This window comes from Patella vulgata, chromosome 2 (genome assembly GCF_932274485.2).
Source record: "Patella vulgata chromosome 2, xgPatVulg1.2, whole genome shotgun sequence".
Classification (NCBI taxonomy): domain Eukaryota; kingdom Metazoa; phylum Mollusca; class Gastropoda; family Patellidae; genus Patella; species Patella vulgata.
The window spans coordinates 93,752,195-93,813,142 of record NC_065880.2 but is presented as its reverse complement, the minus strand read 5'-3'; the positions used below and the strand labels follow the sequence as shown (position 1 = coordinate 93,813,142).

The window sequence follows — 60,948 nt, the reverse complement described above, 5'->3', positions numbered from 1 at the left end:
CTGTGTACACTTTAAATGTCCCTTGGCAGTTTGAATTTGATAAGAGTAGTGTCGCTGTCTTAGCACAATTTCCTTCACAGTACGCTGTATGGAGTATACCCGTCTTCATTAGTCCGGTTAGTCAACTGGTTAGTGAGTCTGTGTCCTTACTCACTGAGCCACATTGCAATTCTATTCATTTATACGTTTTCCTGCTGTAATTTCAAAATCTTTTTTATTCAGATTAAAATGTTTTCAAGATGATGACTCCAGATATAAAAAGATTAAGAAATTTAGACGATGATAAGGGATCAGCTAAGCAACTGACACCTGGTCTGAAACTGTTGAATGTAAGTAATGTTATAAATCTGGTTTATTATAACCCGGCCTCAAGCTCACAAAACATTCTCAGACTTAAGTTAAGAATTTACTCAACTTTCAATCACTGTTTATGTAAAATATCTGTGATCCAGAAATACAAAACTTTGCACATAGTTTTTATACGCCCACATTGAAATGTGGTCGTATATTGTTGTCGCCCCCGTCCGTCCTTCCGTCCTTGTGGATTGCTCTAGAGGCTAAAGTTAATGTCTGATTGACTTTAAAGATGGGTTCCCGCGTATAAACTCGGTGATTTTAAAAACATATTCAAACTAATTAATTTGTCATAATTATGATTCAAATCCTTCTCAAACATTGTAATTGCGAAGGAATGCCCTGCTATTAAAATTCGATCAAACCAGGTCATGTTTGCGTCACGTCTTTGAAATCAGAGGAGAATACATTGCATACATAAGACGATGTTGTCTTTAATCGCTTACTATTTATTACAAATATTGAATCCTAATTAAATTCTCGGATTATCAACTACCCGTATCTTTTTCCGTCATTTTTATCTCAGAAAGTGTTGTACGTCTAACTTTCAAAAAGTTTATCAACTTGTACATCAAGCGCTCAATGTTCGTGTGTGACCTTTGACATCACGCGTGCAGAAATTCTTAATCGTCGGGCTGTTGATTAGGGGAACCCTACATTTTTGTCCTGTATACGCTCCATGAATGTTCTTCGGGGAATCCAGTATTTTTCTAGTAAGATTGGATATCTCTATTTTCCATATATACCAAAATTGCCATACTTTTATTGGAAATAACCACCTGATCACTTCAAGAAATCTTGTGGACGCTCTAGAGGCTAAAGTTAATATCCGATTGACTTTAAATTTATACACAGTTTTTAAGGTCATGAGATGAAGAAGCCTATTGATTTTCAGTGATTTCCGATAATTATGGCCATTGATCACTTCAAAAAATCTTGTGGACGCTCTAGAGGCCAAAGTTAATATCCGATTGACTTAAAATTTATATACAGTGTTTAAAGTCATGAGACGAAGAATCCTATTGATTTTCAGTGAGTTACGATAATTATGGCCCTTGATCACTTCAAAAAATCTTGTGGACTCTCTAGAGGTCAAAGTAAATATCCGATTGACTTTAAATTTATACACAGTGTTTAAGGTCATGAGACGAAGAAGGCTATTGATTTTCAGCAATTTCCAATTATTACTGCCACAGTTATGGCCCTTGATCACTTTGAAAAATCTTGTGGACGCTCTAGCGACTTTGACTTTAGAATTATACACAGTGTTTAAGGTCATGAGACGAAGAATCCTATTGATTTTCAAGAATTTCTGATAATTACTGCCAAAGTTATCATCCGATTGACTTCAGATTGATACACAGAGTTTAAGGTCTTGAGACGAACAAGTAAATTGATTTTCAATTAATGATAACTTGAACAGCTAAATTCATGATATTAAATACTAAACATTAGCATGGGGCAGAACTTTGTTAAAACCAAACAAATTCTAATGATTTTCTGATAATGAGTTGTTACTTTTAATCAGATTTTAGTGCATTATAACTGTTTCATTACCGAAAAAAGTAAAAATATGCGACAACTCTTGTTGACTGCTCGGACAATTTAGCTGCTTTGTGCGTATGTTTCGTTGCCTGGCAACCTATCTTTTATTGATGTATTTGATACATTAAAACAACAAAAGTTTTATAAAGGGCTAAAAATTTTCAATACATTCTGAACTGAAGTCTAAGAAAGTTTTGTGATTTTGTGGCCAGGGCTAAACTATAATCTTTAAGCTGTCAGATTTTAGTACTTCTTGTTTTGAGCATCTTCTTGATTTATTACACACTAACTATTCAACCATCCAACCCCCTATCTTGATCAGAATTACAGCTCAGTTTTTTGTGAAGTGTTAATTGAAATGGGTGTTTGATTATGGTCCTACTTTTCTACACTGGTTTTTATGTGTACGTATATTGTCGTCGCCCCTGTCCGTCCGCCCGTCCACAATTGTTTGTGGACACTCTACAGGTCACACCTCTTATCCGATTTTGACGAAACTTGAAATATAGGTTTATCTCCAATAGATCCCGGCTGCTTTCAATATTGGCATGTATCGGATCGAAACTTCATGTATTATGGCCCCTGTTTGTACGAAAAATCACATTTTTAGCTTGTGGACCCTATAGAGGTCACAATTTTTATCCGATTTTGTTCAAACTTGAAATGTAAGTTTATAACCCAAATATCTCGGTTCCTTTCAATATTCACGCATATCGGACCATAACTTCCAGTTAGTATTTCATGAAAATCGGCCCAAAATTGACAGACAAAATGGCCGCCTTTCGTTCTCAAATTGTAGGAAAAATCACTTTCTTGTTAGCTTGTTCTCTATCCATCTCTCAAAAAATGTGGGCGTATCCTGCCTGGCAGCCGCTGGTTCATCCAATCCAGACTAATTAGATGCTCTGAACTTGCCAGACCTTCCGTCTTACACCACCGACAAAGGCCAACGTACATGGGAACTTTGATCTTTCACCCAATCCAAAACGACTAGACACTGTTCATTTCCAGGACCACGGTTCCTACACAACTGACAAGTGGAGAACCTTAGAACTGCACATGTACCTGCCCCATTCTCGTACAAGGGGGGAACCTTGTGAAGTATACATGAAACCAGGCCCTCTATTGTACACCATTAACAAAGGGGATCCTTGTGGAACTGTATCAGACCCTCCATCATATACCACTGACAAGGGAGGAGGGGAACCTTCTGAAGTGTACATGTGCAATCGTAATTTAATATCTGTTTCATTTATTTTAGGGAACTCCAATTATTCCAGGTTCTGCGTTGAAGGGAGTGCGGGAGCTTCAGAGAACTCCGCCGAAGTTTTCCACTCTCTCCACACCAAAAGCCACAAGGAGCAAGGATCATTTGAAACCAAATCCTATTTACAGATCAGTAAATAACGAGAACCAACAACCTGAGGATGCGAAAGATGGCGATTTGTGGTATGTCAACATCAAGACGCCAGCCATTCAGTTACCACAATCTAAAAACAATTTTGAACCCGTTGACTTTTCTAAGGTTGTTGATGGTATAATCCCAAGTGGTCGAGCCTTGCCGAGATCTCCCGTGCGATTGTCAAATGCTAACGAAATCTTTGATGGCTCTGTTCCAGAAGATGTTCTAGAGGTGCGCGATGTTGTCATAGAACCTGGCTCAAAAATACCCAGAACCCCTCTTCATTGTGCTGGTCGTCCGAGCGCGGCATGCGATCTTGTTATACATTACTCCAAAAATATGGTCAATGGTAGCGACAATAAAAAAGAGATCTTGATCAAAAACATAGTCAATGGTAGCGACCATAAAAAAGAGATCACGATAAAAAAGGTTGAGAAAAGGGACTCTCGTAAAAGATCGCTGTCGTCTAATAGTGCTATGATTAAAGGTGACAATTCTCATTTAGAACTCCCAACTGATGAAATCAACATATTTAAAGCCAGAACAAAACTGGCCAGAACACCATTGAAACAAGAGTCTGTTCCAACTGCAATGACCATCTTGCAGGAACCTGAAAAAGTTCCAGAATCAAGGATCTCAAATTCAAGTGGTGTAGCCGTTGAAGAATGTATAGTACAAGATCAAACAGTGAGACATTTGTCAGATATTACTGGCCATGTTGAATTATCTAATAATGTGAACGATGTCAGTAATATTATGCCTTCAAACCATATCAAGACTTCGCCAACTACAAAATCTCAAGAACATGAAAACCGAAAGAAAACAAAAAAAGTTGCTCCTGTTAAAATGAGTAGTAATAACTATGATGATGTGGCTGACCAAATTGCAACTCATGTATCCATGGCACTAACACATGTATCCATGGCACCAACACATATATCCATGGCACCAACTCATGTATCCATGACACCAACTCAAAATTCTGATCATTTGCAGCAAAGACAACCCTCTAATCTGGAATCTGATACAGATGAGTCATCAACACGGAATAATAATATTGACTCAAGTCCTGACAAAAATAGTGAAAATCAATCAGTTAAACTTAGACCTCTTTCACCAGCCATAAAAACTTTAAAACCACCAATAAATATGATTCCAAAAGGTAAACAACTAACAAGAACTCCCCCTAGTGGTAAATACCCCAGACAGGAAGGAGAAGGTAATTCAGTAGCTCCTAGTCTGAGCACAGTCAATGAAATTCCCCCAGAAGACCCTGACACAATTTTTATTGCCCAGCTTAGAAAAAGTGATCCAAAGAAAAAAGCAGCTAAGAAAAAAACTTTTTTGAAGTCAAATAAATCCAAAATAGTAGTTTTAAAAAATAAACTGAAAAAGAACAATTCGTCTTCAAATGTTTGTGAAAAAGAAAAAATTCCAGAACAATCCAATTTAAAAGCTGAGAAAGGGGAGACATCTATTCTGAGGACAAAAGTTCAGTCAGCTTTGTGTCTACCAATTGCTAAAATGAAGGAGAGAAAGTTGACATACGTGGTCAATGAAGCAAAGGATGTCCTTAAAGATTCTCATCCTCAGCCTCACATGCCAACTTCGATAAAAAATAACAAAACGGAAAACGTAAACAATAATTCTAGAAAGTTAACCTTTTGCGTGAAACCTCAGATGTCTGAAGATTCAGCTCATGAGAGCGATAACTCACTTCTCTGTCTTGATGAACTTTGTGATCAATCTCTTAACCTGTGTGATAGCCTATTTGAGGAAGCAGTGGAAAGGAAGAAATCTCTGAGTGGATATGCTAAAAATTCAGCATCGTCCTCTCCTAATAATATCAAGGTCTCTTCTCAGGTTATCATGTCTCCGAATACATCTGATGTATTTGTTAGTGACATTCCAGTTGCAAAGATTTTATTGGGAGAAACACCCAGTCATAACAAAATTCCAAATGAAACTTTTGAGATTGAACAATCAGATTCAGAATCAGATGAAATGTATGTTGATGCTTCTGAAGAACTGCCGGTGGATGATATACCCATGGATACTTCAACATCATCCATAAATAGAACATTTGACGTTTCAAGTTCAAAATCTAATCCTGCAAACTCCACTTTTGACGTTGAAACCAATGTTGTGAATACTGCTCCAAATAATGCCACATTTGAAATAGAAAAGTCTTTCGAACAAGAAAAGCCTTTAAATGATACCTTTGACATGGATATGAGCGATGAAAAGGACCACAAAACCATTCTCAATTCTACCTATGATGAGAATTCTAAACATGGTCTCCCTGTACCTGACATTCGGGTTGAACTCGATTCACCAAATAACACACTTGAAAATACAGCAAGCACTGTCATTGAGAACATCACTCCTAACAAAACTGTGGATGACAACGATGATGCCTCAAAGTCATCTCCTGGTATACCTGAATCTCCTGCCCATCCTAAAACTGTGGATGACAATGATGATGCCACAAAGTCATCTCCTGGTATACCTGAATCTCCTGCCCATCCTAAAGAAGAATCGTCACCTATCCAAGAGGTCTGTGCGTGTGCAGAGACAAGTGATGATCAGATTATCCCAGCACAACAACTGAATGATCAATATACAAATATGGCACCACAAAATGCTTGTCAAGATCCGAAACAGGTCCTACACAAGGTGTCTTCTTCTTCTGAGACAAGCATTGAGGCAGATATCATAACCAAAAAAAGAACATACAGGAAGAGGAAGAAGAAAATACCAGAAATTTCCCCAGAATCAATAAAGGAATCAGAGGAAATTCGAAAGGAACCAAAGAAGACTGAAAAGCTGAGAAAGACCAGAACAAAGAAAGTTGTTGATGAAGATGCCCAGTATGAAAAGTCAGGATCAGAATTAGAGGAAATTGAAGAGGAACCTCCATTAAAGAAAAATGGAAAACAGAAAAAGGCCAGAGCAAAGAAAGATGTTGAAGAAGATGCCCCGCATGAACAACCGGAATCAACATTAGAGGAAATTGAAGAGGAACCAACATTAAAGAAGACTGGAAGAAAAAAAAAGAACAGAGCGAAAAAAGATGCCCTCCAACTTGAAGAATCAGAATTAGTAAATGAATTAGCAGAAATTGAAGAGGAACCAAAGTCAAAGAAAAATCAAAAACAGAAAAAGACCAGAAGAAAGGAAGATGTTGATAAAGATCTTCAATCTGGAAATTCAGAATCCCCATTAGAGGAAGTAGAAGAAGAACCATCATTGAAGAAAAAGGAAAAACAGAAAAATACCAGAGGGAAGAAAGTTGTTGAATTAATGGAAATGGAAGAGGAACCAAAGTCAAAGAATAATCAAACACAGAAAAAGACCAGAACAAAGAAAGATGTTGACGAAGATCTCCAATCTGAAAATTCAGAATCCACATTAGAAGAAATTGAAGAAGAACCATCATTGAAGAAAATATCTGAAGAATCAGAATTAAAAGAAATGAAAAAGGAACCAAATTCAAAGAAAAATCATAAACAGAAAAAGACCAAAACAAAGAAAGATGTTGATGAAGATGTCCAATATGAAAAATCAGAATCAGCATTAGAAGAAATTGAAGAGGAACCATCATTAAATAAAAATGGAAAACAGAGAAAGACAAGAAACAAGAAAGATGTTGATGAAGATCTCCAATATGAAAAATCAGAATCAGCATTAGAAGAGATTGAAGAGGAACCTACATTGAAGAAAAAGGGGAAGCAGAAAAAGACCCCAAAAAAGAAAGTGGTTGATGAAAATCTCCAATCTGAAAAATCAGAATCAGCATTAGAAGAGATTGAAGAGGAACCATCATTGAAGAAAAACGGAAAGCAAAAAAAGACCAGAAAAGAGAAAGTTGTTGATGAAGATATCCAATCTGAAACATCAGAGCTAGGACTCGAAGAAATTGAAGAGGACCCGAATTTGAAGAAAAATGGAATACAGAAAAGGGCAAGAACCAAGAAAGTGGTTGATGAAGATGCACCATCTGAAGAACCATCACCAGAAGACAGTAATGATGATGTGGCAAATGTCCAAGAATTATCAGAAGAATATTCTAGAAGAAAGCGTCCACAAAGAAACAGAAGAATTCCCAGTTACAAAGAAACTACCTCCCCTTCTGATGAACCAATAAAAAAATCAGTTATACCAAAAACTGATAAAAAGACTTCAGATGCTGAAGAAACAAAGGGTGGAATTGAACCACAGGAACTTACAACAACATTTGAAAAGGTACAAGATGGGCAAGCTATCCGTGAAACAGTAGATAGAGAAGAAATAAATAGCCATTTCACAGCTGAAAATACAGCTCCAATAGGACACACCAAAGATAAATTTGATGAGAAAGAAACCGTTATGGATGAAACTGAAGCAGACATCAAGGAAAAACCAGTTGTAACACGTCGAAAGCCTGCACCAAGATCCAAACTCTTATCAATAAGAGCAAGCTTTGGTTTTGTCAAAGATACAATCTCAGAAACACAAAGTAAAACTGTTAAGACAGTGGAAATCATTAGCCAGAAACTGAATAATGGTACTGAGGATACATCGAAAACCAAGAAAATAACATCTGCATCTGAAGATGTTTCCGATCTCACTGATAAAATGGAGATTATTGAAATTATGTCTTCAGAAAAGGAGACGATACCCAAAGAAACCAAGAGTAGAAAGACCAAGGCAAAGGTTACAGATAAGTCAGTTGATTCTAATGAAATCAGTCTACCAGCAACTAGGACAAGAAGGCTCCCAGCAAGATCAAAGAAATTCATTGGTAGTTATGATGAAGAAACTATTCCTGCAAAAACCACCATCAGTAATGAATCCAAGAGAAAAGGAATACCTACCTACATTTCTCCTGCATCAGGAGCTCCCTCTAAAACAACGAAAAGTATGACAAAGAGTGATACCAAGAGATCCTCACCAGAAGAGGATACCACTAATCTTCCCAAAGAAGGTACTGTAGAAGACAAACAAATTAAAGATATACAGAAATACCCAAAGGAAGATGCTATATTTTCAGGACCTTGTACAAGACCAGTAAGAGGTAAAGGAATACCAAGTTCTAGTAGCCTGGACTCAGATGAATCTATATCAAAGAAAATTACAGCTGAAGAGCTAACTAAGAATTTGGAAAAGATTTTTATCTGTGAGAAGAAAGTAAATGAAAAAGTGTCAGGTCATTCAGATGAAGCTGTTAAAGATAAAGAAATGTCTATAAAGAATACTGCTGAATTGGAATATAATAAAACTGTTACACAAGATCAGGTTTCTGGCAAAGTCGATCTTTCAACGAATGTACACAGCAATTCTAATGATTCTTCCATTGATAAACCTTCAGGATCCAAAAGTGATGAAGAAAATAAAATTAAGAATTCGTCAGATACTACTAGTAAAACAATGAGAAGACGCTCAGGTATTCCGATGAGTTTTGGCATCAGAACTGCTTCCAAAATCATTCGAAAAGATGTTCCTGAAAACTCTGAAACGGTAATTGAGAAATCGAAACCAGAACATACAGAAGATCCCAAAATCAATACAGAAAAGGCTCAAAAAGCTAGCGGACCAAAAGCTACATCAAAACTTGAAGCTGTCAGAAAATCTGTTGGTATTCCCACCATTAAACCAGTTTCTCTAAATCCTACTTTAAAAAATTCTAGAACAAGCTTAGCACGAACTTCAAGCACATCAGCAATATTTAATGAAGAAGCAAATAAAGTTCCAGCAGCATCTAAAACTATAAAAGTAAGAGGAGTAAAACAAGGTAAATTTGCTGGGAAGACCATCAGTGCTTTTGGTGAAAAATCTAGTCCAGGGTCTCTCAAGATGTCATCCACAACTGATACAGAAGCTTTACAACAAAAGGGGACCATCAGTTTGAGAAAAGGATCTGCTAGTGCTAGCAACACTAGAATGTTGTCAAATGTTAAAGAGGCAGCTCCTCCCAAGACCAGAAAGCCAAGTGTCACAAAGAAAGACAACGTAAAAAGTATTGAGAAAGCTGCAACAGGAGTTAATGAGGAAAACAATGCTAGACGTAAAAGAGTACCAGCTAAAAAAGGCATAAGAAATACCAGTATCGCGTCACCAACAATATCTACAACCGCTGTTGTTATTACTTCAGAAGAATGTAAAGTTGGTAATCCCAAACCCAGGAAACGTCAGAAGAAGGAATTGAAAATTACCAAAGATGTTCCTGATCAAATTGAATCAAATAATGAGAATTTACGAAACTTGGAATTGTCTGAATCTTGTTTAACGTCAGTTTCTGTGGAGACCAAAGAAATGGTTTCAATGGAGGTAGACAATAAAAAAGATCATCCTGTAATTTCGAAGAGTATTCCAGATCAGGTAGAATACAGGTGAGAGACAAGACTTGCATAATTTATTAACTTTTACCATACTAGACTATACAGTTAGCTCCACTTGAGAACAGACACGAAGCTAGTTGAAAATAATAAGTGCCTACTTCGAGAATTTTGAGCAGTATTTATTCTGCTTCCATTTAATGGAATTGAATAGGTTTATTTAGTCTTTGTATGTATGCCAGATGTGAAATATACTAATTTTTGGATATGATGGTTATTTAGTATGAAATATGAAGTAGATAAATCTCTGTGTGCAGAATGTTTTTTTATACGCCCACATTGAAATGTGGACGTATATTGCCATCGCCCCCGTCCGTCCGTCCGTCGGTCCGTCCGTCCAGCGTCCACAATTGCTTGTGGACGCTCTAGAGGCTAAAGTTAATATCCGAGTGACTTTAAATTTATACACAGTGTTTAAGGTCATGAGACGAAGAAGCTTATTGATTTTCAGCGATTTACGATAATTAATGCCAGAGTTATGGCCCTTGATCACTTTGAAAAACTTGTGGACGCTCTTAAGGCCAAAGTTAATATCCGATTGACTTTAAATTTATACACAGTGTTTAAGGTCATGAGACGAAGAAGCCTTTTGATTTTCAGCGATTTCCGATAATTACTGCAAGAGTTATGGCCCTTGATCACTTTGAAAAATCTTGTGAACGCTCTAGAGGCCAAAGTTAATATCCGATTGACTTTAAATTTATACACAGTGTTTAAGATCATGAGACGAAGAAGCCTATTGATTTTCAACGATTTCCTATAATTACTGCCAGAGTTATGGTCCTTGATTCAAAAAATCTTGTGGAAGCTCTAGAGGCCAAAGTTAACATCCGATTGACCTTATATTTATACACAGTGTTTAAGGTCATGAGAAGAAGAATCCTATTGATTTTCAACGATTTCAGATAATTACTACCAAAGTTATGGCCCTTGATCACTTTGCAAAATCTTGTGACGCTCTAAAGGCTAAAGTTATCGTCCGATTGACTTCAAATTGATACACAGAGTTTAAGATCTTGAGACGAACAAGTATATTGATTTTCAATGAATTTTTATGACTTGGAACAGCTAAATCCATGATATTACCAAACAAATTCTAATGGTTTTCTGAGTTGTTGCTCTTAATCAGATTTTAGTGTATTATAAATGTATCATTACCGAAGAAAGTAAAAATATGCGACAACTCTTGTTGACTGCTCGGACGATTTAGCTGCTGTGGGCGTATGTTTCGTTGCCTGGCAACCTATCTTTACCTCTGGTTAAAATCATTATTTTACTTCATAGATATTCTGTTTCATCTTACAGTCTTGGATCATCATTTGAAGAATTTTTATTGCCAACTGTAATTTTGTGAAAGTTTGAATATAAGGAGAATATCTATCCAAGAGTGGTTCAATTTTATTCATTGTTAAAGGGGTATTATGTAAGATCAGATTAAGAACTGACTGTTCTCGCTATAATACATGTAGTTAAAAAATAGATGATCAAAAGGGAATGCGTAAAAAATTTCAGTAAAATTAGTTCACTCTGAGCCGAGTTATCGCCTTTAGAAGTACAGTGTAGCCTTGATTGTCATTTCTACCATTGTTAAAATAAAGTCTTGATTATCCATTTTTATATTAATTATTAATTGGCAAGTACCGTTCTAGTCTTCTTAAAATCAGAGCCATCAGATGGCATCGAGAGTTGATAATGGGCTTGTCATGTTAATTAATGTCTTATTAATAATTTATATAACATTTAAGGCCTAAAGAAAGACCTGCAATATAGGCATATTTAGCTCTTGCATAATACATCTTTCATAAATATATGATCAATTTAAATTTATCAACATTCTGGAGATGTTAATAATAGTCAAAGACAAACTCATCTATAAAATATTTTAATTCAATTGACTCCAAGTTGTGAGATGTTCTACTGTTGGTATTTTGATGATTTATCAATTTAAGTAAATTTGTATTTAATTAAAGTAGTCAAGTCTCTAACTCAATATCATTCGAAGTCTTCAACATTGAAAACATGAATTATTTGTCAATTTAAATCAACATTCATGTTGTGATCTTACTGGAAAAAGATGGGCTTTTGATATCCAATATTTAAGACAAAATAAACATTTTACCATTGGTACACGAATCGGGTGTCATAATGCTTTTGAGCGCCATTTGTAACAAGGGACTCGAAGAACGAGGCTAGACATATTCCACAAGTCATGTCAAATGGTGACCTTATATTCTTATCTGGAGAGAATGCGCAATAAATACTATCGATTGAGACTTCTGGCGAATTTCGTCTCACATACACTCTAACTGATTAGAAATTACAGTAAAAATAGAAACGATTGAATGTAAATCAGTTTATATATATTCATATTGCATTATTATATGTGTTGCCGCTGTTGCGACCCATTTGTGTCAATTTCTAGTAGTCAAAGAATAGGGATTTACCTCCTTTAACCCATGACTAATTAAACAATCAGCAGCCAGAGTTGAATCAGCTTGCCATCATGTTTTAATTGAATCTTTTCAGAAATCCAGAAAGTTTTAATGAAGATGAACCAACTATAAAAAGTAAAACTGATAAAAAAGCTAAAAGATTATCATTTATACCTGTATGTAGAGGTAAGTACCTGTACACCTGTATGTACAGGTATGTACCAGTACACCTGAAGTCCATCCTTTAGAGTAATATGTTCCGTGTACTTAATCAAACCAGGGTTTACACTTCAAAATTTTGTCCTTCCCCTGGTAGATGGAATCAGATATAAGAGTAAGCCGTAGCGCTGCTGTCTGGGCAAAATTTCCCTCATAGCACACTGTATGGCATATACCTGTCTTCATTAGCCCAGTCTGATCAGAATAGTTTGACCCCATTTCATTTCATTTTATTTTATTTGACAGGCTCTGTATCAAGTTCTAGTACCACTACGAAAGATCAACAACCTAAAAAGGTATGTAAATATTGTCAATAATAACCTATCTGATTAAAATGGTATAACACTGGTGCTTAAGATCATAAGGTCTGTCATTGAGTCAACTGGTGTGGTTTCGATTCCCAGCTTGTACGTGACAAGGAGTAGGGTCCAACCTCAAGGGTTTTCTCTCGATCCACCGGTTCCTCCCACTGCTAAAGACCCTACGTGCAAGCAATTTATTGAAATAAAATTGAACCTTATGTTAGTCCCCGATTGAGTGGATGTAATTTTTAAATATTTTTGATATTAAAGATACATTATGGGAGATAAGATAATGAGATGGCAGTTGTCGCTATAATAGTTAAAAACTAGATAGTGTAAAGGTAATTTGCTGAAAATTTCAGTCAAATTGATCCACTATGAGCCGAGAACGAAGCGGGTGAAATTTTTGCATAGTCTCGGTCATCATTACTAAAATCATTAATATAAACAGTATAGTCTCGATTATCCACTGTTTTGATTTAATTATCAATGGCCGTTAAGCGGCATATAGGAATCTAATCCAGCCAACATCAAAGGCTAGCCTTGACATCGAGAGTTTATTATGGTCTGGATAAGTTAATTAATGTCTAATTGATAATTTAGATAACATTTCAGGCCTAAAGAAAGACTTGTAATAAGCAGATTTTGCTCTTGCATAATGCATGTTTAAACAAATTTGAAAGAAATTAGTGCTGGATACACAAGATTAAATAATATCCAGGTTATAGTGAAATTTGCCTATGGCAGATCTTTCTTTAAGCCTGAAATGTTATCTAAATTATTTATTAGACATTAATTAACTTATCTTACCAACATTAGTACTGACAATCAAGGCTAGCCTAAAATTGAATCACTAATATCTTGGTTCAGAGTGAAGCAATTTGACTGAAATTTTCAGCATATTCTGTTTTTATTATCTATATTTTAACTATTATAGTGAGAACTGTCAGCTCTTTATCTAATCTTACCTAATGCCCGTTTAATATCTGTGTCAAACTGTATCAGCCATCTCAGTAATTAAAAAGGCATTGGAGGAGGGAGGTCCCAGTTTTTCTCATGTTGTTGGCCTCAGGGTTTTCAGTATGGTTTCCCTAGACCGAATGACAAAAGTTATCATTTGATATGTATGAAATCTATATCAATCATTTTAAGATACATTATGTAAGATTTAGATAAAGAGCTGGTCATTCTTGCTATAAAAGTTCGAAAATAGATAATGCAAAATGAATAATTTGAAAATTTCATTTAAATTACTCTATTGCTAGCGAAGATATTAGCCTTTGAAGGTTTGACAAGATGTGTGCACTGATTGTAACCACTGTACTGGTTTATTCGAAGCTAAGCCTCGCTCCTCCATTTTAAAATTAAATCAAACTATGGCCAAACCGTTCTAATCTACATAATATCGGAGATATCCGATGGCATCTTGAGTTGATTATGGTCTTGTCATGTTAATGAATGTCTAAAAATTTAAACAACATTTTAGGTCTAAAGAAAGACCTGCGATAGGCAGATTTAGCTCTTGCATAATGTATGTTTAAATTAGTGAATTGAAGAAGCCTATTGAATTTCAGCTGTTTCCGTCAATTACTTCTAGAGTTATGGCTCTTGTTTTACTTTGTTGAACCTTGTAAACACTGTATCGACCCAAGTTATTGTGAACGTTCGAATGACAAAAGTTCTCATCTGATCTGTATCAAATTTATATACATTATTTCAATTAGTAAAACAAAAAACCCGTAGAATTTCAACAATTTCTGTAAATCACTTTCTGAGTTAAGGCCCTTGTTTCAGTTTATAGAACCTTGTGAACCCTCAAATGACAAAAATTATAATCTGATCTGTTTGAAATTATCTTGTAAATTACCCCATTTACCTACAAAAAAATAAATATGTGACAACCCGTGTCGACTGCTGTGGGCGTATGTTATGTTGCCTGGCAACCTATCTTTATCATGATTAGCACACTGAATGGCTTATTTTCATCTTCATTAGGATGCTTGGTGCAAAAAAAATATGACATTAAAAAACCCATTTCATTCATTGCTGAATCATAGTCAAACTTGTTTCAAGTTATATCAATCGTTCTATGACAATAAAATGAAATTAAATGGGGTTTAAAGTCCTACTGTTCTGCTCCGACTGGTCTATTGAAGACGCCATGCAGTGTGCTGTGAGAGCACTGGTCTATTGAAGACGCCATGCAGTGTGCTGTGAGAGCACTGGTCTATTGAAGACGCCATGCAGTGTGCTGTGAGAGCAATTTTGCCCACAAAGTGGCGCTATGGCCTACACTTATTTTGAATTCCAACTGTCAAGGGTTCATTTATGTGTAGACAGGACCTCTTGTTTTGTCCCATCCAAACAACTATACACTGTCCCTTGCTAGGTGGGGGGGTGGATGGCTGAATGGTTAGCGTGCGCGCACTGTATCATAAAGTCTGTCATTGAGTCAACTGCCGTGGTTTCGAATCCCCGGTTGTACGTGACAAGGAGTAGGGTCGCCTGTCCAACCTCGTGGGTTTTCTCTGGGTCCTCCAGTTTCCTCCGGGTCCTCCCGTTTCCTCCCACTTCTAAAGACACCTACGCGCAAGCGAATTATTGAAATAAAATTAAACCATATGTTAGTCCCGAAATGACCTAGTCTGTGTCGCGTGGACGTTAAACCCCATTTCTCTCTCTCTCTCTCTCCCTTGCTAGGTCCTCAGTCCTACACCACGGACAAGGGGGAACCACGCTGGAAAATCGCCAATGAACATTCTCGACCAACACTCAATGCCAATAATAAGCGACTATAAAAAATTCAATACAGCTATTTTCTTTACAGGCCAGAGATGTACAAGAGGCAGTAGACGGCATGGATAAATTGCAGATAGCATCACCGGTTAAAAAAACAACACGAAAACCCCGAACTAAAAAAGCTGATAAAACAGAAATCTCTGGTGAATCAGGTTCAGCTGAGACAACCCCAGATAAAGAGGACATTAAGCCAAACAAAAGGTAAGGTGATAACCCAGGACGGCCATGAGGCCACGTTACAAATCAAACAAATAAATTCATATCGTATTTACATAAATTGTAGAATTGTTTAGGCTTTAGATCAATCTGAGTAAAATACAGATCTATATTTCGTTTCGTTTTTTTTATACTTTCATTGGTCTACACTACATGAAGATCTGACTGGTTGTAGTGATAGGTCGCGTCAGAGATCATATGAGCGGCTTTTGACTGTATGAGGTCAGATAATTGATCAACTGATCAGCATTGATGTTTCTAGTGGATTACCCACAGTTCCCTGCACCACACGCCAAAAGCTCGCTGTAACAGATCGTTTCATTGGCTAAACCCTCACATCATCCAGAACATGTCAATTATTACAACTCTTCCAGATCCAAGTGTAGTAAAGACAAGTAAAACTAAATTTTGAACTATAAAAAAACGGAACAAAATAGGATCTGTGTATTAATCAGATTGGCTTTAGATGGTTTTTGGTGCAGGGAGCCATGATGGCTTAGTGAGTAAGAAGCTGACACTCCCAGTGTTGGCTGAGAAAAATCTTTAGGATTTCCACTTGTCAGAGGTACAGGACAAAGGTCCTGACAATGATCGTGTTTACACGTAGAAGAACCCTTGATAGTTGGAATTTGAAATAAAGTAGGTTGTAGCACTGCCGCTGCTCTCTTTGCAATATTTCCTGCATGAAATTATGATTAATCATCACTTATTTTTAATATAATTATTGTTAATTAATTAGTCCTAAATATAATTATTGTTAATTAATTAGTCCTAAATACAATTATTGTTAATGACTTATTTTTAATTAATTAGTCCTAAATATAATTATTGTTAATTAATTAGTCCTAAATATAATGTTTGTTAATTAATTAGTCCTAAATATAATTATTGTTAACTAATTAGTCCTAAATATAATTATTGTTAATTAATTAGTCCTAAATATAATCATTGTTAATTAATTAGTCCTAAATATAATTATTGTTAATTAATTAGTCATAAATATAATTATTGTTAATTAATTAGTCCTATATATAATTATTGTTAAATTAATTAGTCCTAAATAAAATAATTGTTAATGACTTATTTTTAATTAATTAGTTATAAAGATAACTATTATTATCAATGTAAGGTTATATAATTTCACAATAGTTTAAATTTTTAAATTTTATTTTATTTTAGAGGAAGAAAGAAGAAACAAGTTGATGGCCCTGAGTTGACAGAGGAACAGGTCTGTAACTAATGATTATATCCTATATACTCATCATCTCTCATTCCCAATACTCATCATCTCTCATTCCCAATACTCATCATCTCTCATTCCCAATACTCATCATCTCTCACATCTTCCAATTTCAAATTCTGATTCCCAATTTTCATCTCCCATTCTCATTCGCATATTGTCACGCCCCGCCATGAAAGTTCTGCTGTGGTTTCAATGGTACAAGTTAATGTGCATGTAAATGAACCCTTCACAGTTAAAGTTCAATAAAATAAAAATAGACAGTCTACTGCGAGGCAAAATGTCCCTCATTTCATGCTGTATGCTTATCTTCATTAATCACAGTGGTGCAGTATAGTTGGACATTAAAGGAGCAAAATCGCTAATATTTGGGACTTAGAAATTAACACTAATGTGTTGCAACGCACATAATAATGTAATATAAATGTATATAAACTCATTTACATTCAGCCGTTCTGTAATGTCTAATCATTTATGTTCAGCGAAATATGCCGGAAATCTCAATCGAATGGCATCTTTGGCATCTTGGTCTGGTTATTCCAGTGTGCACCGATGGTATTAATTGCGCATGCTCTCCAGATAATAATATGGCTTTGTTGTTTGGCACGACTTGTGGAATATGTCTAGCATTATGGTACACGATTCGTGTACCAATGGTAAAATGTTTATTTTGTCTAAAATATTGGATATCAGAAACCCATCTTTTCCCGGTAAGATCACATCATCAATGTTGATTTAAACTGACAAATAATTCATGTTTTCAATGTCGAAGACTTTGGATGATATTGAGTTAAAGACTTTGCTACTTTAAACCTAATTTCATCTCATCTTTTTTTTTTACAGATGGTTGACTGTGAATCTGTGAATGGTGACAAAGATAACGTGAGTGATAGTAAGGGTAGTAAGAAGCCATCTTTACCTGAACAAATAGAAGAGATAGAACAACAAATAGAACAATTAAACCAAACAGAACTCTCTCCAAAAACACATTTAAAAATATCACGATTAGAAGTAAAACTAATCAAACTTCAACAACAACATAAAGTCACGGTGGAAAAAAAAACTGGAACCAGAACATTACGATCGCGTGTTTCTAAAACTAATTTGTTATAGTTGTATCCCTAGTCGTGAACATACCTTTGTAATCTCTCTCTCTGGGGCTGACAACTCTCACCAGCTGCAATTTAGGGTATTTCTGAGGCTTTAGTCCAAGGAGTGACATAGACTTCTGGTTCAAGACTCTACACATGCAACAGCTAGGGTAAATAAGTGAAGAAATTATAATAAAACTGACAATTCATATCAGCATAAAAACACGTGATATATAGGGACACCCTCTAAACATACAACCATCAGCACAGTTTTCCGCAGTGGCAAACATGTGATACATAGGGATCCCCTCAAAACGTACAACCGTCAACACAGTTTTCCGCAGTGGCAAACAGAAAAATCAAATATTAATTTCTTGAGAGAGATTTAATCATACATTTTGTTGTTTTCTAGAACATGGGTATTATAGAAACTGCTCATTACATGTACATGTATTGTAGAACATACTCATTATATTGAAATTTATTTTCTATTATACAAATAGTTATTAGTCATGTTAAAAATGCTTATATTTTTATCATTGTACAGGAATATGCTCAGATCATAATTATTGGATAAAAATTCATTTTTGAAGCTCATTTTTGCTCTCTCCCTTCTTGTGTGTATTGACTGAAATCTGGTAGGGTTGTGTATATTATTGGGAGGATTGTCAGCTGAGAGATGAAGGGAGGTAATTTGGCCTTACTATTAATAATCAATCCACAAGTTCCGTCACTCTACATCTAACCTCGGCTGTATGACCGTAAGTGATATGTACACGTACCTATGCCTATATAATTGCGATGCAGCACCGGTTTACTTATCAGGGAAACTTGCCGCTTTTAAAAAGAAATTATCAAAATAGTGTTGTTCGAAGCGTGTGTAGAATTTTTAGTGCAAAGTTGTCCTTGTTTGAAGAAAATTGGAAAAACAGCTGCAGTCTTTGAAATATTTGTATGATAAAACATTCTTCAAAGGCGGATGGCGGACTTCATCATACAGCCGAGGCTAGATGTAGGGTACTAAAATCTGCTGAGGTTTGCCAAGTGTGTTAATAATGTACAGCAGTTCCTATTTTTGTGTATTTGTGTGCAATATAAAACTATTTATTATAACTGTTTTATTAGTCAGTCAGATGCTTTTCCTGATAATAATAAATATTGCTACTGATGGATCATCAAATTACTTTATACAGAGTTTCATTTGATTACTGTTAGCTACATCGAGAATCTTCAAAATAAATTCTATGCAAAATTTTTGTCACATTTACCAACCCGTTGCTTAGATATTGTCCAATAGTTGGTAAAGTCCACCGTAACGGTCAGTATTTAAATGGTTGAGGTGTTGACCTATTACACTGTAATGGTAGGTGTTTAAAATTATATTGACCTATTACTTTGTAAAGGTCATCATTTAAATGATATCGACCTATTACTCTATGTATGCCAGTGTTTTAAGGACTGAGATGTTGACGTATCACTTTGTGTATGTCGAGATGAAATTCTGTGGTGAGTAAAGGTCTGGTGATAACCAAGACCAACCTATTGATTGTATACACCCTCGACCATGTTAGTGTTTAAGAGAAACATGGCGGGTGTTGACTAATCAATTCAATATCTAAGCCATCGAATGTTTGGGTGAGTTCAGTATAGGCTTTTGTGACAAAATTTGAAGCAACATATATGGATAAAACTACAACAATAAAGCTGAAATAAATATGTGATAAAATGATATCAATATGTCATGTTACATTGTATAATGCATGTTTATTCTCATTAATTTTGAAATCAATGTCATGAAAATGTATAATAGCTTAAAAGATACACTGTCGGCATGTAGGCCTACAGATATTCAAATAACTTTATAATCAATATGCTTGATGTGTTTATTCTGATAATCAATATGCTAGATGTGTTTATTCTGATAATGTGATAATCAATATGTGATATTAAAATGATTATAACAAGCTTATATTCTGATCAATTTTGAATCAATATGTGATAAAATATCTTTATTCTGATAAATTTAAAATAAGTTTGTGATTAAATGCGTTTATTCTCCTGGATAGGACACTGTATGGCTTATTCTCATCTTGGAGTAGGACATTAAACCTCATTTTATTTCTAGTTAGAGAGCCAGCATCCTACTCACTGATCCATCTCAGCTCCCCTATCAAAATGTGATAAAATGTGTTTATTTTGATATCTTTACAATTAATAATATGTGATAATATTTTGGCATGTTGGATCTTCATGTTTGCATGACTTTACTTGTATATTTCTCACCAAGATCTTAAAATCTGTATTTGAAGTTTACTTTGGAATATTGGGGATTTAATATATAGAATTGATTGCATTGTGTGTAATATTTTAAAATATTTTATCATGCTCTTTAAATTTGTATTTGAACTCTATATTCTGGAATGTTAGGACTTGTTGACTTTATGTGTGTAATATTTAAATAATTACAAATACAAGTATTTATTCAAGCTGTTAAAATCTGTATGTAAACTCTATATTCTATCATGCTCTTTAAATTTGTATTTGAACTCTATATTCTGGAATGTTAGGACTTGTTGACTTTATGTGTGTAATATTTAAATAATTACAAATACAAGTATTTATTCAAGCTGTTAAAATCTGTATGTAAACTCTATATTCTGGAATGTGGGGCTTTAATGTTTCAAATATGTTGGTGTCGTGTGTCGTATTTTAGAGTACCATTTTTCAAATACCAGCATTTACTCAATCTCTTTAAATTTGTATTTGAACTCTATATTCTGGTACTTGGGAGATTTAATGTTTAAAATTGTTGGTTTTATGTGTTATATTCTAAGGTATTTCAAATACCAGCATTATTACTCATGCTCTTAAAATCTGCATTTGAACTCTATACTCTGGCATATGGGGCCTTTAATGTTTAAAATTGTTGGCATTGTGTGTGTAATATTTGAAAATATTTCAAATAACAACATTTACTCTATATTCTGACATGTGAAGCATTTAATGTTTAATATTGTTGGCGTTATGTGTAGTATTTTATTTTATTAGTAAATATTTCATATAGCATTTACTTTTTGTTTCTCATTGAGCTGTTAAAATTTGTATATAAACTCTATATTCTGGCATGTGGGGGCTTTAATGTTTAAAATATGTTGGCATTATAAGCAGTAAAATATTTATCTTCACAGACATTAATTATGTAATATAACCACATGTGTATATTTATTTCATACATGCTTGCAATAAATATTTTTACAAACAAGAAACTTGGATCTGATTCTGATATATTAAAGACACACTCCGTTTTTGAGAGGAACCCTACATGATTAGGGGCTGTAATTGAAAACACAGCTAGAGACACAGGCCAATACAGAACACCATAGGTTTCCCTATTTGAACACCATAGATTTATGCATTAGAACACCATAGATTTATCCATTAGAACACCATAGTTTTCCCTATTAGAACACCATAGATTTGCCATTTAAAATACCATTTATTTTCCCATTAGAATATCGTCCATTTCTCCATTAGAATACCGTACATATCCCCATTAGAACACCATACCCTTCTCCATTAGAATACCACATGTCCCCATTGGAATACCATACCATTCTCCATTAGAATACCACATGTCCCCATTGGAATACCATAGCATTCTCCATTAGAATACCACATGTCCCCATTAGAACACCATACCATTCTCCATTGGAATATGGGGGATCACGTGGCTAAGTGGGTAAGACGCTAGCTGCCTAGCCTGGAGGTCGGGTGTTCGATCCCGGCATTGGCCGAGAAAGTTCATCCAGATTTTCCGGCGTGGTTCTCCCTTGTCAGTGATGCAGGACGGAGGGACTGACATGGAAAGCTGTCTAGTCGTTCGGATGGGACGAAAAACCGAGGTCCCGCGTACACATTGGCGTGCACGTAAAAGATCCCTTGACAGTTGGAATTCGATATATAAAAAGGGCGTAGTGCCGCTCTCCGGGCAAAATTTCCCTCATAGCACACTGTATGGCGTATGCCCGTCTTCATTAGCCCAGGTTTAGAGCAGAACAGTAGGACGTTCAACTCCATTTCATTTCATTTCCATTGGAATATACTGACTTTAATTGTTATTCTCGTCTGTTTGACCAACGGTGGTGGTTGAGCTGAACATGGCAACACCTGGCTCAAAAGTACGTGTCCGGTTCACCATAGAAATTCAGAGATACCCAAAGTAGAAATGGCATACTAGTAACCATCTTCCTCTCAAGTGTCAACAGAAATCGCCATGACAAAAGGGAGAGAGAGAGATGGGGACGGGGGATATAGATGGAAGGAACTACATTCGTGGCTAACCAATAAGGTTAATTAATGGTGATCTGTTTCCATGTACGAAATGTGAAATGAAAATGGGCTTTCTGCATTAACCGGACAAATGAAGAAGTTCTAGAGGTAATTGTGCCCAGACAACGGCGCTACGTTTTATATTTTATTTATAATTCCTTCGCCCCACACCAGTGAAAAACCACATCGGGATCGAACACGTGACCTGATTAGTTAGTCATCGTCTTACTCACCAAGCCATCGTGAATCCCGTATGCAAGTTTCGGCGGCTGCGGATGCCGTTTTCTGAATCTTGTTTACAGTAGAGATTCTTTAAAATTTGAGCCCTTCAGGTCAGTTTGAAATTCACCATCCATTTCCAATATTAGAATACCATACATTCCGCCACCATACAATTCTCCATTGAAATACCATAGATTGGCGCCAAGATAGTAGTGTACCTTGTCAATAACTTTATCATTAGTGGACGAACGGTGGCTCGCTAACCTGGCGATCCTAGAAAGTTCATCGCGATTTTCCGGTTTGGTTCCCCCTTGTCAGTGGTGCAGGGCATAGGGCCTGGTAAGGGACAACGTGTATTCGTTCGGATGGGCCTGGCAAGGACAGCTGTCTAGTCGTTCGGATGGGACAAAAAACTGAGGTCCCGTGTACACATAGGTGCGCACGTAAAAGATTCCTTAGCGGTTGGAATTCTATATAAGAGTAGTCCATAGTGCCACTGTCAGGGCAAAATTTCCCTCATAGCACACTGTATGGCATATGCCCGTCTTCACGTACAAGCGGAGAATCGAAACAACATTTGGCTCAATGACAGACCTTATGTATTAATGCCTTGAACTGTCTCATTAATTAAAAACTTTGACTAAAATGAAACGGTTTATTTTTAAACATATTTTTTACAGTTCGGTCATTTTCAGCAGTTTGAATTGAATTTAAAAACAGGTAAAAAAAAAAAAAAAGACTAAAACTAAAAGAGTAAATACAGTATACTAATTCCATGCCGGCACGACAGGGTCGTCACTGCCTTCGCTACATGAACACATTTAAATCTACACATGCGTGTTCTACTGTTTTACAGGTTGGGTCTTGAGTAATTTTACGTTTCAATTTTTATCCAGATCTAGTCATTATTTGTGGAGACCTTTAGGGGAATCTCTTACTAAAATGCCACCTTCCATGAACTCTGTCAGGCTACAATTATCTCCCTTTAACAAGAGGGCGTGTCGATCGTGTCATGCCAGCTAAACTAGACGAATGTCTAAAAATCTATAAACTTTTAAGTAACAATATCTGCACCCATATTTACAACAAATTAAATAATCCATTGGAGAAAGAGGGGGATAATTAATTAAATTATGGTATTTCTGGAGTTAAAAATAGATTAAACAATTATATCAAATAAATTAAACACAAAATTTCATAAATATCTTAAGTTTCTATCTAAATTGGAATTTGTTAGCAGGACATTACAGTCTTCTCGTACTATTGTTTTTGAGCAGATGAAGTCCATGATTATCACTGAATGCAAAAATAATAAATAAAATCATAATACGTTTTCGTATTTAAGTGTCTGAAATCCAGCAAGCAGAAATATAGAATCATATGAGATCATATGAAAAATAAACTTCTACTAGAAACAAAAGGCAGAGCTTTTCAAAATTAACTTCCGGTTAATGATGTGTCAGCGCTTTTCATTGGCTCACTGTGCCACACGTGATAACGTTGTCATGGTAATCAATAATGGCTGTCTGGAGCACCGTAGAGTATTCCAGAGTATGTACAGCTGAGCTTGTTATTTTGCTTAGCCGCCTTTCGTTTTTCTTCAGCCTTCGGGTCCACATACTTTTTAGGCCATCGTCGCTCACCAGTAAAACTTGGGAGGCTTTCAATCTGTAAAAATACAATAAGATATTTAGATTTATAAAAAAAACCCAGCGGCTGCCAGGCAGGATACGCCCACATTTTCGAGAGATGGATAGAGAACAAGCTAAAAAGAAAGTGATTTTTCCTACAATCAAGGGCCATAATTCAAAAAATTACAATTCGATATGCGCAAATATCGAAAGGAACCGAGATCTTTGGGTTATAAACTTACATTTCAAGTTTCATCAAAATTGGATTAAAATTGTGACCTCTATAGGGTCCACAACCTTGATATACCATATTTTTACGCTATTTGAGAACGAAGGGCGGCCATTTTGTCTGTCAGTTTTGGGCCGGTTTTCATGAAATTCGAACTCAGCCGTCCTTAGGGTGAAACGGTGATATAATAAAACGTTTTTTGAAATCAGATAAAACTTATGACCTCTATAGGGTCCACAAGCTAAAAACGCGATTTTTCGTACAATCAGGGGCCATAATTCAGGAAGTTACTTTCCGATATGCGCGAATATCGAAAGGAACCGCGATCTTTGGGTTATAAACTTACATTTCAAGTTTCATCAAAATTGGATTAAAATTGTGACCTCTATAGGGTCCACACCCTTGATATACCATATTTTTACGCTATTTGAGAACGAAGGGCGGCCATTTTGTCTGTCAATTTTGGGCTGATTTTCACGAAATTCGAACTCAGCCGTCCTTAGGGTGTAACGGTGAAATAATAACACGTTTTTTTTTAAATCGGATAAATATTATGACCTCTATAGCCATTTTTAGAACAATCAGGGGCCATAATTCAGGAAGTTACGTTCCGATATGCACGAATATCGAAAGGAACCGAGATCTTTGGGTTATAAGCATACATTTCAAGTTTCAACAAAATCGGATAAAAATTTTCGTACAATCAGGGGCCATAATCCACGAAGTTACAGTCCGATACATGCCAATATCGAAAGGAACCGAGATCTTAGGGTGATAAACCTATACTTCAAGTTTCGTTGAAATTGGTTTAAAATTGTGACCTGTAGACTGTTCACAAACAATTGTGGACGGACGGGCGGACAGGGGCGACGACAATATACGTCCACATGAAAATGTGGGCGAATAAAAACATGCGGACACGATAATAGAATATTGTTATGGTGTCTTCGATTTTCCAAAAAGTGCATCTGCGAACGCCAAACAATACGGATAATGACAATCTGATTAAAACACAGATCTATATTTCATTTCCTTTTTTTAATACTTTAGATGGCCAACACTACATGAAGATCTAACCGGGTGTACGAGCGGCTTTGGACCCTATGACGCCATCACACGCCAAGAACGTGTCGTAACGAACCGTTTCATTGGCTAACTAGAACGCCGGTAATATAACAACTCTTCCTGATTTCAGTGTAGTAAAGACAAGTAAAACGAAATTTTGAACTATACAAAAAGAAACGAAATAGGATCTGTGTTGTAATCAGATTGGGGATAATGCGACTTGATGATCGGAATTCGTTTATTGACCGCTTATCTTTTATTCCGTTGTGAAAATTAGAAATGAAATGGGGTTTAACGTTCTATGAGGAAAATTTTGCCCAGACAGCGGCACTAAGGTCTACTCTTATAAAGAATTCCAAGGGATCTTTCACGTGCACGCCAATGTGCACACGGGACCTCGGATTTCGTCATGCACTATTGACAAGGGGAAACCACGCCGGCGAATCCTGATGAACTTTAATTTCCTCGGTGAACACCGGGAGCGAACCCGCGAGCCCCCGGATAGCGAGCCAGTGTCTTACTCACTTAGCCACCGTGTCTCCCGTAAAAATTAGAACTACCGGAAAATTCACAATGAAAGGAAGAAATGATATGTGTTGATAATGCAGAATCTCGTTATCATACGCGGTGTGAATATGGTGTCGATAATAGTGTAATTGGACAGTGAGAGCATCTCGGGACTAAATATACACAGATGTTGACAGCAATATAGATCAAAGGCCAGCTCAATTTTCGACAAAGTCACTGAGATGTAAATAAGGTTAGGACACGTGATTGTTGGCGAGACTGCGAGAATGAATGGGTGAAATGGAGTTTAACGCCTCACATTTCTTCACCGAACGGGATAATGAAGGCGGGCATACGTCCAGGGTTCGATAACTGTTTCCGGAATGGTTTCCCATAACATTGAAGCAGGACGGGGGGGGGGGGGTGTTCCTTGCCGGGTCTTCCGTCCATGGGGACAATTTTACATTACATAGAAAATTCTGGAAAACTTTCTCAGTCAATCGAACCCCCGATCACCTATTGACTGAGTCAGTGCCTTACTCACTGAGCCACTGTGGCTACCGGAAGAAGCTGGGAAGAAGAAGACTAATTCATATACTAACCTCACTTCCTAAGGCTGCAAGACCGGCACACACTTGACTTAAGTTTGTTAACTCGTACAAATTATCGATTTGGAACAAAGCAACTCTAGGGACGCCCAGCTGTACACATTTAATCAAAAAACTGTCCAGTCGTTCTCTTTCACGATTGATTTCAAAATTCGGGTTATTTGACTTCTGAAATGTTTTTTTGGTCATATCCAGTTTTAATTCATCAGGCAGGTATTTGTTGATCAATCTGAAATTATATAAATTGATAAATAAACGATATTATTATGATTATATTGTGGCCTTTGTACCGAGATTACCTTCTCAAGTACATTATACTGTCAAAATAATAAATTTCCATATGTTAAACCCGTATTCCATGTACGCGTTTTCAGGGTCTGACAAGGTCAGCTGTCTAGTCGTTCGGATGGTACGAAAAACCGAGGTCCCGTGTACACTTTGGCTTGCACGTAAAAGATCCCTTGACAGTTGGAATTCGATATAAGAGTAGGCCGTAGTGTCGCTGCCGGGCAAAATTTCCCTCATAGCACACTGTATAGCGTATGCCCGTCTTCATTAGCACAGTTCGGAGCAGAACAGTAGGACGTTAAACCTCATTTCGTTTGATTTCTATTAGAAATGTGTTACTTACTGACATAACAGTAAACCATCCTTTAAAACATCGTGAAAATTATCGATACTTTTGGTTCTGTCATCTGAGTCGGCGATCTCGAAATCGGCCCCGGTTTCTTCTTTAACCCATTCCAGGACTTTTATGGCGTCACCACTCGTAAAAGCCGAGTCTATCTGAAACAAAACATTAAAGTAAACTCGCTTCAAAATTTAGTTTGAGTTCCCTCCCTTTACATGTATTCCATGATTCGCTGACTCGGTCGGTTTTTATCATGAGAGAGAAAAGTGCCAAATAACCTCCATGTTCCTGAAACAACGACCGTGAGTTTTACAAGATCTAGCCGTTGCTAGATTAGTCAGAAATTCCAGGTACACGTGAACAATAGCGTTGTCCAATCAGTGGTCGTGCCACAAACACACTCAAATCAAAGATGGAAAGCGCGAGACTTGCTATTCGAAATTTTATTTTCTATCGCGGAATCTGAGAGGTCCCCAGCTGAGTCAGTAGTCAATCGAAATATATAAGGTATTACGTGAAGTGTTTGGCAAGACGTACCGAGCTATGGAGGATGAATAATATCTAACAGTCCACTCAACGTAATGCTCTGTCTTTCCCAGAACAAAACACACAAGGTCACGCAGGGTCGCATCTTATCCTATTCTTGCACGCCTGGGATCTAAACCACGAAACGTGAATCCGGGGCACCTCTCATGATCTATAGTGCACGCGTTAAGCAACTCGACCCCCCGCCCCAGACATTTGTCTGGCATATACAATACAACAAAGAAAGTTCGTCATAGTGGCCATGTTATGAGTGAAATGGGGTTTAACGTGCTACTGTTATGCACAAACCGGGCTAAGGAAGAATCCGGTCATGTTCATACATTTTTGGAAAAGGTTGAAACATTTGTTCATTTAACAAATCAAAGATGCCATCTCACTGCCCGATAGATTTGGCAAAAAAATTAAGGCAAATATGACAACATTTTTAGCTTAACTCCTTTCCCCTGTAGTATACTCTTCCCAAAACAGAGGACATGCACTGCTGTTTTTATTAGAGGTAATAACAGGCCAGTTGCCTACACATGAACATAAACAGTTCATATGGGCGGCTTAACTGACGAAATGTCAAAGACTTAAAAGTAATTTGACCGAAATTTTCATTACTTTTTTTGACCTATTATAACGGTCAACTCTCTATCTAAATCTTATATAATGGATTTTGAAAAAGATCATTTGGTCATCTTACGGCGGTCTGTCTGTATTGCACATACAAATGCAAGTATATTAAAACACAAAGTGACGTTTACATGATGAACAAGTCATAACATGATTTGTAAAAAGTTGCTGATTCAGCAACTCCTATGGGGTTTAACGTCCATTCGACATTAACTAGGTCATTTCGGGACTAACATATGGTTTAGTTTTATTCAATAAATCGTTGGTGCGTAGGGGTCTTTAGCAGTGGGAGGAAACCAGAGGACACGGAGAAAACCTATGAGGTTGGACAGGCGACTATTTTCAAAATAGTCGACTTTCGAGCAACTAAATATAATTTGTATTGATCATTAACATATATCTTTAGTTTCATCTAAATATTCCAGTGGTTCTATTTTGGCCCTCTGTTACTGGGATGTCGATCGCTGAGATAGCTGAATATTCTGGCAGTTGTCCATAATATGCGCGTTCAATGCTAATTGGCTACACCTTTGTAGAATTTACTTCATGCCAACCAACATATTATTATACAGTAATATATATTCTGGCATTGTGCAGTTAAATGGAAATTTGTTTGCAAATAAAAAACTATCTATAGATTTTTTTTTTTTTTTTTTTTTGGGGGGGGGGGGGGGATACTAATCATCCTATTCTCGATATGAAACAATACGTCTATATGAAATTTTTTTTATGATGGTTTTGAAATGCGAAAAAATCCGTTTCGGGGGCAAACGAAATGGGGGTGTCGTACGCGTCATGGCGGAGGCACATAAATAGAAATTACGTGAGAGAGGGGATTACGTGGGGGATGTACACACTATGACAGAGAGAGAGAGAGAGAGAGAGAGAGAGGGTACACACTTTGTCATTGAGAGAGAGAGGGAGGGGTACACACTATGTCACAGAGAGAGAGAGAGAGAGAGAGAGAGGGAGGGGTACACACTATGCCAGAGAGAGAGAGAGAGAGAGGATGGGGGGGGGAGATGGTCTGTTTCTAGATATTCATGTAATGAAATAAACAATGTGTGTTAGTGTCGAAATATTTTGATGTTAAACTAGATTCTCGGGCTGACACACCATCGTTTAGTTATGGCATTCTTGCCAACTTCTAGAGTGGAGTAGAAGAAAACTCGAGTATACATCACTATCGTTTATCGCTGGTGTTTTTGCCAACTTCTACATAAAAGACATATTTTCTCAATAAATCCAAACTCTTAGGAAATGTTTGCACATGGCATGAGAAGGTGCCGTTCTGAAAAAAGAGAACTATCTATGATCAGTATAGATCTCTGTCCTAATCGGCAGCCAAATTCAAAAATTAGTATATTATTTTGTATTGCGGTTGTAATCAGTTTTTCATCTTTAATAGACACAAAGATCAAATAAACATTTCCGATTTCATTAATTGCCTAGTTTGTGTCGAGTGGATGTTAAACCCTATTTCTTTTTAGAAATCGAAAGCAGACAAGGTTAATTTCAAACCGGAAATACCACAAGGTTACTGTTTTAATTAAACCCAATAATGTAAGAAAGGAAATGATAATCTGTTTCTGTGACTGACTTGCCCGAATCTCGATAAGAGTAGGCCGTAGCGCCGCTGCCCGGGCAAAATTTCCCTCATAGCACACTGTATGGCGTATGCCCGTCTTCATTAGCCCAGGTTAGGAGCAGAACAGTAGGACGTTAAACCCCATTTCATTTCATTTCTTGCCCGAATCCTCGATCACCTGTCTACCCCACCCCAAGTCCTTATCTTAGGTTCGACAGACCTTCACCAATGCCATGAATTTGTCTGAAGTAGCCTTGTTGGCGTAAAGTCGAAAGAAAGACCCGGCTATCATCACTAGTGGGTATAATACTTGAAAGTCAAGCTGTTAAACATTAGTGGGTATAATATAGTGTGTTAGAAAGACGATGAGTTATTTTGGTTGTGTAGTTTTACTTTCTATCTGTTTTTACTCATCTTGATGAGGTAGGTAATCTATTTTTAGCAACACTAATTTGTGTGATTTGCTTAGCCAGCAGTCATGGCATCAGTATGTCTACACGTTATATCATCATATATTACAAAACCTGTTCTAGAATTTACCACTCACTCATGTCAATCTATGACTTTTAATAAATTAATATACTGGCCAAGCTCTTCTTAGATCTACCACTTTAACCAGGATAAAGATTGCATCAGGCCCATAGCCGAAAAAAAATGTGTTTCTAAAACACAATGCCGATCGATATCAAATTGTGTTTCTAGAATTTAACACGTTTAACAGAGTTATAGAAATAAAATGAAATAGGGTTTAAAGTCCTACTGCTGCTACTGCTGCTACTGCTCCTACTGCTGCTACTGCGCTGATGAAGACAGACATGTACCATACAGTATGCTATGAAGACGGTTTTGCCCGGACAGTGGTACGTGCTACGGCCTACTCTTACATCGAATTCCAACTGTCAAGGGTTCTTTTACGTGAACGTCAATGTGTATGTACGGAACCTCGGTTTTTCGTCCCATTCTAACGACTAGACAGCTGTTCTTGCCAGGCCCTGCGTACTGCATCACACAGTAGTTAGAAGCAAGTAGAAAGCAATTTGGCAGGTGACCCTACTCCACGTGGTTTACAAACTCGTGGTCGAATCCGCAGCTTGTCATATGCTCTACATCGAATGCGTCAACTCAGCTGACCATCAAAACCCCATTTCACTTGAGAGTGACATACGATAATTTTCTTATTTCCTGTCAAGTGCGAGGGAGAAGATTTTTTCCTGAACAGTATAGTTTCCATACATTCGTGTTCAAAATTAAATAATTGGAAATAACATATGGTTCAATGGTATTTCAATAATTGGTCTAATCCTTTTCTCCGGAGGACCCGGAGGAATACCACGCGGTTGGACAGGCAGCCATACGCCTTGTCACTTACAGATTTTGGATCGAAACCACCCACGCCACGTGACTCAATGACAGATCTAAAGCGCACGCGTTTGTGTACATAGTTGAAATAAGAGCAGTGTGTGTGTGTGTGTGTGTGTGAGAGAGAGAGAGCCTGTGTGTATCTATATCAGCCAGCTATAACAGGTATAGAGATAATGTATAACCGATATCTGTCTAGTATATACCAGATCTATAGAACATTTGTATATAGTAGACCTAGATTAAAGACACCCTCAAATAAATATATGTATAGGTATAGAAACATTTACACCAATCAACACAGATCTTTCTACAGGCGCTTCGTCATTTAAACATACATTATGAAAGATTTGGATAAAGAGCTCACTGTTCTTGTGACAATAAAAAGTAAAAAAGGTGATGAAAAATGAATATATTGAAGATCAAATTATAAATCCATTCTGAGCGATACGATCGTCTTGTACCATTGTTATGCGATAGGGGTGTGATTGTGGACCAACAGAAACAATAATATACTATTCAAAAAAAGTAGGGGATATTTGATTTTTAAGTGTTATTAAAGTCACCTAAAGAAACTGACGAAGAAACAAATGACAAAATGAAATGAAGTTCACATTCCTCGATGTATTCCAAATGATCGTTAGACTAAGTAAGGCACAGACTGACCATTATAAGGGTAAAATGATACCCGGGGTCAAACAGCAAAGTTACCACAGCATCACAACCAAGTCAGTAACGGGTAAATCCTCCTCTGTTTGCCAAACAAGCATTGATCCGACGTGGCATACTCCTAATGAGACGTCTAAGGTCATTTTGGTCCAGATTGTCCCATTCCTGTTGCAACGCAGCAGCAAGTTCTTGGACATTGGCAGGACGTTGTTGACGTTGACGTAACCTCTGTCCAAGCATGTCCCAGACATGCTCGATGGGGGAGAGGTCGGGACTCAGTGCTGGCCAAGGTAATGTGGTGATGTTCTGTTGTTGGAGGTAACCTGTAACGATCCTGGCCCTGTGACATCTTGCGTTGTCATCCTGGAAGATGAAACGGCGGCCATGACGTCGTGCGAACGGCACAACATGGACTGCCAAGATGTTGTCCCGGTAGTACTGGCCTGTAACACGCCCTGCAACAACATGTAAAGCCGTTCTTCCAGCAACAGTGATGCCTCCCCACACCATAACAGAACCACCCCCAAATCGATCATGTCTGATGACGTTAACGTCTTGGAAGCGCTCGTTTCGACGACGCCACACCCTCCTACGTCTGTCCAAAAAATCAACAGTGAACCTTGACTCATCTGAAAACATCACATTGCTCCAGCGTCGATTATCCCAGTGTTGACGATCCCTACACCAACGACGTCTTGCCTGAATGTGATGATCTCTCAAACAAGGGATCACGCGAGGACGTCGGGCGCGAAGGTGACCCCTATGCAGTCGATTCCGAATCGTCTGGCCACTCACTCTCACACCAGTGTCTGTTTGAAGACGAGCGCTGATCTGATTTGCTGTGATGACACGATTTCTCAAGGCCAAGGTACGGATAAATCGATCCTGGGCTTGAGTTGTCGCCCTTCTGTTAGGTTCTATAGTGACTTTTTTCATAGTCATTTGCATATTTTAGTATTATGCCCCCAAAATCAAATATCCCCTACTTTTTTTGAATAGTATACGTGCACACGAGAGCTTTAACTCTAGCACAACGAACATTTAAATGGCGTTCTCTGGGTGTTTGATATAGGTTTGAGTTCAGAAATTGCCAGAAAAATAAAAGCCGTTACTCGGAAGGGCAATCGGTCATCCAGTACATAAATATAATATGATATCTTCTAGAATGAGAGATATTGAGCGAGAGAGATAGAGATGGGGTTTATCGTCCATTCGACACAAACTAGGTCATTTAGGGACATTAGCAATGAGAAGAAACCGGAGGACCCGAAGAAGACCTATATGTTGGTCCCGACATGACCTAGTTTGTGTTGAATGGACGTTAAACTCATTCTATAAAATGAAATGGGGTTTAACGTCCTACCGTTCTGCTCCGGTTGCTATGAGGGAAATTTTGCCCGGAGAGCGACTCTACGGCTTACTCTTTTATCGAATTCTAACTGCCAAGGGATCTTTAACGTGCACCTCGGTTTTTCGTCCGATCCGAACGCCGATACGTTGTCCTTTGCCATGCCCTCAGTCCTGCACCACTGACAAGGAGGAACCACGCGGAAATCTCGACGAACCTTCTCACCAAGGCAGGGATCGAACACGTGTCCTCCGGGTTAGCAAGTCAAGGTCTTACCCATTGAGTCACCGCAGCTCCCCCACCCTATAAAAGTTGATATATTATTATCATTACATTGATCATGTCTATGGATCAGGTCTATTGAAAAACCGACAATATTTCTTTGTTTGTAGAAGCTATAACCATATACTAACATTCCTGTCATTTAGATCGGTGGCTCAACTTCAAATAGTTAAAGTAGAATTAATGGAGGAATGTACATGTGTTTCTATTCAGCGGTTTATGGTTCCAACAGATAATGTATAATTGAGAAATTTACACGTGGTTCCAGCAGATAATTTATAATGTCAGTGCTTGATGAATTATTGTACACACATGTCAGCAATATTTCAAATTGTCTTATATTCTGCACATTTGGGTTAAACGGCCTACTTTTCTGCACCAACCGGGATAATAAAAACGGCCATAAAGTGTGTTATCAGATCAATTTTGTCGATGGTTCTTTTACGTGCACGAAACCTTGGTTTTTCGTCCCATCCGACCGACAAGACATTCTTCCTTGTACCCCCCCCCCACCTCAACGCGTCATGCACCACTGACAAGAGGAAACCCAGCTAAAAGAAACTCATATGGCACTTTCCCGTGATCTCTTGGTTCGTGAGCATTACCATGGACCTTATAGCTAATTACCGAAGACATTGAGTAATATCGCTATTGGCGTCTTTCGTGTTTTCTCGCGCGGCAGGCATTTAGCGATATTGCTTCTCGTAAGCAGTCAATGTATTATAAGGTCCATGGCATTACTTACTGAGTCATAATGGCTCCATATATTCTGCATAGGTAGGGTATGACATGTAATCATACTATAACATTTGATGGCACTTATACACAATATTCCCTTCATTGCTGTTAGCAGAAGAAAGCCAAAGAAAAGTTAAAATGCAGCTGTCAAGGCAAAATTCGACTCCCAACACAGCACCCCCCCCCTTCCCCCTAAAATAAAAAAAACCCCAACCATATGCTACCAACAACACAATCAATTAAGTGTTCACCTTTATAAGATGGAGGTTAGATGGCCGAATGGTTAGCGCGTGAACGTTATATCATAAGGTCTGTCATTGAATCAACTGGCGTGGTTTCGATTCCCCGTTTGTCCAACCTCGTGGGTTTTCTCCGGGTACTCCGGTTTCCTCCCACTGCTAAAGACCCCTACGCGGAAGCGAATTATGTTAGTAGAATTGGACCATATGTTAGTCCCGAAATGACCTAGATTGTGTCGCGTGGACGTTAAACCCCCTCCCTCCCTCTCTCTCTCTCTCTCGCTCTCTATCTCTCGCTAGATGACCACTAAGCGTGAGATATTATATAACTCGGTGAGTAACCCAGTGAGAAGGCGATGATATCTATGAGCTGTTACAGCACAGTACTGCCATCATTAACGTCAGAGGTGCCAATATTCACCAGCTTTCACCGGTATAAATAACACATATATGCTGATACACCGCTTTTGGTGATAGCGGCCTAACACTTTGTTTCGGTGATAATATATTCTACAGGAATTCTATAATTAACATAATATTGCGTCACAATAGATGGACGATAAAAACCATATATTCTTTGACCCAGAAATGATCCCTTACTGTTTTAAGGGGCGACGTTCTTCGAAAAAGACCAAGACTCCGCCAATCCATGTACAATCGACATCAAGCTTGGGATGTCGGTTCCTTGGACAATTCCACATCGATTGACAATTCCAAGATGGCGGTAATGATTCCATGTTGGGTTTCTGGTCCATGCAGTACGGTCGCACTTATTTTGTTGTAGTTGGATGCTTATTCATCGTTCTTTAAAAACAAGGCATTCAATTTGTCGGTAATTATCCCGTATAACTGAATTTAAGAGCTATATAATGCATTCACCTATGTATATGACAGAAAACGGCTGGCGAACAACGCCGAAAACGTCATCTTTCCAAAAAATTCGTGCAACAATCCACCGTGGATTATGAATTAAACTCAACTGATGTTATATGTTGTAGTTTCGTACTTTATAGTGACCGTCCTTACATTATGATTTTAGGTGTTACCTTGATATCCAAACAAAATAATTCTCAATAAATATAATAATTAATCCAGACATCGATATGAATTCTATAATCTCACACAGACATCATAAAAAATAGGTAAAAAAGGGAACTCTAATCTCATGACAGCCCCATAAATACAATTAACCCATTCTAATTAAAAAAAATAATTGAGGATGAATTGGTCGATATTATTATAAAATACCGGATGAAGATCAACTTATTAATACAAAATAGGGAAACCGAGGGTTGAGATACAAAAATATGGAATCCCCACCCTTGTAATAAAAATGATTAATTGAGAATAAAATTGGTCGATATTATTATCAAATATCTAGAGAAAGGTCTTCCAGATAAGCATGGTTCGGATGTTTTTAGGATGCCATGGGTTTTAACGCGAAAATAAAAGTTCATTTATTAAAAATATCAAACGAGAACATACCTTCATTTGACAGTCTCGTCCCAATCCCGCTTTCACTGCTCTCAAATGGGCCATTTTTAAAGTATTTTTAGGATGTATCAATGCAGGAAACTAAGGATTAAAAACTTTCAAGCAGGTACTCCTTGATGCCGGTCACACTACACACAACAGACAAAACGCGATCAGGTTTCCACGCGCTAGTTCCTCGTACTTAATTTGCATACCACGTGATGCCCTTTGCTAACTTTGATTGGATGACTTGTGATTCACTCTTTCTTCGCGAAAGCTTTCCCTCTCACTGATGCTAAGACCAAGTTTGGCAAACCCGTACTTTCCACACCACGGGAATAACAGACAGTTTGATTTTCTTGATTTTATTCAAAACTACTCTATAATCGAAGTAGAGATATTATCGCTATTCATTTAATTCGAAAATTTAAATCGATTCCAAGGTCATTTGTAATTTATTAAAATCTTTTGTCCCCATCTTAAACTAACTTTTCTATAAATAGCCAGGAATGTTATAAGTAATGGTGGTTCGACAGTTTACCTTGGCAACGCCGGTAATTTTATACGAGCACGCGCTTCAGTGCCAAACTCAATACTAACACAAATCCGTATTATGAATTCCTGAAATTGAGACAATGGAAATTTTTGAAGAGATAACAGATAATAAACAAACATAAACCATATAAATTTGTAAATAGACTATTAATACAGAATATAAATAAAAATGTTTGTGATGGAGTGTATCTGGTGACACGGGAGGGGGGGGGGGGCAGGGGGCTGTCAGCGTAGCTAGCCATAATGAGTTACCGGGAAATATTTTAAACTAAGGAATAGAAATACTATTGAGGAAGGTGAGCCTTTATCGCCCATTTCACCTCCTCTCGGTACCCACGCAACAACCCTGTTAATAAAATTACATACCACCGTACCTTTCCATATGAAATTAAAAATTAGTAAAAGATGGCTGAAAGAGAGAAATGTGGTTTAACGTTCACTCGACACAAAGTAGGTAATTTCGGGACTAACACATGGTTCAATTTTATTTCAATAATTCGCTTGCGCGTGGGTGTTTTAGCAGTGGGAAGAAACTGGAGGACCCGGAGAAAACCTACGAGGTTGGACAGACGACCCTACTCCTTGTCACGTACAACTGGGGAATCGAAACCATGCCAGTTGACTCAATGACAGACCTTATGATACAGCGTGCACGTGCTAACCATTCGACCATCCAACCCCGCAAAAGATGGCTGAAATAATTCTATTTCACTCCTCCTTCCCAAAAGATGACTGAAATAGCGTAATTATATTTCACTCCCCCCCCCCCCCTTCCCAAAAGATGACTGAAATAGCGTAATTTTAATTCGGTTCCCCAAAAGATGAAGATGTACGTTTTATTTGATATAATAACTCATAGCTTCTGTTTATTTACTTTAGCCGCGTGAACCTTTATCAGATTGTGGTGAAAACATGCGTGCTGCTAGACGGTAGTATTACAAATTACACCTTTAATATGTCTCAACTTTGACCCCATGTGGAGTAGGCACGCGTGCTGCTTATAGTGGCAAGAAACCTACACGATACGTTCCAGATCAGATAAATTTTGGTTACAGCTGTAGACAAGGTGAAGGTCAACGAAATCCAGTCATAACTAGTTAGCACTGAACCGTTCAAGTTAAAATAAATACCTGGAACACAATTACTTGTCTTGTTTGGTTTTTAATCTATATCTAATTAATAGAATGTAATTTTACTACCATGCTGTTGAAATATTGGCACATGAAATTATGGCTCGGAGTCGTTTCTAAATGGTTAAGATATAATCTATCGGCAAAATATAAGTTAGGGTACGTTATTGGTATGTACGGAAAAGAACTCTCGACAGAATTCGAAATAAGAGTAGACAATAGCGCCGATGTCCCACATAGAACACGGTATCTATGGTCTGTCTTCATTAGACTTTTCAGAAAAGTATTTCCCCAATTTATTGCGGCTATATGTGGTTTCCAGAGAGCATCGCCAAGTTGCGGATATATGATTTCGGTCATAAACAAACTGTTCACAAAAGGAAAAGAGGGATTCTGTATGACCCTTAGAGGGAAGTGTTGACACGGACCATAAACGAAGTCAGAGTGACTGTGTGGCAGCAACGGTCAGGGATTTTACAGTTTAGCGCAGCGTATACAATTACACATGCCTTGAGATTGGTGAAGTGGAAAGTTTATTGCCGAACTGTTCCGTCAGCCAAGATAAGAAAGCAAAGCAAAAAATCTTCTCGGAATTTGAAATGGTCTATATTAATTGCCATTAGACGAATAAAAAGCATTCTACAAGACGGAAATATAAGTTTTTAAAATTTTATTAATATAAGACCAACAAATGTAAATGTAAATGAAAAAACATAAGCGGCCAATATGGTAAATGGGCCCAGCTGTAGGAGAAAGGGGGAGGAATCCGTTACAGGAGGGCATCCAATCAAAGAATGAAATTAGAATTATTCTTTTCTTAGTATGAATTGATTAAAAAGTTTATTTCATCTATAATCGTTAAGTGTCATTTAGCGATCGGAAAACACATTTATCACACCACAGTTTAGTTTAAGGAAACAATAAGAGGATATTTGTCGAAACGTTCTTTTAGAATAAAAGTAGTGAATGTTTCCTAAAACAAACGGTGTTCTGTTAACGTTTTCATTTGTTTTTGTAATCAAAATGTCTCACATTTTGGGTACAAGTAGCAATATTTGAGTCTTGGGTCCATACAATCATAGAGTTGACTGGTGGGCCTGGTTTAAACTTCCCTACTTTATTGGTCAGAGGTCAACTGAGTCAAGTATGAAAATGTTCCGATAATAACTTTCTTTATATCAAAGAGGGAAAGTTAAATTCAACTGGGTTGAAGTGATGGAATGGTTTTATATCAAACAGGGAAAGTTAGGTTCAACTGGGTTGAAGTGATGAAATGGTTTACATCAAACAGGGAAAGTTAGGTTCAACTGGGTTGAAGTGATGGAATGGTTTTAAAATGAGATCATTGTGCTTAAGGATTCGGGAATCAGAAGAGAGTGGTGACAGACTGGATTCAGAGCTATATAGTCAAATTTAGGATTCAAGGAGTGTTCTGACAAACTGGATTCAGAGCTGTCTAGTCAGGTTTAAGATTCGAGAAGTGTTCTGACAAACTGGATTCAGAGCTGTCTAGTCAAATTTAGGATTCTAGGATGTTTAATAGGAGAGTGAGGTTTAGGTATCTCGGTTGTTAAGTAGGTGGAGAGTGGTATCAAAGATAACCATGTTCTGTCTAGTGAGGTTTAGGTATCTAGGTTGTTTAATAGGAGGAGAGTGGTATCAAAGATAACCCTGTTCTGTTTATTGCAGCTGAAGATTATGAGATATTAAATCGATTAAGTGTTGTCAGCGACTAGGTTGAAGAATCCCGAGGAATGAGCAAGCGACAAAACCAACCCGTGTACATTACCAATGTAAACGGTGCAAATTTCCTGCATTTTATAGCATCGTGGAACGGTTCAGAGAACGGAACGCTCATCGCGTAGCATATTGGTAATTTATGCACCATGTAATAAGTGATGTACAGGCGAATAAGATTTTATGTAAATGATGACCAAAGACTCAAATAGTGTCGAATATTTTTGCGCCTTAGGCCAGGATAATTATTTGTCCGTCTGTTTTATAAAGTATTGTTGTAACAACTAGATAGATCTTCGAGATTTCTTTAAATTCCCTGTGTTTGGAACGAAGTTGTTTCTTATTTACCATATCTTTGTAAACTGAACGGAATTTAACAACGTATAGTTTATAAGAGAAGGACAAGATACATTGAGTAATTTTTGACGATTTCAATATGAAAGGGAGATAAATCCATTTATTATTGTTGTATCAGGAAGAAGAACTGTAATTGTTTTCCAAACTTACAAAGATTACACGTCTTGTCCTAGGCACGAATCCTGGTTTATTTTCACAGAGATAGTTACCCTATTACAAAAACATTGTAAACTCCCTAAAAGTTTTCAATAATGGTGGGACTGCTTGGTTAATCTTGTAGAAGAAGAACCAAATACCTTACAGTCATATAGAAATCAAGAAGAATAATGAAATGAAATGGGGGTTAACGTCCTACTGTTCTGAAATCAGTAAGACAAACCAACGAACGCATAGTACAAAGTCACATAAATGGATGATGAATCCCTCAACGATTTTGTCGCAGTTACTGCTACTTGAACCGAAACCATGTAAACGCAATACAGGTTCGAGTTTTTAATTGGATATTAGTGGGACTGCTTGGGATTGTTTGGTTAATCGTTAGAAGAAATCCTGTCACAATTTAGAGTTGCTCATCAATTTAAGTCGCTCAGTCATCAATTTGTTTGCATAGTTGCCTAGAAATTGAAAACTTTAACGTCATGTATGTTTTAAAAAGCTACTGACCACACAGATTGGTTCAGGCTAATATAAACTTAAATATTTAACATATAATTAAGCAGAAATCAAAATACCAAAGCTAAATAACTCCCCGACTTGGATTCAATCGGGTTTAAAATAGGCCTATTAATTTTATTCGCTCACATCAAAATGGCGGCGGATGTCTTACATGTTGTACAGCATAGATCGATGTAATTTCAATTCCACATATCATTGTAAATTCTGAACGGGATTTGAACCATGTTTGAACTAATATCTCTGTTAGAGATTCATCTTTTACAATACTGTAATTTACAATGAATTCATGTTGATCCAAAATGACGCAATGAGATTTAAACAAATCATAGGGAACAACATAAGATTTTTATTTTCTGCGGCTCACACAGTAGTGATGTTATTGTGATATGAACACAGATTTAGAACAAGAGTTATATTGGCTTACGTTGACGCCTGTGTCCAGTATATACTTAGAGTTATAATTTATTCATTGATATTAATTCCTCTTCACCACCTGGTTGTTCGAATATATGGAAAACAGATCAAAATAGATATTTGTGATACTTGCTGATCCCCCCCCCCGCCACACACATACCTACATAGAAAACAAACTATCACGGTAATATCAATTGGTAACCGTCCATTTCCATTGTTCCATGGTGATGTTTGTTGAATAAGTAAATGAATGAAAAGTGGTTTAACGTCATACTTTCCGGAACAAAAGGTGAACATGAAACCGGGCATACAAGAGAAATGTTAGGAATTCCAACAGCCTAAAGATCATTATAAGACTGTCAATGAGATATCCCAGTTTTCCTTCCATCTTAACAACAAGATGCATTTCCTTTCCAGCACCAGTGAGAGGAAAATCCCGATAAACAGCAAGATCCAGCACGTGACTCCTTGTTTACCGAGTCATACGCATCGGGGTCGCGTGTTAGATCCCTGCATTGCCCGGGAAAGTTCATTGGGATTTTCCGATGTGGTTTCCCCTTGTCGGTGATGCTGGATAGATGGACTGACAAGGACAGAGCTGTCTAGTCGTTCGGACGGGACGAAAAATTGAGGTCCCTGGTACAAACTGGCGTGAATGTAAAAAATCCCTTGGTAGTTGGAATTCGATATGAGAGTAGGCCACAGCACACTGTAAGGCGTATAGGACGTTAAACCCCATTTCATTTCATTTCATTTCTTTCCAGCACCAATGCCAAAAAATTCCGACAAACAGAAAGATACAGTACGGGACTCCTTGGTGGGCGAATCATAGTCACCAGGCCACCCCGGCTTCCAGAAATAGACCACTGAAGTCAAACGCATTACTTGCTCCTCCGGACACGGTAAACAGTCTATTTGCTGATTACACTAGTTTGCCTAAGCCGTTTTTTTAGGACTTTGAATTTTGTCTAATGTTTTGGATTGTTCGTACTTAGTTTAATGTTATTTTTTCTTAAGATAATTTGACTTTCGGAATGAGAACCTTGCAGCAGTGACAGATACGATGATTTATATTTACTGTAAACACGGGTGTCGTTTTACTGAAGGTTCTCTAAACACACCGAGATTTAATCCACGAGTTCCTAGTCGGGAATGCAATTTACTACGGCGGTCCACAATAAATGGCTATTTTTAATGATAAATGTATAATAACTACATAATAATTAAAGGAGCTAAATCGCTTTCTTTGACACATAGAAAATGGACACATATAATAATGTATTCTGAATGTATATAAACTGATATACATTCAATCGTTTCTGTTTTTATTGTAATTTCTAATCAGTTGTGGTCGGCGAAATACGCGAAGAGTACAAACTGAATGGCAATCTTTGTTGTCTGGTTATTCAAGTCTACACATGTAGTATTCTCCCGTGGGGTATGTTTAGCATTGTTCATCGAGTCACTTCATTTCAAATGGCGCCCGAGAGCATTCCAGACAATTTTAAAGTTGTTATTTTGTCTTAAATATGGAATATCAGAAGCCAATCTTTTCTCGGTAAGATAACAACATCAATGTTGATTTAAACTGACAAATAAGTCGGGTTTTGATTGTCGAAGACTGTGGATAATAATGAGCTAGAGACTTGCCTTCTTTAAATGAATCCACTAAAAGTGTTTTGTTAAGAATTAAACTGTGGGGTTAATAACACACAATCATTAAAATTTATACTCGACCATTAGTAACATAGCATCGGATCGCGTTATACAAACAACGGATCGGATACTGTATTAATTTGGTAAATATTTTACCAGCGTAAGTGATGAACACATAATTTTTCCTCATAACCGTATCATTTGTCATTCTGTGACTGGTTGATTGTGTGGATAAACCTAACAGTTATCATTGTATCACTGGGGAGGAGGATTCTGTGAACGACCACAACATTTATCATTGTATCACAGGCGGGGATAGTGTCAAGTAGTATCGTTTGATACTAACCACCACAGATTTACAGAACGTTTCTAATTTTTACATCCACAGGGAACAGGTAAGAGGTTTCGAATTAGTCTTAAATAAATGAAATGCTACTATTCTACAATGGCTGGGCTAAAACACTTAGTAACATTTTTATAGAACAGTCTACTCTTATTTCAAACTGTCAATGTGTACACGGAGCCTTAACAGGCCTTCCACCCCGCACCAAGTAGAAACCACGCAGGAAGCGAATTCGATACCCCTTGGTTATCGAGCCAAAGTGTTAATCACTGAGCCAATGCCGCTCCTGTACATTAATATGTCCTCGAAGTAAGACTGTGTGTGTAGTTCAGTGCTCTTATATCTAGTGCCATGCTATTCCCATTGTTTTCTAGATAATAATATTGAGCGACGATAATGGCGCGAGTCAACTTGGTGTCGTTAATCCATTTTTCCGAATTCTTCCACATGATTGTCGATACCTTAAGATCGACTGTGCTTGGTGTTTGTTTATGCATGTAATTATTTTTTCTTTCACAGATAATAACACTAACCCAAACAATGCCTGTCTTCAAAATCTTAATACTGGTGTTGTGGATCGTTGACGTTGTGAACTGTGAATTCGTACGAAAGGATTTTTTCAATACCTTATTTAAGGGCTACGAACCCAATTTTCAACCAAAGGAGAACGTTACTGAAGACGTGGACATTCATATAAACTACAGAATAATAAGTATTAACCATGTTAGCGAGATTGATCAGTATATAGAAACAGCAGGCAAGTTACTAATAAAATGGACAGACCAATTTTTAAGATGGGACAAAACGATTCTTGGTGCTCCCGAGTATATTACCGTCTCGGCCGATAAGTTATGGGTACCAACCATAGTTGTATTCAACACTTTTGATAATGGTCAACGTTATGTAAGCACGGATGCCAAAGTCATCGTTCATGCAAATGGAGATGTTGTGTGGGCAAGCGAAAACATCTTTAAAACGTCGTGCAAGATTGACATAGCGAAGTTTCCGTTTGATCAACAAACATGCAGCATTGTGTTCAGTCCTCCGTTTACCCACTACAGTCCTTATGTATTTCGATTAATGAGAGGGAACAGTTTAACAAGTCTTTACCAGGAGAGTAATGAATGGTCTTTGGTTGATACAAAGGTTTATGCACAGAACTTTAACTTATCTCCTGATGTACACCCAGACAAAGGCGACTTGGTAGTAGACATGATCGTCCAAAGAAAGTATGCGTTCCATGTAATTAAAGGAGTTGTTCCACCAATATGTCTATCCATATTGAACTGTTTTGTTTTCCGTCTACCAGCTGCTAGTGGTGAACGACTGACAATGGCTTTATCAGTTCTTTTGTCCTACACAATTTATCTCTCTTTCATCACCGAATCCCTCCCAGAAAACTCGGACTCTATCTGCATCTTCAGCATCTACCTGACCTCGATTCTTCTGTTGAGCATTGCCATTATTATTGGTACCATACGAAGCATAGCTTTGCATTGTGGTACCCACGACCTGCCGCCATGGCTTTGTAGGATGCTGAAAAAACGTGTACAGACCGTGAGTGAAAATACGGACGAATCCCACAGAGACACTGTCCCACAGATATATGATAAAATATTGTTTATAATTTCAATTTGTGCCACATGTCTTGTGACAGTGGTTTGCTTTGCAATCATGCTATGTTGACGGGTGACTTTTACAGGATTTGGAAAGGGGGGTGGAGGCGGTAGTTAGAGAGATGTGGTTTAACGTAAACTCAACAGAAACTAGGTTATTTTGGCACTTACTAATAATACGCATGTTTATGTTGAACTAATACACTGCTTTAAAGGAACTAATTCTCTATTCCTTTGGCACCTATAAATGGACACAAATGGGTCGCAACACACATAATAATGTATATAAACTGATTTACATTCAATCGTTTCTGTTTTTACTTTAATTGTCCCCCGCCTTTCGAAGAAAGCAGGGGACTATTAAAATGGGTTCGTCCGTCTGTCTGTCCGTCCGTCCGTCCGTCCGTCTGTCGGTCTGTCCGTCACACTTTTTGGGACACAATAACTCTCTTCCTAATTGAGCTAGAATGTTCAAACTTGGTGTATGTGTTTATTAGGTCAATGCCTTGATGGAGTTCGAAGATGAGCATTTTCCGCTTAGGGTAAGCAGAGATAAGCAATTTGATTGGTTGATACTTTGGGGCACGATAACTCTCTTCCTAATCGAGCTAGAATGTTCAAACTTGGTGTATGTGTTGATTAGGTCAATGCCTTGATGGAGTTCGAAGATGAGCATTTTCCGCTTAGGGTAAGCAGAGATAAGCAATTTGATTGGTTGATGCTTTGGGACACAATAACTTTAGTTCTAATTAAGTGAGATTGATGAAACTTGGTGTATAGTTTCATTACAGTAATACCTTGACTAAGTTTGATAATGAGCATTTTCTGCTCAGGGTAAGCAGAGCGATACGCAATTTGATTGGTCGAGACTTTGGAAAACAATAACTCTCCTACTTTGATTGTCCCCCGCCTTTCGAAGAAAACAGGGAACTATTAAAATGGGTTCGTCCGTCTGTCTGTTTGTCTGTCTGTCCGTTCCGCTTATTTGTGATAAATTTATATGTGTCCTCTAATTATTTTCCTATTTCGGCGGGGGACATCAGCCTCACTGTTGGCTTGTTTCTAATCAGTTATGTTCGCCGAATGGCAGTCTTTGGTGTCTGGTTATTCCAGTCTACACCGGTAGTATTCTCCTCTGGGATATGTTTAACATAATTCATCGAGTCGCTTCATTACAAATAGTGCTCGAAAAGTATGCCAATTTTAAAATTTACATTTTGTCTTAAATATTGGATATCATAAGCCCATATCTTTTCAATGTTGATTGAAGCTGACCAATAAGTCGAGTTTGCATTTTCGAAGACTGTGGATAATATTGAGTTAAAGGCCTGCTTCCTTTAATAGTGGAGAGCCACGGTGGGAAAGTGAGTCAGACGCTGGCTCGCTAGCCTGGAGTTCGCGGGATCGATCCCAGTGTAGGCCCTAGAAAGTTCATCGGGATTTCCCCTTGTCAGTAGCGGAGGACGGCGGGCCTGACGGGGACAGCTGTCTAGTTGTTCGGATGGTAGGGAAAATCGCGGTCCCGTGTACACATTAGCGTGAATCTAAAAGATCCCTTGGCAGTTGGAATTCGATATAAGAGTAGGCCGTAGCGCCGCAGTCCAGGCAAAATATCCCCCATAGCACACTGTATGGCGTATGCCCGTCTTCATTAGGACGTTAAACCCCATTTCATTTTATTTCCATTATTATTGTAGAAAATGGTCCATTATTATATCAGCTAATGACCTTGCGTTATTTTGAAACTAATGCATATTTGTAACCCACAGTTACGTGCGCCACACCTCAAGAACTCACCGTGACAGACCGTTTCATTGGCTAATCGCTCACATCAACCAGAACGCGGGTTATATATCAACTCTTCTAGATCCTAGTGTAGTAAAGATAAGTAAAACGAAATTTTGAACTATGAAAAATGAAACGAAATAGGATCTGTGTTTTAATCAGATTGCAACAATAGATATACCCGATGATAAATATTTGTTCAAATACCAAAATACAGATATAAAATGAAATGGGATTTAACGCCCCGCTGTTCTGTCCCTTTTAGCAGTCTCGAAAATTTTCTGATCTACTCCATGTTTTATCTTCAGCGTCGGGTCGTTTAGTTATAGTTGGGAATTTCAATATTCACCTGGAAACCCCACTTGACAGACATACAAAGAAATTCACTGAACTTATCAACGTATTTAATCTTACTCAGCATATAAATGAGCCTACTCATCACGCTGGTCATACCCTAGACATTATTATTACGAGCATCAATGATAATTTACTAAATTCCATTCATGTTAAAAATGACTTAATATCCGAACATTACAGTGTTTTCGCTAAACTAGCGCTTTATAAACGCACTATATCTTTCCTAAAAACTAGAAACATTGATGTAGAGCAATTCAAAGCAGACATAACTTATGAGTAGTTTTATGAACAGATCAAAGCACATGATAATATTCATCATAAAATTGAACAATAAAACAAAATTATTATTAAATTATTAGATAAACATGAACCGGTTCAAATTAAAAGTATAATTATCTGATCAAATAGATATTGGTTTAATGATGAAAATCAGAAATTCAGAAATGTAAACAAAAGAAAAGGAAATCGGAAAAAAACAGTGGTGAAAATCAAATCTAGAAATACACAGGCAAATATATATGAAATGTAAAAATGAGACTAACACTGTAATAAGAAATGCAAAACGTCACCATTTTATGAACAGTATTCTTGAGAATCGTGGTAATATCCGTGAAATTCACAAGATTATCAATAAAATTCTAAATAAAGACGGACCAGAACAGATTCTCCCAGTAAACCGGGACTCTGAAGTTTTAGCAAATGATTTTGTTCATTTTTTTGCAACCAAAGTTGATACTATACGATCAGGTCTTGGAACAATTCCACCCGCTAACTCTCAGGATAGTAATACTTGCTCTGGCGTGCAACTCTCAACATTTAGATCCGTATCTAATCTGGATATAAATAAGATCATCAAAGCATCGTCACATGCATCGTGCACTCTAGATCCCATTCCCACTTGGCTACTAAAACAGTGTCTTGACGTGATGGTCCCAGCTATCACGGATATTATAAATTCTTCTGTGGCTTCTAGCTGTATGACGGAGGTTCTGAAAGGCGTTAGTGTTTCCGCTACTAAATATGCCAAACATTGATAAAGAATAACAGACCGGTTTCTAATCTTATTTTCTTTCAAAAATTATTGAGAAAGCTGTTGCATCCGAATTTAAAAGACATTTGCATAATAATAACCTCAACGACGTATTTGAATCTGTATATAGAAAACAACACAGCACTGAAACCACCTTAATACGTGTTCAAAATGACTTACTAAACGAAATGGATAAGAGACATACATCAGTACTAGTCCTGCTTGATCTTAGCGCTGCGTTTGACATGACAGACCACCAAATTCTTTTTAAAAGATTGCTGAACAACTTTGGTGTAATTGGATTAGCCCTTACATGGTTCCCGTCATACCTTGAAAACCGTACAAAGACAGTTGTTATCAAAGGTTCCCCATCCAACTCAACGGTTTTAAAGTATGGCCTACCACAGGGTTTCTTTCTCCGTCCTTTATTATTTAGCACATACACAACATCTTTAGGAAATGTCATTCGTAAACACGGTCTTAACTACCATCTGTAAGCCGACGACACTCAATTTATATAGCTTTTGAGCCTTCTTCTGAACCATCTGAGATATGCAAAGTTGAGACCTGTTTATCAGATATTCGTAAATGGATGGACCTAAATTTATTAAAACTCAACGATGACAAATTCAATATCAAACGAAACCAAACGCGCAATTTCTATTAAAGATTTTAAAAAGTTTCTCAAAACCGAATTTTTAATCAAATATACAACTGATTGAGTACGGTTCTAACTGTGTTTTTGTCTAACTTTTACCATGTGTACTAAATAATGTTCTCTGCATTTTGTTTGTCTTTTGTTATGGATTAATATGTTGTGATTGTTGTAATTTTATATTAGTTGTACTTATGTAAAGCGCCTGGGAGCAGCTCGCCGAGTGGAATTGTTGGTGCTATATAAATCAATTATTATTATTAATATTAATATTAGTATTCATGTCTTCCCAGTACCACATCGCATCTGTTCTGTTTAGGTCATTGATAGCAATAACATGTGGCGGTTATTAAACACAACATGTATATCAAGTGGTCAGTATATCCTCATTATATTGTTTATAATATCAATAATATGTGGGTTTCAGTGCATCTAATTAATATAGCCCAAGTTTGATAAAAGTGATGGTGGATCACTTTGTCAAACACGTGAAAATACATTATGTAAGAGCTGGCCATCCTTGCTATAATAGTTCAAAAATATAGATAATGCAAAATTAATATATTGTAAATTTCATTCAAATTACTTTATTCTGAGCCAAGTTATCACTGCTTTATGCATTGACTGTTTATCATCGTAAACACGGTACTGGTATATACAAGTCTTAGCCTCGCTTCCCCATTTTTAAATTAAATTATTAAATAGCTGAACCGTTGTAATCTAGTAAACATCTCGAGTAACGGATGTCATCGAGAATTAATAAAAGTCTAATTAACAATTCATATAAGATTTAAGCCCTAAAGAAAAACCTCTAATAGGCAGATTTAACTCTTGAATAGGTATCTTTAAGATTCACAATTTCTGAAGTGAAGAACCCTTTGCTGGTTCGGATTTGAAGGTCTTCAGGGAAAGTGTCTGAACCACTTAGACCAATTGTATTTTCCACTAAGCCAAACATTTGCGTGTTTCAAGAATCGTACACATATCACATTAAATATTGACTCGATAAACTTGGATACATCAATTAAAATAAGATTATATTATCTCACCACACACCCTTAATTATAGATTTGGGTAAATGACGATCTTCGTTGACAGTCAAGTAATGAAGAATAATTCTAAAAGTAATAAGTGGTGGAGGGACGAAACACAAAGATCCAGTGTATACATTGACGTGCACGTAAATGAACCATTGTCAGTTGGAAATGAAAATAAGGATTAGGAGTCGTAGTGCCGCTTCCCTGGCAAAATGTCCCTCATAGCACATTGTATGGCGTATGACCGTATTCATTAGCCCAATCGGAGCAGAAAAACTCCATTTCATTTCATTTAAAATAATACTTTTGTTAATTTATAGAGGTCAACATTTTAAACATCTGGCACACCTCCACACAGTGTAGGTCTTCTAATCCATTCAATATCTAAGCTATATGATGACCTGGAGAGTCGATGAGTGGCTTGCCAGGTGATAATCTGGAGAGTCGATGATCGGTTTGTCAAGTACACAAATGTCTAAATAATACTCCATATAACAACTATAGAGGGATGGCTGACAGATTGTGCGTACCATTATGTAAAATCTGTTAAAAGTTTCTAAATTTTTATGAACATGCAACAATTAATATGATTATAATCTGATTTATGGCCACAAATTATTCTGCCTTAATGGAAGAATTACCGTTTTAAAGCAACTAATTACGTCTTTCTAGCAGGAAGAAAACATTTCATTAGGCAATTGTATTTCATGTGTAAACATGTGTTTTGAGGTGTTTTTGAAGGAGTCCAGGAAGGAGGCATTGCAAATAGAAAGGGAGAGAGTTCTATAATCAAGGGGCAGCATTAGCGAAGGCACGTTTACCGTACGTCACTTGGTAACCAGTTGAGATCGTGGAGAATTGGGTATTAATGTAATTATAGAGATAATAATCATGTTCATGTCTTCCTGTCTCATTATTCATATGTTGACAAAATGAAATACACATACATCGAATTAGAATCTCAAATTTCATACAAATGCAGTACTTATTATCATGACAATTACGGACTCAATGACGCTTATTGAACAGAAGTGTGTGATGGATGTTATTAGGATCAGTTAACCTTGGTTTTAAAGTAGTATTATTATTGAACCATTAATACGTGAGGTATATACGATTATATAACCATCTCATTTTATTTGTTTTGACAAAAAGGGTCGGGGCGGTAAATTACCGGAAGAGTGCTTAGTTATCTTCTAGTTATCTACTAGAGGGAAAACAATCTGCTTATTCAATGAAAAGAAGAAAGGAAGATTTCCCGTCCATGTTACAACTATCATACAGAGCACACTTTGTTTATTTGTCTCTATGATGTTAACTGTTTGCGTATAGAGGACTTCAAGGGAATAATGAAATAATTAAATAAAGCCCGATGTACATGACAGGGAACTCGTAGATACAGGTCATTAAACAAACAAAATACATCATATCATGTATTTCCTGTGGGGGATTGTGGAATGGGTTGACGATTTGCTAGGGACAGATCGTTGACTGAGTGTCCAATCGTTGTCCTACCATTAAATTAAATTGAGTTATTACAGTACAAATATTGCGATCCCTTTTAGGTTGTAAAAAACATAGATTGATGTCCTTTAAATCTTTATATTGATAGATTTTAATAAATACGTTATTGTAGGTTTACAAGTATGAAATTAGAATTTACATCGTATTTTTAATAGATAAATATTGACTTTCCTGGTTTTGCTTTAAATTCTGCAATAATTAAGATTCTTGTTGAGATAAACGTATTTACTTTGAATTAGAATGTGTAAACAGTATGTCGTGTTAATGTATCGTAAATACTATCGATACTTTCCTTTTAATTAATTTATTTTTGTGGTGATATTATGCCTTTTTTAATAGTGTTGACACGTTTCCTACATTTTATCACCGTCATCATTAGCCAAGTCGTAACAGAACAATAGAACGACATTTCATTTCATCAACTAATTACTCCATGTTGATGTCATATTATAAAAATCTTTGTTTGATTTGTGTAATTTCGTCCCTTTGTTTACCTGGTATGTTAGCAAAATAATTTGTTACATGAAGCACAAAACGATGGAATGGCTTAAACAATATTTATTTATCACGGGGATGCAGATTTAACAGACCTAGGCACTTCAAAAGTACGACATAATTTAGATGGACGGGACGATACAAAAGCATCAAATTGGAATTTCCGACCATGAACTCAAACTCTAGGAAAGCTGCTCTCTACGCCCGGTTAGATCAAACAAATTTGTCTTGTATATTATCCTTATCACGAAAGGCCCAATTAACACATTCGAAGGTCCAGATAACACTGAAATAAAAGGAAGTTAACGTCGTACTTATAGTAAAAACACAATAAAAAGTCATGTGAAACAGTATATAGATTGATTAAAACATCTTGTTCTATTAAGTGTTATTTAGCCTGGACGTTGCAAATGATATACTTGCAGCCACAAATGTGGTTTTTGAGTCACATAACAAAAGGGTTTCAAAGGAAAATGTTTAGTGTCCATGTAAAAGAACTTTAAGGTGATTATAGATGCTTCCACAATTCGTTCAAAGTGGTATTATTTACATTTATTATGTTCTGTCAATAATATCATATTTAATGTATTGGACGTTAAATCTGTAATAAGACATCTCTTGAATTTTAAACACTAACATAATTAACCGGTTTAACAAATCAACAACAATAGTGTAAATTGTATTCTGGTATAGTCATATTACATTCTGCTATAATTCTAATTATGAACCTTCTCTTCGTGTTTCAGCAGCCGCTACCATTATAATACACTATAATAGTATTCATCACGTCCAACGAGCAAACCCCTCCGTGATTGTCAAAGTAAGCATATGACGTCTAAAGCTTAAACTCCTCCGTAACTATATATTTCAAAACATAACTGCATAGACGATAGTTACTAGCAGGATGTTTCAACATAATAAGACGATAGTTACTAGTGGGGTGCTTTAACATGATAGACGATAGTTACTAGCGGGATTTTTCAACATAGTAGACGATAGTTACTAGCAAGGTGTTTCAACACAGCATAATCGAGAAACAGACAATGGATACAAGACCATTAAAACCCAAGAACACGATAAAGGCAAGCTTGTCAAATCCAATAGAAGCTTGTGGGACTAGAACACTGTCTTCATCTTTAGTATCAGTACTGGTTTGGAAGGTGGAGTCCGTCGTTTGGCCCATCACCATCCGCACATGTATAGGATGTTGGTTGGTCTCGTGGTGCAAGGATATGCTCTTAATCGTAGCCAGAATAATCGCAACACTCAGCAGCAGCATGCAGGTCAAATACACACTGAAGATGCAGATAGAGTCCGAGTTTGCTGGCAGAGATTCATTGATAAATGACAAATATATTGTGTAGGATAGTAGAACTGATATAGCCATCGTTAGCCTTTCACCATCAGCAGTAGGCAGCTGGAACACAAAACAATTCATGATAGATAGGCTTACTGGTGGCACGACGCCTTTGATCACATGAAAAGCAAACCGTCGACTCAAAGCTAAGCTCACAACGACATCCCCGGTCCACATGGTTCCATCCGGGAATCTAGTTTCATTCACCGGTTCCTTTTGAATCACGATGTTCAATAGCTCCCATTCATTACTCTCCCGGTAAAATTCCCGTATCGCATTTCGCGTACTTACTTTGAAAACAAAGGGACTATATCTCTGGTATGCTGGACTGATTATCGTTTCACAATTTTGTTGATCAAAGGGAAATTTGGTAATGTCAATTTTACAGGAAGTTTTAAATAGATTATGGGTTGTCCAAATAATCTTTCCGTCAGCAGTTATTATCACGCTATCTCCCTTTTTAATATTTCGGTTATTATCGCAAGCATTGAAAATAACGACCGAAGGCATCCATATGTCGTCAGGAGAGACAGTGATATAACTTGGTGTATCCACATCGCTTGCGTTCCACCTGAGAAACGTGTCATACCAGCTGATGATCAGTTTCGTTGATGTTTGTATGTACTGATTCACTTCACTCACAAAATTGATGCTAATCAGTTGGTATGTGACATTGATTTGCACATTCTCCAATACTGTCTCCGTCGGTTGTATCTTTGGCTGGTAATTGGAAAAAAGATCAGTGAAAAAGTCCTGCCTATTGAATTCACTCTGTACGTTTTCTATGATCGAAACACCAAAAAACAACCAAATACATAATGTAGACATCGTTACAGGTATTCTGAAAATAGAAACGATTTTAAATGGAGATAAAATAAAAACTATATGGTCATAAAAATATGAAATCACCTTTTCGGATTCGCTCCTGGCGTTGTTCAAGAAAGTTAGTCTGACTTTTGGGCGATTGCCTCTGTTCAGTGGTGCAGGATCGAGGTCTTGGCAAGGACGGTGTGTGGCCGTTCGGGTGCCATTCACACATTAGCAAGCACGTACAAGAACCATTGACAGTCTTTTTTACCCCGTCTTTATTATCCCAATCTTCATTACCCCGTCTTTATTATCCGTCTTCATTATCCAGTTTAACCTGCGAAGTACCCGAAGAACATATATTTTAAGGTGTTGTTGGTGATGTATGTCCAAGGTCATCTAACAACTCTGTCTCAATCGAACTCAAGCCGGCAAAGGACACGGAAAGCCAATTATAAATTTTTGTTGGCGAAGTCCACGTTTATCGAACAAGGACCATGCAATTCTAGTGTCACGTGAGGAAAACAAATTCTAAGTCTTTTCCTTGTATGGAATATGATAATTCAAACGTGTAACTTACCTTCGTGAATGCATCACCATCCAATTGTATCTAGATCAATGTATTCACTCCTCTACAGACTGAGATCTATATAAATATTCTCGTTGAAAACTACGGTGATTGAAAAAAATAATGGAATCGTCTCATCAAATTGGTTTATACCAACAAAAGAGTCAGACATATATCATGTACATAAATATAGTTAATGATTCGACATCAAGTAAGGCGTGTGTCAGAAAGGGATCGGTGCGAGGCGACTCTCCCCACCTCGAGCATGGAGAATTTATTTCCGTCGAAACATCGCCGCCGTTTTCGTCGCACTCTAATCGTATAAATGGATTCATCTAAATGAGTAGAAATATTGTCTCGGGGTTTCTGATTTTATAAAATTATCGGGTAATCCCCCGGACCTAAAGCCATACTTCACGTTATCTCCACCTGGGCCTCCGCTGCTCAAATTCCTGAACACATCCCCTGCCAATGTATCTTTGTAGCCATAGTTCAATTTGAAATCAGTTTTTATATTTGAACACACGTTCGCTATACACATAATATTTTGCTATCTCATAATATGTATATTGTTTCCGGCGTGATTTCCCCTTGTCAGTGGTACAGGACAGAGGGTCTGACAAGGACAACCGTCTAGTCGTTGGGATGGGACGAAAAACCGAGGTCTCATGTATCTCACCCTAATTACGGAGAGCACATAGTGTCGGTGGGCCTTATTGTTCAAGATACATCCCCACGTACAAACTGGGTGATGTAATGGTATATGACTAAATACATATTCAAACTAATTAATTTGTCATAATTTTTCTTCAAATCCTTCTCAAACATTGTAATTGCGAAGGAATGCCCTGCTATAAAAATTCGATCAAACCAGGTTATGTTTACGTCACGTGACTTACCTCTCTTGGAAGTCAGAGGAGAATTCATTGCATACATAAGACGATTTTGTCTTTAATCGCTTACTATTTATTACGAATATCGAATCCTAATTAAATTCTCGGATTATCCACTATCCGCGTCTTTTTCCATCATTTTTATCGCAGAATGTGTTGTACGTCTAACTCTTCATAAAAGTTTATCAACTTGTACATCAAGCGCTCAATGTTCGTGTGTGACCTTTCACATCACGCGTGCAGAAATTCCTAATCGTCGGGCTGTCGATTAGGGGAACCCTTATATTTTTGTCCTGTATACGCTCCATGAGTGTTTTTCGGGGAATCCAGTATTTTTCTAGTAAGATTGGATATCTCTACTTTCCATATATACCAAAATTGCCATACTTTTTTTGGAAATAACCACCCGATAAATACTTTTCTGGGAACCCATCTTTAATTGGTGAGGTCGTATGTAGCCCCCCCCCCCCCACACACAAGAAAAAAGCTAAAAAATAACAACCATCAAACAGATCTACTTTTAATTATATTTGTCTCTCTGTCTGTAGTTAACGCAAGATGTTTATGTAGAATCATGACTGTCGAGGATTTAATATAATGATTCTGATATCAAATTCCACTTGTTACTATTATATCTTCCCATTATAAATGGAATATCTTCGCCTCGATATACGATTGTAGGGTAAAATAGTATGACAAATTGCACAATATTCTGATGGAACCATTACATCCATCTACATGATTTGTTAGCAATCACTATCTGAATTTAACGACCTCATCGACTGGGGTAATATCACAGTCATTATTACAGGAATTGAAAACATATTTCTTATAAGAAACTAGTATAGTGTCTTTCAACTCGTTAGATGTTTCCACAGGTCGTTAAAATGTTATTCGTGTTTGATTTTTCCATTCATTATGTGCATGTGGTTTTTATTTAAAGAAACTAGTATAGTGTCTTTCAACCCCCAAGATGATTTCACAGGTCGCTAAAATGGTATCATTTCTATTCATTACATGGTCATGCATGTAAAAACATCTTTTGAATTTTAACCCATAACATAATAAACATAATAAACCGATTTACAAAACAATATTATAAACTGTTTTCTAGTATAGTCAGATTAGTCATATACAGGATGTAGGCCATCCATCACACCGGTTACATTCTGTTGTCAATAATTCTAATTATGAACCTCCTTTTCGTGTTTCAGCAGCCGCTACCATTATAATACACTATAATAGTATTAATCACGTCAAACGACCAAGCCCCTCCGTGATTGCCAAAGTATGCATATGACTCAAAAGTTCAAGTTCCTCGTAACTATATACTTCAAAACATAATTGCATAGACGATGGTTACTAGGCGGATGTTTCAACATAATAGACGATAGTTTCTAGCAGGATGTAGTAACATTATAAACCATAGTTACTAGCAGGATGTTTAAACATAATAGACGATATTTACTAGCTGGATGTTTCAACATAATAGATGATAGTTACTTACAGTGAATTGTAGCATAATAGACGATAGTTACTAGCTGGATGTTTTAACATAATAGACGATAATTACTAGCCGGATGTTTCAACATAATAGACGATATTTACTAGTAGGATGTTTCAACATAATAGACGATAGTTACTAGCTGGATGTTTTAACATAATAGACGATATTTACTAGTAGGATGTTTTACTAAAGCCTAATTGGTGAAATAGTTACTAACAGAATGTTTCAACATAAAACCAGGTATAAACATTAGCAAGGTTTCACCATAGCATAATTGAGAAACAGACAATAGTTACAAGACAATTAAAACTCAAGAACACGATAAAGGCAAGCTTGTCAAATCCAGTAGAAGCTTGTGGGACTAGAACACTGTCTTCATCTTTAGTATCAGTACTAGTTGTGGAGGTGTAGTCCGTCGTTTGGCCCATCACCAGCCGTACCAGTATCGGATGTTGGTTGGTCTCGTGATGGAGGGATATGCTCTTAATCGTAGCCAGAATAATCGCTACACTCAGCAACAGCATGCAGGTCAAATACACACTGCAAAGATGCAGATAGAGTCGGAGTTTGCTGGCAGAAATTCGTTGATGAAGGTCAAGTATAATGTGTAGGATAATACAACAGATATAGCCATCGTTAGCTTTTCGCCGCTAGCTGCTGGCATGTGAAACACAAAACAATTCATTATAGAAAGAGATACTGGTGGCACGACACACTTGATCACATGGAAAACAAAACGTCGTCTCAAAATTAAGCTTACAACGACATCTCTGGTAACGTTGATTCCATGCAGGATTGTAGTGCATTCAATGGTCCATTTTCAACCAAGATGTTCAGTATCGCCCATTCGTTACTCTCCTGGTATACTGCAAGTGGATTTAATGAGTTTTGTTTTAAAACAAAGGGACTATATCTCTCATAAGCCGGACTGATTATCGTTTGACATATTTACTGATCGAAGGGAAATTTGGTAATGTCAATTTTACAGGATGTTTTAAATAGATTGTGAGTTGTCCAAATAACCCGTCCGTCAGCAGTTATTATCACGTCATCACCTTTTTTTTAATATTTCGATTATTATCGAAAGCATTGAAAGTAACGACCGAAGGCATCAATATGAGACAGTGATGTAACTTGGTGTATCCACATCGCTTGCGTTCCACCTGAGAAACGTGTCATACCAGGTGATGACCAGTTTCGTTGACGTTTCTATGTACTGGTTCACTTTACTTACAAAATTGATGCTAATTAATTTGTATGTAACATTTATTTCCACTTTATCAAATACTGTCTCCGTTGGTTGTAACTTCGACTGGTAATTGGAAAATAGATCTTTGAAAAATTCTTGTCTTTCAAAGTCACCCTTTGCGTAATCTATTGAACAGAGACCGATCACCCACATAAAGCACCATGTAAACATCGTTATCGTATTACTTATTCTGAAACGAAAAAAAGAAATGATTTTAATTTCAGCATGCAGACAAGTTATAAAGATAAAATAACAAGCCAACAGTGAGGCTGATGTCCCCCGCCGAAATCCAAAAATAAATAGATGACACACATTAATTAATTGCACATTTATTTTTTTTTCAAAAGTATCAAGCAATCAAACTATACACTAAGTTTCATCACTCTCTATCAGATAGAATCAAGATTATCTTGTCCCAAAGCATTGACCAATGAAATTGATTAGCTCTGCTTAGCTTCAGCTCGAAATGTTAATCTTTGAACTCAGTCAAGACATTCACCTAATGAACATCTACATCAAGTCTAAACATTCTATCTCAATTAAAAGCAGAGTTGTTATGTTCCAAAGTCCTGACCAATCAAATTGCTTATCGCCCATTAGCCTAAGCAGAAAATTCTCACCATCGAAATTAGTCAAGGTAATGATATAATGAATCTATATTCGGAGTTCCATCGCTCTCACTTCATTACAACCAAAGTTATCGTGCCTCAAAGCATCAACCAATCAGATTGCTTATTTCTGCTTACCTCAAGCAAACAATGTTTATCATAGAACTCCATCAAGGCATTCACCTAATGGACGCCTACACCAAGTTAAAAACATTCTACCTCAATTAGAAGGAGATTTATTGTGTTCCAAATTCTCGACCAATCAAATTGCTTATCGCTCTGCTTACCCTCAGCAGAAAATATTCATAATCCAACTTAGTCAAGGTATTGATGTAATAAAGCTATACACCAAGTGTCCTCACCCTCACTTAATTAGAACTAAAGTTATTGTGTCTCATGTATATCAACCAATCAAATTGCGTATCTCTGCTTACCCTAAGCCGAAAATTCTCATCTTCGAACTCCCATCAAGGCATTCATATAATAGACACCTATGCCCAGTGTGAGCATTCTAGCTCAATTAGAATGAGAGTTATTGTGTTCCAAAGTCTCGATCTTAGAACTCCATCAAGGCATTGACCTAATAAACACCTACACCAAGTTTGAACATTGTAGCTCAATTAGAAAGAGAGTTATTGTGTCCCAAAAAGTGTGACGGACGGACGGACAGACAGACAGACAGACGGCGGGGGACAATAATTATGGAGACAGACAGACAGACAGACAGACGGCGGGGGACAATAATTATGGAGACAGAAATATGAAAAATCTATTTTCCAGCAAATAAACGATGTAATAGGGTTTAACGTCCTACTTCTGTGCTCCGACTGGGCTGACGGAGAAAGAATATAGAATTGCAAAGCATTTGATATGCTTTGTAAATATACATTTCTACTTTAGAATGATTTTAGTTCCCTCGTACACATAAAAGAACCCTTCGTATAGTTAACGAGTGGACGAAACGCCACTGTTCGGACAAAATGACACATTGCATCCCAGTCTTTATTGATACATTTATCAAATAGATATACCTTACCCGAACACAAACCCTTGTTTACCGTATATGCTATACAGTTGATATCTGTAACCGACAAATTCTGTTATATAGCCAAAAGTCACTTGATTATCATGTTTCTGTCGAGGATATCAGCTTCGGTTTCGAGGGAAGCGGCCATTTATACCAATCAACAAAAGTTATAGTCTTATTAAAATTAAATTTGAAATCTTACCTCTTTCAAAGCACCAGGATTAAAAGCCAATTTTACATCAGTCTATCAATGTGTCTTGTTGTGTAGCAATCACAAAGTGTGATCAAATAAAGCATATGGTTTCGGCAAATAATTTAATACAAACACGTTAGTTCTGTTATCGAATGCATGTACTGAGAATCCCACTTACGTAATAATATGTGGTAGATTACCGTACAATACCCGTATGTTGATATAATTCATTAGTATGCATACTTGGACAAAACAACCACGTATTTACGTTGCTTGGTGCAGAAAATTAAACATTAAACCCCATGTGTTTTTAAATTGATTTCCCTGTTCTGTAGAAATGTTATTTAAGCCCCACATAACATATCCCAAGGCGAAATGTTTGGGCGTCCTATCAATTACTGCCTAGCAAGCCGACAGCAACTTATTATCTCACCGAGCTGGACGTCATGCACAATCAAGGACTTAGAATCAGTATAGGGGCATTCTGCACATCTGAAGCGCACCTGTTTATACGTTAAGCTGTATAGGATCTCATTACACGACCGACGTGAACTTCAGTATGCTTTTCCATTGCTGGGTATTCGGAGTCAGTCACTTTCTTCTGAGGATGGTATCATTAGTACACCATATTTAATAATAATAAAAATGGATGTGTATAGCGCCTCCTGTCTAAAAGTTTGCTCCCTGGCGCTAAGTTAGTCTATCGTATTTATGCCAGATTTTCATCATCCGCACTGAATAGGCGTGTTTTTAGCAAGGATTTGAATGTACACAGTGATTGTGCATCCTTAATATATGATGGTAGCTTGTTCCACAGTTTAGGAGCAGCAACAGAAAAACTTCGGTCTCCACATTTCACATAGTCTGATCTCGGAATTTCTAGTTGAAATTTGTTTGAAGAACGGGTTTCTCTTTGTGATGCTTTTATGTGAAGTTGATTCGGAAATTAGGTAGGAGAGGTGGTGTTTGGCTGTAAACATTTGTAAGTTATTAATAGTATTTTGTAATTAATACGTTGATTGATAGGAAGCCAGTGTAAATCTTTCAGTACTGGTGTGATGTGCTCAAATGGTTTCATTCTGGTTATGATACGGGCAGCAGTATTTTGAAATTGTTGAAGACGTTGTAAAGTTGTTGCGGGGATACCAAACAGTAATGAATTGCAATAGTCCAAGCGAGGTGTGATCCGAATGTTTACAATGGTTTAGTTTTATCTGTATCTAGGTATTTACGAATTCTGTTTATTTTGTAGATATGATAGGACGATTTGCAGATTGAAGAAATATGTTTTGCCATGGTCACAGTGCTGTCAAAAAT

The 60,948-nt window shown here is 37.1% G+C and overlaps 2 protein-coding genes across 2 annotated transcripts; one reads left to right on the top strand and one right to left on the bottom strand.

The window, feature by feature from the left end:
* The first annotated feature begins 271 nt into the window (after window positions 1-271).
* LOC126810865 (uncharacterized) lies at window positions 272-21,211 on the top strand. The gene is made up of 7 exons (XM_050536176.2): window positions 272-329; window positions 3,161-9,672; window positions 12,205-12,296; window positions 12,576-12,625; window positions 15,459-15,631; window positions 16,826-16,874; window positions 17,730-21,211. Exons 2-7 carry the CDS (start codon window positions 3,641-3,643, stop codon window positions 17,997-17,999), a joined length of 6,666 nt encoding a protein of 2,221 aa, XP_050392133.2. The 5' UTR covers window positions 272-329; window positions 3,161-3,640; the 3' UTR covers window positions 18,000-21,211.
* A 1,958-nt stretch (window positions 21,212-23,169) lies between these two features.
* Window positions 23,170-36,229, bottom strand: LOC126810806 (myophilin). Its single transcript, XM_050536086.2, has 4 exons — window positions 36,069-36,229; window positions 27,200-27,354; window positions 26,563-26,797; window positions 23,170-24,196 (listed from the first exon to the last, which is right to left on the bottom strand). The coding sequence occupies exons 1-4, from the start codon at window positions 36,120-36,122 to the stop codon at window positions 24,041-24,043; spliced, it is 600 nt and encodes a 199-aa protein (XP_050392043.1). The 5' UTR covers window positions 36,123-36,229; the 3' UTR covers window positions 23,170-24,040.
* Between the last annotated feature and the right edge of the window lie 24,719 nt (window positions 36,230-60,948).

Excerpts from the sequence above, each read along its gene's own strand:
- LOC126810806 (XM_050536086.2), bottom strand. The coding sequence starts at position 36,122 with ATGGCCCATTTGAGAGCAGTGAAAGCGGGATTGGGACGAGACTGTCAA. Across the intron at positions 27,355-36,068 it reads GACGAGACTGTCAAATGAAG|ATAGACTCGGCTTTTACGAG; the intron begins GTATGTTCTCGT and ends GTTTTGTTTCAG. Across the intron at positions 26,798-27,199 it reads GATGGTTTACTGTTATGTCA|ATTGATCAACAAATACCTGC; the intron begins GTAAGTAACACA and ends ATATAATTTCAG.
- LOC126810865 (XM_050536176.2), top strand. The coding sequence starts at position 3,641 with ATGGTCAATGGTAGCGACAATAAAAAAGAGATCTTGATCAAAAACATA. Across the intron at positions 9,673-12,204 it reads CCAGATCAGGTAGAATACAG|AAATCCAGAAAGTTTTAATG; the intron begins GTGAGAGACAAG and ends GAATCTTTTCAG. Across the intron at positions 12,626-15,458 it reads AAGATCAACAACCTAAAAAG|GCCAGAGATGTACAAGAGGC; the intron begins GTATGTAAATAT and ends TTTTCTTTACAG.